Genomic DNA, 72,089 nt, shown 5'->3' with positions numbered 1-72,089 from the left:
AGAATAACCAATGGAGAGAAGGGCTTAAAGGAGATGATGGAGCTGAAAGCCAAGTTTCGAGAACTACGCGAAGAATGCAGAAGCCTCAGTAGCAGATGCGATCAACTGGAAGAAAGGGTATCGCTGATAGAAGATGAAATGAATGAAATGAAGAGAGAAGGGAAGTTTAGAGAAAAAAGAATAAAAAGAAATGAACAAAGCCTCCAAGAAATTTGGGACTATGTGAAAAGACCAAACCTACGTCTGATTGGTGTACCTGAAAATGATGGGGAGAATGGAACCAAGTTGGAAAACACTCTCCAAGATATTATCCAGGAGAACTTCCCCAATCTAGCAAGGCAGGCCAGCATTCAGATTCAGGAAATACAGAGAACGCCACAAAGATACTCCTCGAGAAGGGCAACTCCAAGACACATAATTGTCAGATTCACCAAAGTGGAAATGAAGGAAAAAATGTTAAGGGCAGCCAGAGAGAAAGGTCGGGTTACCCACAAAGGGAAGCCCATCAGACTAACAGCTGATCTCTCAGCAGAAACTCTACAAGCCAGAAGAGAGTGGGGGCCGATATTCAACATTCTTAAAGAAAAGAATTTTCAACCCAGAATTTCCTATCCCGCTAAACTAAGCTTCATAAGTGAAGGAGAAATAAAATACTTTACAGACAAGCAAACGCTGAGTGATTTTGTCACCACCAGGCCTGCCCTAAAAGAGCTCCTGAAGGAAGCACTAAACATGGAAAGGAACAACCGGTACCAGCCCCTGCAAAAACATGCCAAATTGTAAAGACCATCGAGGCTAGGAAGAAACTATAGCAACTAACGAGCAAAATAACCAACTAACATCATAATGACAGGATCAGATTCACACATAACAATATTAACGTTAAATGTAAATGGGCTAAATGCTCCAATCAAAAGACACAGACTGGCAAACTGGATAAGGAGTCAGGACCCATCAGTGTGCTGTATTCAGGAAACCCATCTCACGTGCAGAGACACACATAGACTCAAAATAAAGGGATGGAGGAAGATCTATCAAGCAACTGGAAAACAAAAAAAGGCAGGGGTTGCAATCCTAGTCTCTGATAAAATAGACTTTAAACCAACAAAGATCAAAAGAGACAAAGAAGGCCATTACATAATGGTAAAGGGATCAATTCAACAAGAAGAGCTAACTATCCTAAATATATATGCACCCAACACAGGAGCACCCAGATTCATAAAGCAAGTCCTCAGTGACCTACAAAGGGACTTAAACTCCCACACAATAATAATGGGAGATTTTAACACCCCACTGTCAGCATTAGACAGATCAACGAGACAGAAAGTTAACAAGGATATCCAGGAATTGAACTCAGCTCTACATAAAGTGGACCTAATAGACATCTACAGAACTCTCCACCCCAAATCAACAGAATATACATTTTTTTCAGCACCACACCACACCTATTCCAAAATTGACCACATAGTTGGAAGTAAAGCTCTTCTCAGCAAATGTAAAAGAACAGAGATTATAACAAACTGTCTCTCAGACCACAGTGCAATCAAACTAGAACTCAGGATTAAGAAACTCAGTCAAAACCGCTCAACTACATGGAAACTGAACAACCTGCTCCTGAATGACTATTGGGTACATAATGAAATGAAGGCAGAAATAAAGATGTTCTTTGAAACCAACGAGAACAAAGACACAACATACCAGAATCTCTGGGACACGTTCAAAGCAGTGTGTAGAGGGAAATTTATAGCACTAAATGCCCACAAGAGAAAGCAGGAAAGATCCAAAATTGACACCCTAACATCACAATTAAAAGAACTAGAAAAGCAAGAGCAAACACATTCAAAAGCTAGCAGAAGGCTAGAAATAACTAAAATCAGAGCAGAACTGAAGGAAATAGAGACACAAAAAACCCTTCAAAAAATTAATGAATCTAGGAGCTGGTTTTTTGAAAAGATCAACAAAATTGATGGACCGCTAGCAAGACTAATAAAGAAGAAAAGAGAGAAGAATCAAATAGATGCAATAAAAAACGAAAAAGGGGATATCACCACCGATCCCACAGAAATACAATCTACCATCAGAGAATACTACAAACACCTCTATGCAAATAAACTAGAAAATCTGGAAGAAATGGATAAATTCCTCGACAAATACACCCTCCCAAGACTAAACCAGGAAGAAGTTGAATCTCTGAATAGACCAATAACAGGTTCTGAAATTGTGGCAATAATCAATAGCTTACCAACCAAAAAGAGTCCAGGACCTGATGGATTCACAGCTGAATTCTACCAGAGGTACAAGGAGGAACTGGTACCATTCCTTCTGAAGCTATTCCAATCGATAGAAAAAGAGGGAATCCTCCCTAACACATTTTACGAAGCCAGCATCGTCCTGATACCAAAACCTGGCAGAGACATAACCAAAAAAGAGAATTTCAGACCAATATCCTTGATGAACATTGATGCAAAAATCCTCAATAAAATACTGGCAAACCGAATCCAGCAGCACATCAAAAAGCTTATCCACCATGATCAAGTGGGCTTCATTCCTGGGATGCAAGGCTGGTTCAACATACGCAAATCAATAAATGTAATCCAGCATATAAACAGAACCAAAGACAAAAACCACATGATTATCTCAATAGATGCAGAAAAGGCCTTTGACAAAATTCAACAACCCTTCATGCTAAAAACTCTCAATAAATTAGGTATTGATGGGACGTATCTCAAAATAATAAGAGCTATCTATGACAAACCCACAGCCAATATCATACTGAATGGGCAAAAACTGGAAGCATTCCCTCTGAAAACTGGCACAAGACAGGGATGCCCTCTCTCACCGCTCCTATTCAACATAGTGCTGGAAGTTCTGGCCAGAGCAATCAGGCAGGAGAAGGAAATAAAGGGTATTCAATTAGGAAAAGAGGAAGTCAAATTGTCCCTGTTTGCAGATGACATGATTGTATATCTAGAAAACCCCATTGTCTCAGCCCAAAATCTCCTTAAGCTGATTAGCAACTTCAGCAAAGTCTCAGGATACAAAATTAATGTACAAAAATCACAAGCATTCTTGTACACCAATAACAGACAAACAGAGAGCCAAATCATGAGTGAACTCCCATTCACAATTGCTGCAAAGAGAATAAAATACCTAGGAATCCAACTTACCAGGGATGTGAAGGACCTCTTCAAGGAGAACTACAAACCACTGCTCAATGAAATAAAAGAGGATACAAACAAATGGAAGAACATTCCATGCTCATGGGTTGGAAGAATAAATATCGTGAAAATGGCCATACTGCCCAAGCTAATTTATAGATTCAATGCCATCCCCATCAAGCTACCAATGACTTTCTTCACAGAATTGGAAAAAACTACTTTAAAGTTCATATGGAACCAAAAAAGAGCCCGCATCGCCAAGTCAATCCTAAGCCAAAAGAACAAAGCTGGAGGCATCACGCTACCTGACTTTAAACTATACTACAAGGCTACAGTAACCAAAACAGCATGGTACTGGTACCACAACAGAGACATAGATCAATGGAACAGAACAGAGCCCTCAGAAATGATGCCGCATAGCTACAACTATCTGATCTTTGACAAACCTGACAAAAACAAGAAATGGGGAAAGGATTCCCTATTTAATAAATGGTGCTGGGAAAACTGGCTAGCCATATGTAGAAAGCTGCAACTGGATCCCTTCCTTACACCTTATACAAAAATTAATTCAAGATGGATTAAAGACTTATATGTTAGACCTAAAACCATTAAAATCCTACAAGAAAACCTAGGCAATACCATTCAGGACATAGGCGTGGGCAAGGACTTCATGTCTAAAACACCAAAAGCAATGGCAACAAAAGCCAAAATCGACAAATGGGATCTCATTAAACTAAAGAGCTTCTGCACAGCAAAAGAAACTATCATCAGAGTGAACAGGCAACCTACACAATGGGAGAAAATTTTTGCAACCTACTCATCTGACAAAGGGCTAATATCCAGAATCTACAATGAACTCAAACAAATTTACAAGAAAAAAACAAACAACCCCATCAAAAAGTGGGCAGAGGACATGAACAGACACTTCTCAAAAGAAGACATTTATGCAGCCAAAAAACACATGAAGAAATGCTCATCATCACTGGCCATCAGAGAAATGCAAATCAAAACCACAGTGAGATACCATCTCACACCAGTTAGAATGGCCATCATTAAAAAATCAGGAAACAACAGGTGCTGGAGAGGATGTGGAGAAATAGGAACACTTTTACACTGTTGGTGGGACTGTAAACTAGTTCAACCATTGTGGAAGTCAGTGTGGCGATTCCTCAGGGATCTCGAACTAGAAATACCATTTGACCCAGCCATCCCATTACTGGGTATATACCCAAAGGACTATAAATCATGCTGCTATAAAGACACATGCACACGTATGTTTATTGCGGCACTATTCACAATAGCAAAGAGTTGGAACCAACCCAAATGTCCAACAACGATAGACTGGATTAAGAAAATGTGGCACATATACACCATGGAATACTATGCAGCCATAAAAAATGATGAGTTCGTGTCCTTTGTAGGGACATGGATGAAACTGGAAAACATCATTCTCAGTAAACTATCGCAAGGACAAAAAACCAAACACCGCATGTTCTCACTCATAGGTGGGAATTGAACAATGAGAACTCATGGACACAGGAAGGGGAACATCACGCTCCGGGGACTGTTGTGGGGTGGGGGGAGGGGGGAGGGACAGCATTAGGAGATACACCTAATGCTAAATGACGAATTAATGGGTGCAGGAAATCAACATGGCACATGGATACATATGTAACAAACCTGCACATTGTGCACATGTACCCTAAAACCCTAAAGTATAATAAAAAAAAAAAAAAAAAAAAAAAAAAAAAAAAAAAAAAAAAAAAAAATAAGCTACACCCCATGGGCCAAATCTGCTTGTTTTTGCATAGCTCTCAAGCTAAGAATGGTTTTCACTTTTTTAAATGGTTAAAAAATCAAAAGAAGACTCTTTCATGACATGTAAAAATTATATGAAATTCAAATGTCAATGTCTATTTTAAAAGTTTTATCAGTTGGCCGGGCGCGGTGGCTCACGCTTGTAATCCCAGCACTTTGGGAGGCCGAGGCCGGCGGATCACGAGGTCAGGAGATCGAGACCACGGTGAAACCCCGTCTCTACTAAAAATACAAAAAATTAGCCGGGCGTGGTGGCGGGCGCCTGTAGTCCCAGCTACTCGGAGAGGCTGAGGCAGGAGAATGGCGTGAACACGGGAGGCAGGGCTTGCAGTGAGCCGAGATCGTGCCACTGCATCCAGCCTGGGCGACAGAGCGAGACTCCGTCTCAAAAAAAAAAAAAAAAAAAAAAAAGAGTAAAAGTTTTATCAGAACATAGCCCCACTCCTTTGTTTACATGTTATCTGTGGCTGCTTTTACAGTTAAAATAGGACTGTGACAGAAACCATCTGGCCCAGAAAGCCTGAAGTATTTACTCTTGAGCCGTTTACAGAAAAAGCATGTCCACTCCTGGTCTAGGCCTTCCATTCAACAAACTTTCACTGAAAATAGGCTCATGTCAGGCTCTGGGTCACCCCTGGTGACTGGGCATACTGACGAATAAAGTGTGGCCTTTCTCCTCATCTGGCTCAGGGTCTAGTAAAGGAGCACAGAGGCTGGGTGCAGTGACTCATGCAGGTAATCCTAGAACTTTGGGAGGCCAAGACAGAAGGCTTGCTTCAGTCCAGGAATTCAAGACTGCAGTGAGCTATGATTGCACCACTGCACTCCAACCTGAGCAACAGAGTGAGATCTTATCTCAAACAAAAAGAGAGCACAGAATCCAAACACTTAATCCAGGATGTTCCTAAAGATGCCAGGCCCACTCTTGGATACGCTTCACCAAGTTTATGTAGAGATCCCAGTTTGAGGTAACCTGCAAGGGATCCAAGCCAATCATGATTCCACTGAGGGCGCAATTCAATTCTGTAAAAGAGCAAGCTGGTCCCTTGAAGCATAGCCAGTGGTCCCTGCAGGTGCCCAGAATATAGGGTGGCTCTCATATCCAGGTGACATCCTGTGCCAACCTGTTCTGACTGGTGCTTTGCAAAAAGATGTGGGGAGGCACACTCATGGTAGGCTGAAGTCCGTCAGGCAGCTCTCCAACAGTCCGTGGGTCACCTGTCTGCTGTGTTTGGCCATGTGCCCTGTTCCCTTGGAGGATTGTTTTATTGTTTCACTGTTACCTTTTTATTGCCTGTTCAGCATGCAATCTGGTCTCTCCTGGCCTCACATGGATTTATAATGTCTCCTGCCCTGGGTAGGCTCACCAAGTCTTCTGATGCCTCCTTTGGGGAGACTTCTCACAGGAGTCAAGGCAGAGCCAAAGACGTTCAGCACCAAGCATGAAGCGTTATCAGTAAAGCAGTGAAACGACAAAACACCATTCAACATGCCAACACCTAAGTGTGGACCTGTTTGTTGCAGACCTAGAGGATCCTTCTACCAAGGGTGACTCGACCAGGCTAAACCTGAAGGTTATACAAATCAAAGGGCACCACTTTCCTCAAAGCCCAATGCATACACAATGCTTGCATAATGGAATCTATGAGCTGGTTCAAAGATAATGGATGGGGTTAACTGGGGTTTTGAATGTGAGCCTTAACCATAACTATGGGAATAAGGTGAACTCCTTTTGCTGCTGAATGGGCAGGAACATGAGATGGTCCAGGCAAAGTCTCCAAAAGCACTAATTGGCAAGGAGAGAGGTAGGTCACATGGAGGGACCTGCTGGGGAAACAAACTCTGAGCAGGGCATCTGGGGCCTCAGTATGGAGGGTGAGGGGTGCATCCACACCTGGCTGAGGAGGGAGGATTGCTGCGGCAAAGGTAGCGTTGCCTGCTATGGAAGGGGCATGCGGGCAGAATGAACTTTGTGATCGTAGGGAGAGAGTTGAAAGGGACCGTGAAACTCAGAAAGAAGTAAAAGATGTCAATGAGTAGAGGGGTGGCAGTGCTATCGGTTGTGTAATTTACTCTTTTCATCTGCTTTCAGGTTCTATTTTTGCCCAGATGGCCTGAAGATGGCCCCCAGCATGTTGAGCCAGTGAGTGACACTTGTCTGTGTTTACTACATCAGCGCCTCAGTCTGTGAAGTCCCAGGCTGGGCTGGTGTCCTGTTGGATTAACACAGGACAGGCCACATGGTCCTAGAGAGCCCTAAGCCCTAAGGAAGCTCCACATGCATTATCACCTCCACTACCAAGATACCTCACTTTCTGGAATGTTGCATATAAACGAAATGTGTATAATTTGAATGAAAATGCCAATGCCCTATAGGAAATTACATTTGCAATTTACATTTGTATCATGTTTCATAATGTTATAAGCTATTTTCAAATACATGATTTCCCCCTAGTCTTTGTAACAGTCATGAGAGGTGGCTATTATCACCACTGTTTTACAGCTAAGGATGGTGAGACTGTGTGTGAACACACTACTTTGCATAACTTCCAGAGGCTAGTAAGCTCTGAGTTAGTAAGTCCAGTGGCTCCACAGTGTCCCCAGAGATCCCTGTTCTTTCCGTCTTCCCACTCTACCCTCCTCACTGCTCAGTTCTGTCCTCAGGCTTACTTCCTCGGTGGCCACAGTTCCAGGTACCACATCCTCATACCACAAAACTCAGCAGCAAAAAGGGACCTTGTCTTCTTTGGGTTCATTTTTAAGATTAAAGAAATCCTCACTGGAAGCCCTTGCCTGCAGACTTTTTCTCCTGCCATGTTAGCTAGAATAGGGTCATATGTCCAGTCTTAATCTAATTGCTGGAAGCATGGATGAATGATCAGCATTGGCTTGGATAAAGTATGCTGACTGGTTACACTATAAATTCATGACCACCAACCTCAAGAACTCTCTTAATGCTGCCTTGCAATCATACCATATTTTCCTAGACTAGTGATTCTCAAACTTAAGTGTGCATCAGGGTCACCTGGAGAACTTGTAAAAGCCCAGATTGCTGGACTTGGCCACAGACCTTCTGATTCAGTAGGTCTAGAGTGGGGCCTGAGAATCTGCATTTCTGACAAGTTCTCAGGTGACGCTGATGCTGATGCTGTAGGTTCTGGGATCACACTTTGGGAGCCACTGCTCTAGATCATTGACTCTCCCTACTGTCCAAGACAACAGCCATTTGCATAATCTTTTTCCTCAAACTTCTCACACCTGCCTTCATACATTTCTCAATCTCAACTGATAATTTTGTTGCTGGTTTCATTGAGAACAAAGAAAAACAATCAGAAGAAAACATGCTCCACCATCACATCTGCCAAGTACTTGTACACTGACTTCCTTTCTGCTACTTTTTTTTTAGACAGTCTCACCCTGTCGCCCAAGCTGGAGTGCAGTGGAATGATCACAACTCACTGCAGCCTTGACCCCCCAGGCTCAAGCACTCCTCCCACCTCTACCTCTCGAGTAGCTGGGACTACAGGCTCACCACCATGCCAAGCTAATTTTTTTGTATGTGTGGAGACAAGGTTTCACCATGTTTCCCAGGCTGGTCTTGAGCTCCTGAGCTGAAGTTATCTGCCTGCCTAGGCCTCCCAGAGAGCTGGGATTACAGATGTGAGCCACCACGCTGTCCTTTCTGCTACTATGAATGAATTGCCATGCTCCTATTCAAGGCCAATTCTTCCATCTGTCTTTGGACCTTATCTCCTCTCACCTATCCAAGGACATGACTCCAAAACACTCTTGAGCTCCACAAGCCATTTCCATCAGCAAACATGCTCTGATATTTTCCATCCTGAAACAAAACAAATGAAAACCCCAAAACCTCCCTTGACCCCAAACCCTTGTTAATCCTGACCTCAATTCTGTTTTAGAGCAAAATACTTGAGATCTGTATATACACACTCTCTTCATCTCCTTTCCTTTCATTGTCTCTGGAGTCTAGTCCAGTCACACTTTCATTCCCTTTTCTTTAGTGATAACCTCCTGGTTTCTAAATCCAGTAGTTGAGTCCCAGTTCTCACCTTACTCTACCGTTAGCAGCATCTGACCCAGCTTGTCACTTTTCTTTTGGCCTCTAGGTTCTCCTCCCTCCTCCATGGCTGCTCCATCTCAATCTTCTTCAATGAGTTTTCCTCATGTCATTGACACCTATTTAAATATTCTCTCTTGAGGTAGTTTCATCCAGTGTCAGACTTTAAATGCCACCTCCGTGCTGCGACTCCAAAATTGATATCTCCAGCCTAGACCTCTCCACTGAATTTCAGACATATGTATCCTATAGTACTAACTGCCATCTTCAGGTATATAATGGGCATGCCAGCCTTGACATCTTTGAAACTGATCTCTTGATTCTTTCCTAGCCACACAGCACACACACATGCCAAGTTCCTCTTCCTACTCTCAGCAAATAGAGGCTCCATTCTGGTTCCTCGGGCCAAAAAGCTTAGAGTCATCCTTGACTGTACTCTTCTTTCTCACATATCACACCAAAAACATCAAAACCTGCTGGGTCTACTTTCAAAATGTATCCAGAATCTGACCCCTTCTCACAGCTTCTTCCACCATTGCCTCTGGTCCAAACCAACTTCATTTCCTTACTCCATTATTACAAAAGCATCTTCCCTGGTCTCCCTGCTTCTTCCCTTGACCCCCATTACTGATTTTCAACACAGCCAGCCAGAGCGAGTCCATTAAAATGTAGATCAGGTTATGTCACTCGGCAGCTCAATATCTCACTCAGAGCAAAGCCAGAATCCTTACAAAGGCCTGCAAAGGATTTGCGGGACTACCACTCTTGACTTTATCCCCTCTGCCTCTCTCTCACTTCTCTGTAGCCACACTGACCTCCTTGCAGTTCCCTGAACATACCAAGCAAATACTTCCCTCTGGGAGTATCCCTCCTGCACATATCTTTGCGTCTAGCTCCTTCAGGTTTCTGCTCAGATGTCTCCTTATCAGAAAGATCTTACCTGACATTCCTAGATGAAATAGGAACAACCCCCTACCCTCACTTCCACCTCAACTCTTTATTTTCCCCTTAGTCTACCTTGATTTTCTGGCAGCCCATATTATTATCTGATATATCAAATACTTATTTACTTATCATATCTCTTCCCTTCTAGAATGTATGTAGCATGTACATACAGGGAATGTATGAAGCAGGGAACTTGAGCCCATAGTAGGCATTTAATAAAATTTGCTAAATAATTAATGGAAAGAGAGTTTCCATAGTAAACCAACCAACAGGCAACTAGGTTATTATACCTTGGGCCCTTACAAGTTAGATTAGTGATAGTCAGTCCCCACAGAGCCCCATCAACTCTTTTATTTCCAGACTGAGCTTCTGGATCTACAAAGCCAAGAAACAGACTCTGGACTACGTTATCTCCCTGTAGGTGCTGTTTTTCTGAGACCCCTGGCTAGCAAGCTTCCCTCAAAGCATCTCCATCTCCTCTCAGATCTCTAAGTCCTGGGTCCTCGGTATTTAAAGAAAACTGTGGCAAATTCTTTTTGAAATACACATAATCCCTCCCTGATTAAGTTCCCAACTATTAATTTTTGAACATTGTTTTTCTCAAAGCTGGTCACATATGTATTCACCCACAAAACACACACACACACACACACACACACACAAACCACTTAACTGGCATAGTTCACTCTCTGCTTCCTGCCACAAGATAGCACCCTCAATTAAACAACAACCTAGTCAGCCAGAGTAGGATCATTTTGATGGTTGTTTCTAGTCACAGTATAACCACCTGCACCTTGACAAGAAAATTGATTATTATATCAGGAGACTTCACTCTTATTGGCACTGAGGCAACTTTCTTTTTTCATGTAAGTCAAACCTTTTCCCATCCCCAGACAATGGAGTTCTTTTGTTAAAAATAGAAAAATACAGCATCCTGTGAAAATGGCAAGAATTTCCATGAGGAATTGTCTTGCTTGGAACCTTGCCTGCATGGTAGCTAATATACGCCTGCACTGCTAAGAGAACTGAAGTGACCTCTTCAAGTGACTTTTTTCTCTTCTGTGAAAGATTGCACTTCAGGTTTTGGAACAATCCAATAGATCATGAGATTGGCAAAAGGAGACGGGGGAGCCAACTGGAAATGAGATAGTAGCAGCAGCCTGACCTCTCCTGCACCCCGTCCACCAAAGGGATTAAATTTAACTAATTGACTAAGAAGCTAAGGCAAGGGTCTTGCACGTTGGAAAGGGTTAGAAAGACTTTTATGATCTTACCATGGTGAACCATCAATTATATAACTGATGCAAGGTGTAGCTGGCTTGGAACAAGCCACATGAAAAGCAGGCAAATTCCAAGTCAGTAGGTAAAGCTTAACTGAGTGAGTCATTAATTCTCCATATTGAAAAGAGGAGGAAAATTTCCCTTACTCAAGACACTAAGAACCAATTGGGGGCATTTAGTTTTGAACAGGGCAGTGTGAAGGAGTGTATGTGTTACAGACCTCTCAGTGAGCGCCCTGTCTCAGCTAAATCTTTAGAGCTGCTGCTGTGCCTGGGGACCTCTGCTCATCTGGAGAATGTGGGGATGCTATCAAGACTCAGGATGTGTCCAGAGAGAACCAAACACACTCAAGAGCAGTGCTTCTCAAACTGAACTATGCCCTCAAATTGCCTGGGCAATCTTTTTTAAAAGCAGATGCTCATGAAGTAGGTCTAAGGGGCAGCCTGGGATTCTGTGTGTCTAACAAGTTGATGCCAATGATGCTGGTCCAGGGACCTCACTTTGAGTAGCAGGGGTTAGCACTATACAGTCTGCAACCTCATTTCTCTTTGCAATGATAGAATTGCTAAAGAGGTAGATTTAGATACATAACTGATTAGATCAGTAGTGTGAGCATTGGTTCTCAAAGTGTGGTCCAAGGACTAGCAGCACAGGCATCATCAGAGAACTTGTTGGAAATATGAATTCTTGGGACCTTCCATAGAATTTCTAAACCAGAAACTTTGGGAGTGGGACCCAGTAATCTATATTTTGATAAGCTCTATGAATGATTCTGAGGTGCACTAGAGTTTTGAGACCAACTATTCCATCACATTAAAATCACCTGGAAGTTAGAAACAAACAAAAACAGGACACGGGTCCCACCTCAGAGAATCTAAAGGCATCCATGGAGATTTTTATGTGTCTTCAGCCTCGAGAACAGCTGGGCTAGAGCAGAAAGCCAATCCCACTCATGAAGTTGATTTAACTCTAAAGCATCTCAGTAAATCACCACAGGCTGGTGGTAGAATGTGGACAGGTATCTGAACAATGTGCACCCTGGGGCTCTGGGGCTGCAAGTCTGAGAGGACAAATAATACAGAACAAAGTCCTGGCTCCTCTCCCTGACATTGGGGCCCAGGTTTCTTGCTCTCTGCCACCCTACACATATCCCAGGTTGTCACCACACATTTCCCTGGCTAGCCAGTCACTCTGCCTATCCTCATGATGTGCTGTGGCTGAAATGTCTCCCTGCTAGAGTGTCATCAGTCAAAAGTTTCACCCATCCTTAAAGGCCAATATCAAACTCCATGTCTTCCAGAAATCCCTTGCTAAACTTCCTAGCTATTAAACTTATCTGTCCATAGAATTCCATGGCATGTTATATGCAATTCATTTAGGTTATTTCTTGACTCTTCCCTTCTATTTGATTATAAACTCTTGGACACCAAGAACCACATTATACTCAACTTTGCATTTCTTGTTTTGGTGTAAGTGCTGGGCTGTGAACCTAGTAGGCACTTAGTAAGTAAGTATTTATTGACTCTGGGGTCAGAACACTTGAGTTTGAGATCTGTCTTTGCAATTGGTGGCTTTGTGACCCAGGTTATTAGATCTCTCTAAGCCTCCAATTACCTTCTCTGTAAAATTATAATGTGAACTGGATGATCTTCAAGGCCTCTTCCAGATCTCAGATTCTTCTATTCTCTCCAGTTTATTCGTATCCATGGAAAAATAAGTCTAAACATAAACTTTATTGATACTGGGTACTGTGGATTAGAGATGGTCACAAATTATTTGATCGGTGTCCCCTAGAGATGTGGGGTTTATTTCCCCTCCCCATGATTCTGGGCTACACTGGGACTTGCTTTGACCAATAATAACTGCAGAAGAAATGACAACGTGCCAGCTATGGGCACAGTAAATTGGTGTGTGAGAGACTCCGAGGAGAGGCCTTGAGTCTACATGGAGAGAGGGACCCATGGACTCCAGCCTTGCAGCCATCCCAGCCAATGTGCCAGATGTGTGAGTCAAATAGTTTTGGGCCCTCCAGACCTGCCTCACCACTAGTTGAATACCACCAAGTGACCCCAACCTGTGTCACTCTGGAGCAGGAGAATCACCCAGGCCAGCCCTGCCCTAATTCCTGATCTAGAAAATCATGATACATAAGAAAATGGTTGCTGTTTGGACGGGCGCAGTGGCTCACGCCTGTAATCCCAGCACTTTGGGAGGTCGAGGCGGGCGGATCATAAGGTCAAGAGATCGAGACCATCCTGGCCAACATGGTGAAATCCCATCTCTACTAAGAATACAAAAATTAGCTGGGAATGGTGGCACGTGCCTTTAGTCCCAGCTACTTGGGAGGCTGAGACAGGAGAATTGCTTGAATCCAGGAGACGGAGGTTGCAGTGAGCTGAGATCGTGCCACTGCACTCCAGCCTGACAACAGAGTGAGACTCCGTCTCAAAAAAAAAAAAAAAAAAAAAAAAAAAAGGTTGCTGTTTAAACCGCTAAGTTTAAGGTTGTTTGCTATGTAGCAACAGCTAACTAGCACATGATGTTAATGGCATTGTACTTGTCTGTGAAATTCTATGCAGTTTAGCATGCAAATATTGATAGATGTTGGAGAAAATATACGCAAATACACACATACATAATATGGGCTTGTGGAGGTGCATGCCATTCTGTGCTATTCCCATTAACTTTGATTTCTCAAGTCAAATAAAATGGCCTGTGGATACATTTCCACAGCAAAATGTACAACAACTAAAAACAAGAACCTCCTTGTGAATTGTACTGAGGTCTATGATGCGGCACCAAGTTCTATGTTGGGACTTGTGGAGGAGATGTAGGAGAAGCCGGTGAATTGTGCTGAAGGCTTGAGAAGGTGGGGTCCTTACACAATGAGGGCTTTGTCTGCTCATGAACCGTTTCCTAAGTAGTGGCCATTTCCTAAGGTAGAATTTTTAGTTTGGGAGAGATTTGCATTTTGAAAAAGAGGATTTTATTTCCTTCTCTCTCCAACTAATTTAAACCTCCCTCATCCCAAGGGAGATTTTTAGTGCAGTATAATAAGGACACGTTGAGAATCACAGCCTCTTTTTCTGAATGTGTTTCTTATGTAAATGCTGCATCAGAGAAATTTCCCTCTACTTTACACTTTAATTCTGCTTTTAAAACCTGCAAAATAGAAACACAGAGAAAAAGACACCTTGAAAATACTTTGAGTTTCATCTATTTTCCATTTTTACCTCAGGCTCCCACATTTTATTTTTCATCCTTATTCTTCAAGTCAAGTATATTTTAAAACCATCCTCTGTTGAACTGGAAAAGCAAAGAAAAATTATGATTCCTATATATTAAGCTGCCCAAATATACCAAGAAATGCAAGCACTTTATAATGATCTAATAATCTCCGGATGCCACAGTGAAGCCAGATGACCCACAGGAGGGGAGTCAAGGGACTTCTTAAGAGGTCCCATCTGAAGCCACTGTGGCCCCCTCCCCCACACCACAGTAGTTCTGGAGGGGATGGGACAGGCCTGGTTCCATAGTTCTCTTACCTCCTGCCCTTAGGAAGAACTGTGTATTTAGTGTTTATGGACCACCCACGGTACTCCAAACAACATCTAGCCTACAACACCCCACTATGGTGATTTGTTGACATGTCCATTTGGCCCCTTGGGAACAAAAGCAGTGAGGGAGAGAAGAATTATATCTCATCTCCATGGCTTCAGACAGCCAAATAGTACTTAAGGATTGAAAAATATGCTTGGTCGGGCACGGTGGTTCACACCTGTAATCCCAGCACTTTGGGATGCCGAGGTTGGAGGAGTGCTTGGAGGAGTGCTTGAGACTGGGAGTTCCAGACCAGCCTGGGCAGCATAGCAAGACCCCAATGCTAGAAAAAAAAATTAGATGTGCCTTGTGGCACATGCCTGTAGCCTCAGCTGATCAGGAAGCTGAGGCAGGAGGATCATCTGAGCCCAGGGAGTCAAGGATACCATGAGCTATCGTTGTGCCACTGCATTCCAGCCTGGGAAGCAGAGCAAAAAGCCATCTCTAAAAAAAATTTTGAGAAGAAAAATTAAAAAAATATGCTTACTGAATAACTGATTGAAAGAATGGGTTTGAATATCAATTTAGGCACTTACTAGCAGCATTTCCTTGGGCAAGTTATTGAATCTCTAAGCAGGCCCTGGTTCCCTCCTCTGTGAAATAGGGAAAAGTTGCAACCAGCTCATGGATAGTTCCGGGGAATAAAGGGGGTAACATTTGTGAAGTATGTGGGAGTATGTACCAGGCACACAGTAGGTTCTCAACTAAGGGCCCATCACACCTCCCCTCCAGACTCATCTGCTAACGCTCACAGAAGGAGTGGGCCTTGCTTATGGGGTTGGGGAGCACCTGTAGGGTTTGCTGCACCCACAGTGCTGCTCGACTTTCCTGGCTCTTGCTTGAATCAACTTCTTTAAGAACTTCTTCTAACTGCAGGCTTAGATTCTACTTTAAAGATAACTCTTTGGGGGGTGGGAGGTCCTTTAAGCTCCTATCAGTCACTGAAACCTCGGTGTGAACTAGTTCCAGATCCTCCTCATAGAACATATTACAATGCAGAAGTGGAGCTAGAGAGGGCAGATGGGTGCCTGAGGCTGGGCTAGGGATGAGGTAGGGAAACGAGGGTGAGGAGAAAACTGGGAATGCTGGGTCCCCAAGGGAAGGAATCAAGAGGGGCGGTGTGTAAGGAAGGGCTCCCTGGGAGACAGGAAAACACTGCAAAGTCAGATCCAGGTTCAAATGTGAGCCCTTCTTATTGCTGGCTGTGTGACTGTGAGCAAGTGACTTAACCTCTTGAAATTGTAGTCTTCTGATCTGTAAAACGGGGCTAATACTAGCTAATATACGGGGTGACTCTGGGGATTAAGTGAGGCAACATACACAAAGCGTTTGGTAGAGGGTTGGTGGAGTGGCGGAGGGGGGACGGCGCAGTGCCCCGCTGGCTCCTGTACTCAGCAGTAGGTCAAGCAAGGTTTCATTTACCGTCTGTCTAGGCTATGTTTATTACTTCCTTTCCCTCATCTCAATTTCTGAGTCTGTGCTCCTTTGCCTGGGGCCAACTGTGGCCGCAGTGACAGCCACCTGCATTCATTATGAGAGAATGCATCTTTTCTGAAATCTTCAAATCCCAAACCAGAGACAGAGGCTAGAGTACAACAATAATATTTCATTCTAGCTGGGACAGTCGGCCTCAACCACAGCTCCAGGAAGGAAATAGTGAAACCAATTCCGCCATTCAGTTGAAAGCGAGGAGAAAATACTAGTGCGTGGAAGGCAATTCACCGTGTGGGTAGGGGCCCTCGGGCCTGCGCGGCTGGGATCGGGACTGGCGCGACCGCGGACCCTCCGGGCGGCCGGCAGGAGGCGCTGCCGAGCCTTCTCCGCACGCGCTTGGGGCGCAAGTGGGAGCCCTTCCGCCATCCCGGGCGTTGTTAAAACCCAGCGGGGCGCGGCAGCCGCTCTCTTCTACCCTTCCCGGTCCCCTGGCGGGGTGCTCCCGCCTCTGTCCTACTGCTCTGTGTCTTCATTTCTTCTCTTCCCACCCCATCCCCGCAGAAGGCTCGGTCCGCTGCTCCTGAGCCCCCCTCCAGGTGCCCCAGAGAGGGGCAGTGGGCCCCGACCCACCGCAGCACAGTGGGCGACCGGTAGCGCGGGCTTTGTCGCCCCCTCCCCCTCCTCCCTCCTTAGCTCCTCCTTTCCCTCCTCCTTGCCGCTTCATCTTGCCCCCTTTCTGCCCACCTTCTCTTCCTTCTTCTCTCCCCGCCCACTGCAGCCTCCCTCTTTCTGAACACGTCCCAGGAGAAGGCTGGTGCTGCGCCAGGAGAAGGCTGGTGCTGCGGACAGCGATCCCAGCACCCCTCTGGCCTCTTGCTTCCCGGGGAGAAGGAGCAGGAAAGACATCTTAGCGGCGTGCCCTGGCTGGCCCTGGCTCCCCAGCCTGCCTTCTGTGTCCTGGCTGGGAGACCCCGAGCCTACGCCCTTCGGGGCATTCCACAGCCCTGAGCACCTCCCTGCGCCGCACCGGGCCATCCAGGCTGGCCCCCACCCGCAGATAGACTCGGTGGTCCCCAGACACCACCTCTGAGAGCAGCACGTTGGGGCAAACCCGGACTGCAGACTCCTTTCCTTCTCCTGCTTGGCTCTAGTGCGGACACACTGCAACAGGGCTCAGGCGTTCACCTGGCCCAGTGGGCTGCGGGGGTGGGGTGGGCAGGAGCGCCTGGTGCACCCTGGGGTGAGACCGGGGCTCATACACGAAGGCTGCAAGGCAGGCCAGAGGCAGAGCGAGTCTTATCTGAGTTCACGTCGCACTCTGGCTGCCTTTGACATTTTCAGCCTGGCGGAATGGGCTTCGCTATAGGTCACATTGCTCTAGGAGAGGAAAGGAATCGTGATCTGAATTGTTGTAGAGAAAGTGTTTACTTAAAATCTTATTAAGGTTTATTTTTAGAGCCTAGGTCTTCTGGCCTTATCACAAGAGACCAATTCTGGAGGGGTCTCTCTGCTCTGCTGACCTTTAAGAAAAGACTTCAGAGATATTAAAGCAGAGAGAGGCAGAATGTCCTCACCTGCCTTGACAGGAAGGCAGCTCAGGGCTGCGTCCACCAGGCAGCCTGCATGTACTCTGTAATGCTAGGTCAGTGGGAATCCTTTCCTGGGATAGAAGGGCATTGTCCCTCCCTTCTTCCCCCATCCAGCAGACCCAGGGAAAAGGCTAGCTTGACCAGTGGGATAGTCTAATCGTAGCAAACAATTATTGAGTGCTTACAAGCCAGATATTGTTCCAAGTGCTTTACGCAGAGTAACTCAGTTCTCACCATAACCCTGTGAGGTACATACTGTTACTATTCCCATTTTGCAATTTGAAAAACCGAGGCACAGAAAGCTTAAGTAATTTGTCCAAGGTCATAGAACTTTCTGATCATTTTCCTCATCATAAGAAAGTCCCCACCTGGAGGCACCCTGCCTCAGCCCTACTGGCCAAAGAGCAGCATTGAGGGTCAGTCACACACTGGGGAGACCTGAGCAGGGATTGCTGAGGATGGGGAGCCCGAGGCCTCAGGAGGAGTGCTGCTGCAGAGGGAGTGGCATTGCACCAGGCCTCTTAGAGCTGGTGCCAAGAGCTGCTTCTCCCTGCCAGGCTGCAGAAACATCTCCCAGATCTGCCTCTTTGAATGTGCCATTCCTCTCCTAAGAGCCCACCAGCAGCTTAGAATATTCTCCATTAAACCCCGAACATTCACAAGTTTTAATGGCCACTGTAGTCCCCAGTTCTCCCAGCTTTGCAGGGTAATGTGGAACCTATGAGTGAAATCCCCAGAAACCTAGAGGAGAGGCTCTCAGCATGCCAGAGAGTGATGCTGCTTTCAACTGGGAACAAATCTAAGGCAGAACGACTAGACAGGGAGGGCCCTCAACCACCAGCTGTGCCCACCTAGGCTGGAGGGAGAGGCTTGGGTCGGAAGGAGATGGTGATGTGGGTTGCAGAAACTCATGGATCCAGGCCTGCCATAGCTCCAGGGACTTCTGAGCACTGCCCTTTCGTTGGCTCAAAAACTGCCTCCAAACCGAACAGTTGCTAGCTCCCTACCGATGTCGTCAGGGGGACGTCAGCAAGGCTTGGGGTGGTGCAAGAGAGGTGAACAGAAACCAATGGGAGGCGAGGGAAAGCAGACAGGAGCTGCACCCTGTAGGAACAAAGGCAGGCCAACAGAGCACCAAACTGCTGGTCTCTGCAAGGCAGGGTCCATGTTACATTGGAACATGCCAGGGATCCTGGGGCAGCAAAAGGGGAAAATGCTAAGGCAGCTGTAAGCCACAACTGGGTGGAGAACCACTAGGAGGGTGTATCCATATGCACACACATGGCTACGCAGCTACATACCCCAACTTACCCTCTTTCACATGAGCTTTGTCATGTCGTATGCTCATATTATTATATACCCATATCTAAACATGAGTCCCCTCCCACACACACATGCTAGTGGACAAAAGTGAAGACACAACATGACAACACAGTGAGGTTCGCTGTGGGGAGATGCCCATTTGTCCGTTTACACCCACACACAGGCTCATGCCCAGAGATACACAGTAAGAGACTCCAGCACGTTTGGACTGAGTGTTCCTGGAGAGGTCCCCATGGCCCATTGCTGGCCATGCCCAGAGAGCTGGCCCGGAACCAGGGCTGTTCTGCATCTGGTCACCCATAGCTTAGCTGCTCAAATCAAAGCTGGTTCTGGGAAGCTCTGAGAATCCCAGGAGTCGCTCTGGAAGTGCTGGGCTTCCCATAGGGATTTCAGACACCCGAACCATGGGATTATCCAAGAAGCTCTGGAAACGTCCCAAGGGGAAAGGATTCTTTGTCCCCTTTGCATGGCCTGAAGCTTCCACAAGGGCTCATCTCACACAGCTGGGTGGCTCGGCAGATCCACAGTGCTCCCACAGTGTCCCCAACTCTGGTTGCCAAGTCCCATGGTGCCCACAGTTTGTTCTGTTCCTAGAACCACATAAAAAAAGCACCAGACCTGAAGGCTGAATAGCCAGGATTAGAAACAAAAATTATGGAGCCAGACTGCCTGGGTTTAAATCTGTACCCTGCCACTTACTAGCTGTGTGACCCTGGGCAAATTACTTAACTGGGCCTCAGGTTCCTCAATTGTAAGATGAAAACAATAATATACCTAACTCCTAGGACTAAGTAAAAATTAAATGAGGAAATTGCCCTCGGAGGAAGTGGGTGAAAAAGTGAGGGGCCTGAGGCCCGGGGGCTAGAGGCAGAGTAAGTGGTGATGGCTGGGACGGGGGAAGTGGGGAACAGGAAAATGATCTGGAAATGACCACAGGCCTGTGTCTCTGTGCTATCAACTTTGATATTCTGGAGGGACGACAAATAAGAGCATAATTCCTGTAACCATATTTCCTCACAGAGCACAGTGTACTTGGCCAGAAAGCCACAGCAGGCAGGAACATTTTCTCATTATTATATAATAATATCAAAGATAATGTCCTCCTCCTCAAAGAAGCCCAGAGCATTTAGAGATTGCATATTCAGTGCCCAACTCACAGGGGCCCCAGGCTGGGTGGCTGAGGCTGCCAGCTATCTGCACCAGGCTGCTTTGCAGTGGAGAAGGCAGAACCTGAGCCAAGGGTGTGACGGGAGCTGCCACACTCAGTGAAGTGCTGCATCCTCAGTCCACACAGAGAGGTCGCCCACCCTGGGGGCCACCGCCAACTCAGAAGCCTTGGAGGGGCTTCACAGAAGGAGGGCAGCTGTCTCTGCTCACTGCACGGTCAACAGGAGAAATGGGGAGGGGGTTTCACAGACCTGTCTGTTCCAAACTGCTGCTTACTCTCCTGGCTCTTTTGCAGGCTCTGTCTGTGTCTGAGGCAGTTCCTGGAGCTGAGGCAAAGCAACCAGAGAGAGAAGCCACAGGAAAGAGCAGGAAGTGATTCCTCTTCTATCCTACACAAGCCCTCACTGCATTATGGACTGTTTCCAGGGTGACTTCTGCTCTAGGATTGGACTTCATGTTCAGGGAGAGATATTTTTTCCTTCACGCGAAGAGGCAGAGACCCACTTAAGGACTGCATGGGCCCTAAGACATTTCAGAGAGTTGATGACTTGATAGGGTCATTGAGGAAAAAAAAAAAAATCTGCCCTAGATGAAGTATGAGGCTAGCGCCAAGACAACGTGATACTTTTCTCCACCGTTAAGCCATGTTTGATATTTTCCTTTTAGGAGAAAGAAAGAAGCATGCAGCTCCTGAGTTAAGGAGTCCTTCATGCGCTTATGCTGGAGCTCCTGCCTTCCTGAGCTTTCAGATGCAAATGTCTGCTCTAAGGCTGACTCCTAAGCAGCTTCGGCAGAAGAGCAGATGGACCATTACTACCTCCTGAACACGGTGGCAGCTGGCACCAGGTAACTCCATAGTCAGAACACTTTTTGTCTGTATTCCTGCAAGCTCTAGGTCTGACACAGATGTCATAAGACAAGTAAGACCACCATATTCCTGGTGCCAATGGAGAGACAGGCACATAGTAGGTGCTCACAGCTTTTTAATACCTTCCTGTTGCTTATAGCATAGTAAGAGCACTGACAGCAACAGCCACCAGCATTTGCTGAGGCCAGTTATGGGCTGGCACAGTTCTGTATGCATTGTACATATTATTCATTTAATATTCTTGGCATCTCTGTGAGAAAGACCCCTAGCCACATGTGACAGATAAGGAAATTGAGGCACAGAAAGGTTAAATACTTTGTGTTAGGCCACACAGCTACTAAATGGTGGGGCCAGCATTTGAAAATGGTTGAAGTCCAAGCATCTGGTTGTGAGGTGCAAAGTCTTTTGGCACCAGCCTCTGCTTCCTCCCTGGCTTCCATTCTTGACATGCCCTATTGTGTGCTCCTCCAACAGCTTTGCACCCTCTCCGTCTCCCTCTGCTGTCTTTTTCACCTCCCCATCCTCCTTCAGCTTCACTGCACCCTTCTCCTGCCTAATACCTACTTCTCTTTCCAGATTCATTTGACCTGCCACCTCCTCTTGGAAGACCTCCCTGATCCGCATGCCCTAAGTCCCCAAGGCTGAATTAGGTGCCCCTCTTTTTGCTTCCATGGCAACATTTGTATAACCCAATCATTGCACACATTGCATGTGCTATTACAGGGCATTTATTTTCTCCCACACATGATTGTGGTTTCCTAAGGACCACAATGATGTCCTATCCATCACACTGTCACCAGTATGTGGTAGTTAGTTTGGCACTTGGTCATTGTTTGTTGAGTTGGGAACTTTTTCTATAAGGAACCAGAGAATATTTTAGACTTTGCAGACCATATGCAAACTCTTCTTCTCCTTCTCCTCCTCCTACTCTTCCAACCCTTTAAAAATGTTTTGTTTTTTTTTAGAAAAAAAAAGCAACAACAACAACAACAAAAAAACAGTCTTAGCTTGAGAGTCATATAAAACCAGCTCTGGACCAAATTCTGCTTGCAGTTAGTAGTTTGCTGACTCCACTGTCACTGGGTAAGATGTTTCTAAATAAAACAATTCCTAGTCAAACTAACTCAGTGATTCTCAGACTGAGGGGTATGGAGATGGGTGTATGTTTTTTGTCATCACAATGGATGGGGGTGGAGGCTAGCAATGCTTACTGCCCAGGAACCACGGATGCTGTGCCCCAAGGAAGCACAAGTAGCAGGGTGCAGCAGAGTCCCCCAAAACTGCCACAGGAACTCACTGAGGAGCATGGGCTGGCTGTTTGCTGCCTTTCTTTTGCTACTTGCTGGTAACAATAAACTGCTTTGGGAACTCACTGAAAGAAAAGACATTAGAGAACCAATTCCTTCACTGATCCAATTGTTTAGGCAGCAAAGATAAAAAGAAATGAGAATTTATCCCTGGGCTTTCAAGGCAAGGACACTCTAAGGTTCTTGCCTGAGTCCCTGGCACAGTGCCAAACACACAGAGGCCTCTTTGTCCCTGAATCTTGCCCACCAGTGCTGTTGAGGATTGGCAGAAAAGTGGAGTGCCTCAAGACCTGCTGTAGCTTATTGTGTTTTCTGAGGTCTCAGTAGGGTTGCCTCAGTAGGGTTGCCAGAAGAGGAGGAACTGGAAGATCACCTGAGGGCTTGGAACTGAAATAGAGATCCCTTAAAATGGATCAAAATCAGTCTTGGGTAGGCCAGAGCCATCTGAAAGTCCTGTCCCATGCTGAATGTTGAAAGGCACAAAGCTGCATGTCTGCAGGCTTCATTGAAAATGCAGGACAAAACAGCAGGAATGGTGCAATGGAAAGGCTTGGTTAGCATTGTCTTAGTTCATTTGGCTCACTATAACAAAATAATATTGACTGGGTAGTTTACAAACAATAGAAATTTATTGCTCACAGTTCTGGATGCTGGGAAGTCCAAGATCAAGACACCAGCAGATTCAGTGTGTGGTGAAGGCCCTCATAGATGGTGCCTGGTTACTGTGTCCTCACATGGTGGAAGGGGCACAACAGATTCACTTCTTTTATAAGGAAGTAGTCCCATTTATAAGGGTGGGGGGCCCCATGACATCATCACTTCCCACCTCTGAATACTATTATGTTGGATGTTCAGTCCCAACATATTAATTTGGGGGGAGACACCAATATTCAGATCACAGCAGCATGCTATGCAATAACTCAGAGCAACCCTACAGAATAGACCACTTGACTGTGTTTTTCTCGTTTAGTTCAACCCCATTATACATTGGGAGCTTATTCACACGTGAGTACTTCAAGAACTTTGGTGAAACTTTATATACTCTCATCATAAAAACTAATCAAACATTCATCTAAACCCTTACTCAAGTGCTTGTAGTCACTTTATATGTAGGAAAACAGAAAAATATACCCATAGGTAGAAAAGGGTTCAGTAGTACTTTGGAATAGCTTTAACTATAGTTCCTAAACCAAAGTGACCTAAGTTAGAGCTGGACATAGAAGACTGAGTTTGAGGCTACTTCTAGCCTTTATTAGCCTTGAGGTTAGAGTGCATTAGCATGATCTTAGTTCACTGCAACTTTTACCTCCCAGGCTCAAGCAATCCTGCCACCTCAGCCCCCTGAGGAGTTGGGACTACAGGTGCACACCACCACGCCTGGCTAATTTTTTGTATTTTTAGTAGGGACAGAGTTTCACCATGTTGCCCAGGCTGGTCCCGAACTCCTGAACTCAAGCAACCCGCCCACCTCAGCCTTCTAAAGTGCTGGGATTACAGGTGTAAGCCACCGCACCTGACCTGTGGATGAGTTCTTTACTCTTTTGAAGCCTTTATTTCCTTCCCCATTTGTAAAACCCCTTTCCAGCTTTTTTCTGGGGGTGATTTTGGTCCAAAAGAGATGAGGCAGGTTAAAGTCACTTATGAGCTATAAAGCACCATAAAAATATAAAATCCCTTAGGAAGTCTTGTTTTTGCATGAATCACAATCTGTTTCTTCACAAAACTTCCTTCTGCTTTAGAATTACTCCTCTTTAGAACAGATTAGTTACATGAGAAACAGGTCATATCGACCTTTCATTTTGGGGCCAAACACTAAGGTACCAAGATTAGTTCTGATTTCATAGCATTGTTTGGAAGTTCCATGGTAAGATTTCATAAAGCATTAGGTTAATTTATTCTGTTGTTGATTTATTCATGCAGGCCATATCTATATCAAGGGATCTACATTTGCCTAGTTGCAGCTAACACTCTTAAATTGCTATCTTTCCCATGTCACGGCAACCCCATGAGGTAGGTAATATTATTTCTGTTTTCCAGATTAAAAAAAAAAAAACAAAAAACAAAAAACAACTGAGACTTTGAGAGTTCAAGTAACTTGTCCAAGAAAATTTAATGAGAAAGTAACCATTAAAAAATCTTCTTTTCTATAAAGTTAAATCTAGTTCTAGTGTTCTATAAATTAAATCTTTCCTAGAAGACTTAAAAAGTATTTTTTTCTTGTTAAGTCACCAACATATACACAAATCGTTCTTCAGTAAAAATCAAATTATGCAAGTGCAAAAAAATAACAAAAATTTAAGTTTCAAAAATTTCAGAAGCATTGCTTTTAGTCAGTTCTTCTCAAGTGCTGAAAGCAAATCCTGCAAGTCAATTTTTGAAGAAAAATGGGAAGAAGGTAAAATATGACCAAAATCATCAGGAAGGATGAAAAAGACTTGGTTACAAGGACTTCTGGCTTGTCAATTCTTACTTTCCCCAGAATTCTTTCTTGTTGGTTGATCTGTCATGTGTCTCAAAGGGATGGGAGCTATTTTTACCTCTTATTTCCCACTCTGTTCCCTTGTGCAATGAGCCAGTGCCGTCAGAAATTAAGCAAATACCTCCTCTTCCTCTCCTTGCCACTCCACTCTCCTTTGGCCTCAACAACCCCAATTTTCCTCTTGCTTCTGGAGGCCAGAGAGGCCAATATTCTAAAGCTAATTTTATTTACTTTCACAAAGTGGCAGCATGCTCCAGGTTTTGCCAATGAGCTGCTTTATTATCTTGCATCCTTGATTCTTAGCTCTGCTCCTGACAAGGCAGAAGGACAAACTCTATCTCTGAAATTGCAGGATGTGTGGGAAGTAGAATGCTCTTTCAGTATTAGCTTTATTTTTGTCCCCCTTTCCCAACGTCACCTCTGCTGGTCCAGAAAGCAGTGAAAAATATCTGCTTCTCTAAAGGCTTTTGGGAAAGCTCAGTCTAGTGAGTCTGATTAATTCACTCCAAAGATATGTGTAATTGAGCAAGCCAAGTGTGCCAAGCAGCAGCAGGCTTGCCTGGGCACTGGGAGGGAAAGGTGCCCAAAGGGCAAGAGCTACTGCCACTTTCAGACAAAGCTCTCACTAACTAGAAATGGCCCTCCCCTAAAACCTTCATTATGGAAATACTACCTATTCTAAAGTCCTACCTCACACCCTTGACCTTGAGCACCTCTGCTGGAAGAGACCCCTCTTACACAGCTGCTCTGCACCATGAACCACATAATAGCATGTGTCACCTACCACCACTTGTTTATATGGATATCTTGATTTCCCTCCTGGACTTCCAGCTACTCAAAGACTGGAAATAAAACTCATGCAGCCTTACATCCTAAACAGCACTTAGCCTAGGGGTTTGCACACAGAACGTGCTCAATAAATTATTTAGTTTGTAAAATAATGGCTTCATTAGATTTCTGCAACTTTCCTAGGTTTAACGGTTTTAAAAGCACATGTGGGGAAATCATAAAACACTTAGAGACAAAACACTGTTATTAAATAAGTTTTTGAGCATAGTGAAAGTCTCGAGTGAAAATAGAAAATATTTTAAACTGAATGTAAATTAAAATATAACATTAAAATTTATGGTATGTATCTAAAGCAGTTCTTAGAGGGAAATTTATAGGAATAGATGCTTATATTAGGAAAAAAGAAAGGTGTTTATCAATCATTTTAGCTTCCATCTTACAAGACTAGATCAAATTCAATTCAGAGCAAATTCAAAGTAAACAAAAGGAAAGACATAAAATAAGTATATATATCAATGAAATTAAAAATAGAACAACAATAGAGAAAATTAATACAACCAAAAATGGTTCTTTGAAAAGATTAATAAAATTGGTAAACATCTATTTTAAAAAGAAGATACAAATTACCAGCATCAGAAATGAAAGAAGGAGTATTACTACAGACCCTACAGACACTTAAAACAAATAATAATAGCAGAGTATTACAAAAAATTATACACATACAAATCCTGCAAGTTAGATAAAAATGCACCAAGTTCTTGAAAATTTCAATCTACCAGAATCTAACCATCATGAAATAGATAATATAAATAGTTTTATAATTATTAAAGACATTGAATTCATAGTTGAAAATCCTTTGAAAAAGAAATCTCTAGGTTCAGATGGTCTCACTGATGAATTCTGGCAAATGTTTCAACAAGAAATAACAGCAATCTTCCCAGAAAAAAGAAAGGAATATTTCTCAGCTTATTTTATGAAACCAGCATTACCCTCACACCAGACAAACACAGTACAAGAAAAGAAAACTTTAAAACAATATCCTTCAAGGGAAATAGAAAGTTGCTATTCAAAGAGTATAAAGTTTTAGTTATACAGGGTGAATAAATTCTAGAGCTCTGGTATACAACATTGTGCCTGTAGTTAATAATACTGTATTATATACTTAAAATTTGTTAAGAGGGTAGGTTTCATATTGAATGTTGTTAACACACACACACACACACACACAGCAAATTGAATCCAGCAATATAAAATATATACAACAATAATATATAAAATAATAGTACACCATGAATAAATGTTATTCAATGAATGAATGGGGCAATAAAACTCTTCTCTGTTTTTATTGTGGTGATGGTTATGCAAATCTATACATGTATTACATTTCATAAAACTGTTCACATACAAACCAATCAGTTTTACTATATGTTAATTTTTAATATAAAGTTCAAAAAAATTATGTTTTTTTATGTGTCATTTGCGATGACAGTAACTAGCATTTGTACTATACTTTCAATACAATGTGCGTTCAAATACATTCCACATAGTTCACTGAACCACAACCATATGAAGTGTATTATTGATCCCATTTTTACAGATGGGAAAACTGCCTTAGAGAATTGAGATGGCTTCATATGTACTAATGAACAGAGCCATGCCACAGGACCAGGCCCTCAGTGGAAGGCCTCTGCCAGCCGAAGTTCCCACTGACTCTCCCCTGACTCTGCCCTTAAGCCCCCAGATGGTTACAGAGTGAAATTCTGTGTCCCCCAAATAGAAAGTGAGCCCATGAGCAATTTCACCCAAGGACAGCAGCTCCAGGCCTCACTGGAGAAGGTTTCCAGTGGGAGCAGGAACTCACAGCTCTGCAGCTCCAGCTCCAGTTAACCTTCACAAAATCAAGGGTTCAGTTCACCCACACCAGAGAAGGCTTCGCCACTCCTTCGATACCTGCTATCCAGATGCTTCTTTTCCTTTTGTGATTATCTCTCTTACCACGAGTGTGAGCTATTCTACCATGAATGAAGTAAGTGGTGAAAGGTACGAGTGGAGGGGCAAGGGGACTCTCAGGCAAGAATGAAAGTTGCCAGAGTATTCCATTCTATTCTCTCCAATTCCCCGCAACTTCATTAAAATATTTGTCTGATATCACCACCATAGGAAAGGTTAAAAAAATGTTTATCTCAGAGACCCCCTACTCCTCTCAATCCCACCGATTAAAACAAAAATCATGTGTGTGTTAAGGAAGGAAGAGAAACCAAGAAACTGGGAAACATACCCACTGGGGTTCTAGTTAATTGAGGTGGTCAGGAGGAGTGAGGGGTGAGGGGTGATATTCCAGGAACACTCGAGTAAGGAACATGCTGATGAAAGATTGCTTATATTTGAGTAACTCCCCCTTCTTTAATTCAGTGAACACTCATCAGATATCCGGAGGATTATCTGTCCAAGAAACTGCATATATGCTGTCTTTGTCAGGAAGCAGATTTTGATGGCCAAGAGCCATTTTCAGGGGACTTAATTTTAAAATGGAATAACAGCTCAAGATGCTGCAAGAAACTTTTGCCAAAACTCTGGAGCCCATCCGGACACTTTGGACAAGCCAGGGGCAAATTTATTTCTTAATGGTCACCAGCACAGACCTTATCCTATTGAAAGCACATCATGTTGGAGTGATAATGTGTTTCAAGAGGCTTAATTCTGGATGAAACATCTGGAGGCTAAGTCATTTGCTATCATTCTAACCCCATGGGAATCTGTCTGACATAGGGGGTACAGAGATGAGTGAATTCTAGAAGGCACAGAAGATGTGAAGTTGAGTCTGAGACAGTATCAGAATAGGGCAGTGGGCTAAGGGAGAGCTTTGCAGGGTCTTTGCAATCTGTGTTTGATGAGTAGAAGGTATGGGTAAGCCGCGTTTCACACACTGGCACTAGCAAATCATAGCCAAGGGCAAGAGATGACTTCATCTTATGCCATATTTTCTGGGAGCAGGAGGCAGTAGAGGATGCTATTTAGGGAAGGCAATTGTACGGTTCCTGTGCTTGAAGCAACAAATTCTGATGGTTGGAAGGAGCGCAATTCTAGGAGGACATTTTTTAGGGGAGAGTAAGAAAGGACCCAGTTGCTTCTCAGGCAGCCTGAGGTTATCTTGAGAGCCCAGGATTCTTTCTTCCTTAAGTATCCAGAACAAGAGATTTAAAAATAATATTTTAAAATATTCCTATATCCAAAGATTTCTGCTTTTGGAGGCAGATAGCCTACTTTTGTGTCCTCCAAACAAAGCCAGTAAAAGTACCTAGGATACTCCTGAATTAATTTTATGATTTTGGGGTGCTGAATTTTTCATTTAGTTTTCCAAGTCTGGGAGGCAGGTTTTATGATCCCCAATTTACAGATGAGGACATTAAGGCTAAGAGAGATTCAGGAACTTGTCAAAATCTCTCAACCATTATGTGGCAGGGCAGCGACTAAATCCTAGATCCATGCAGTGCCCTTCCCCTGCCCCATGTTGCCTCTCCTATTTGGAGTGAGGCTCTTACACTGAAAGCCACCTCTAGGCACCTCTAGGAATTGCAAAGTTGACAACCTTTGACAAATGCAAAATGAGAATTTCCTTCGTGTTTTAATTTAGTAAGATATTAATAGGTGCTCCACTGCAGACCTGGAGTATTTATTTAAATGTTTTTCAAATCCTTCTCTTTCTTTCTTTCTTCCCTCCCTCCATTCCTTCCTTCTTTCCTTTCTTCTTCCCTTCCTTCCAAAAATGCACTCTGAGGGGGTATTACACGGATGGGGTGATGTCAGGCACTGTGGAAGTCACAAAGATAAATGGGACTCAGATTCTTCCCTCAGAGGGTGTGCAAGGTAGTATCTAATTGCAAAAAGGCATGCTACAAGTAGACTGTAATAAAGGTCGACCACTCCAAGAGTGCCTACATCGCCCTTACTGGGATCTACCCTTTATTTGTTTGTTTGCGTGTTTTTGTTCTGTCACCTACCAACAGCAAGCTCCCTGTGAGTAGGAATGCATCCTTCCTATTCGCCATTGAATTCTCAGGGCCTGGAACAGAACCTGGCACATAGTTGGTGCTCAATAAATATTTGTTGGCTGAATAAATAAATGAGAAATTGATCCTTAGTGGGATCTCCTGGGAAATTTCAAGGTAGAAGTATCATTTAAACTTGGCCTTAATGAAGAGGTAGAGTTTTTATAGGCAGGTATGGGAGCTGTGCATGTTCCAGAGAGAATGTGGAATATGGAGACAGACGAGAAAAGCTGGCCTGTGTGTGAAGGACATTGAGTTTGGCTGAAGTGCAGGGAGTGGGTGCGGGAGGGAAGTTAGGTTAAGGCTATATCATGGAGGTCCCGAATGGCAATTGTTTGCTCAGCTGGCAAAAGAAAACCATTCAAGTTTCTGTAGCAGGGGAGAGGCTTGCTGGAGCTGTGGGTGAGTGCGATGATCTGGTAGTGACACTTTGTATGTGTCAGAGTGGGGAGAGAAAGGAAAAAGGAGGGGAGGTTGTTGGGCATGCTGGGTGTGGTGGCAAGAGCCCATGTGAGGGGGTCAAGGGCCTGAGCTGGACAGAAGTTGTAGGACTATGAAGAGGAGGGCTCTTTGCAGCCAGATATTCAGGTCTCGGGAACTCACTGAATGTGGAAGCTGTTGGATAGCGAGACATTAAAGATGATATTGATGTTCCCAGCTCAGATGCCTGGAGGAGAGAAAGGGAAGTCAGAGTTAGGCTGAGAGGAGGAAAGGAAAGGAAAGGAGAGGTGATGTGTTTGGTTTGTGCATCTTGAGTTTGAGTGCCCAGTGGGATACCTAGTGAAAATGTCCAGCCAGTTGTCAGAATGTCAGAGGTAAGGGTGTGGCCCAACAAGGCCTTCTAATCACTGAGCCAAAAATAGTTAATGGAACAGAGCTGGGGAGCCTGTTAAGGCAACCTGCAGGATTACAGGCTGCAGAGCATCAGCCTTTGAAGAGGACTTGGAGCTTACTCCCCAGCCTCTGTTCAGAAGGGGAATCTGAGGCCTAAAGAAGTTGGGTGGCTTGTCCAGTTTACATAGCCAATTTGACCTCCCAAATTATTATAGGAGGTCAATTAACTTTTAAGTGATTGAAATATTAAAATAGAAAAGCTCCACACTTGCATCTCTCAAAGGGCAAAGCTGGTTAGAGTACTGTACCAATGCAATTTCCAAATCCATCTCTCAAAGGGCAAAGCTGGTTAGAGTACTGTACCAATGCAATTTCCAAATCCATCTCTCAAAGGGCAAAGCTGGTTAGAGTACTGTACCAATGCAATTTCCAAAGTCCATTTCTCAAAGGGCAAAGCTGGTTACAGTACTGTACCAATGAAATTTCCAGAATCCTCTCTATTGGTAAACTTAGCTGCCACCCAGATGACAGCAGGGGCCTAAGGAATCAGGTGCAAGGTGGGTGATGGCTTGGATTTTATTGGTTTTTTGGTTTTGGTATGTTTTTGTCTCCTGAGGTCTCCTATATATAGCACTCCATGAAGGCCACAGCTTTGGAAGATTAATTTGTTTTCAGTCTTCAATTTATAGCCTCTCACTGAGAAAATGTTTCTAAACTCCTGGGAGATGGAGGGCAAGAAGAAAACCAAGCCTTTTACTGGACCATAAATTATTTTCTTCTTCACCTAAAGGACATGTGTCCAATTACAAACTACAGGACTTTTAAAAAAAGCAAACAAAACCCCAACTACATAGCAAAGGTCATCTGGCCTGCGGAGTGAATGATTAACTTTTGTGAAAGTGATTTTTTAGGATTTTTTAGAGCGTTCAAAGGTACAACTGGAAAATGTTAGCCCAGGGACAATTGTAAGAACACCTTTCTCTACCATCTGTCACACTACGAGCTCCACCCATTCCACCATCAGGGAAGGACCTTGACCCACGTCCATGTTGGGGAATGTCCTCTATGTCAAGGTCAGGGAACAGCATCCACAGAGGGTGCCTCTGGGTCCCTCTCTGCTCAACTCCCTCTCTCTTGGTTCCTGCGAGGCTCGTTGGGTTGCAGGGCCCAGCAGAAGGACTGATTCTTCCTCCTGGACTTCTGGTCCTGGTAGGCTGTGCCTTCATGTCTCTCCTGTCACCTGCACTGTAAGGAACTCATTATGACAAATGCATAAAGAATATGGCTCTGTCCACTCCAGCCCATGACCTTGGGCAAGTTCTTTTTTCTCTGTGAGCCTGCAAGTGTTCATTGGAAAAATGGGTTTATGCTGCCTACCTACTCCAAAGGAATGCAGAGGGGATTAAATAAGATAAAGCACAAAGCCCCTAAAATATGTGCCAAGCACATAGGCAGTATCTGCAAATCTTAGTGTCCTGTCCTTTTCTTTCCTGGAGCATTCTGACCCACCCGCCCTCTTTATGACCTTCCTACCATGACGCCTGGCCTGGGGGTGATGGAGCGCTTAACTTCCCCTTCCCCTTCCCTTCCCTTCCCTTCCTTCCCTTCCCTTCCCTTCTTCCCTTTCCTTTTCCCGTGGGCGTTAGTCTAAGGAAAAGGAGTCCATAAGAGAACAGCATCTTTCTTCTGTCTTCCACAGCCCCTCTAATCTTGCAGGGAAGGAGGCTGAGTGCCCTGCAGCAGCACAGATACGTCCAGATGAGCCAGTATCTATACTGGGGTAACTGCCCACCCCCCGCCCCAATCCCCAGTCCTAGGCAATAAAAGAGGCCCACTGAAAAGTGGACCCAGGGAGCTGGGCGGAGCCTGTGGATCAGAGCCCCCTCTCTGGGCACTGGGTGGGCTGAGGGTTACCCCTAGGCTGCAGAGCGCGTGTGGGGGCCGCCGTCAGCTCGTCTTCCGCCTCCCGAGGGCGGCGTGGGCGGAGGCGGCGGGGCTGCGGCTCTCGGTAACCGCAGTGTCCCAGTCTGCTCTCTGGCGCGGGCTCTGCCTTCAGCGGGAGGAATTTCCCCAGCCCTTCACAGCTTGGGGCGGCGAGGAGCCGCGGGCGCCCCCTGCCGCTTCCGAGCCGCGGCGCGCAAGGCGGCCTCCCCTTAGACCGTAGTCCCTGTGCGTCTTCCCCTCCAGCCTCAGCCCTGCGCGAGTCGGGACGTCCGCTCCCCTCTGTCTTGCTCATCCCTGCTCCTTCAAGAGCCTGCGTCCTGGTCACAGACAGCACAAGTCACATATGGCGGTCCCTGGACAGAGAGAGTCAATGGCAGGGAGCCTTCTTGATGCCCCTCACATCTCACTGTGGGGCAAAGAACATCCTGGAAAGAGGCAGGAGAGAGGAGGAGAGAGGGGCCAGGGCCCCCATGGAGGGGCTGTGACAGCAGGAGAGGACGGGAGCCCAGACTCTGCTTCCTTTGTACCCCCGGCCACCAAAGGACCCAGACTGTGTCTGTCCCTACACTGGTACAGCCTTCCTTGCTCACCCGGTCCCTCAGACCTAAATCACACTTTGGGGTACTCTGTAGTAAGCACCCCAGTGTGTTGAGTGCTCAACCTAATAACCCTCTATCCATCCTATAGAGGGAGGTTACATTTTGCATTAGAAGCAAGAATCCTGCTTAGGTGGTGAAGGTGGTTTTTTTCATTTGCAGTAACATTCTGTCTCACAGAGAGCACTGCTCACTCCGGCTTTTGTATTCTGAGCATTCGTAGGTCGGTCTTCACAGGAGATTCATAGGTTACAAAGTCTGAGAACATAAGATATATGCTCACGAAAGAAAGTTACATCGCCAAAAACAAAGCTGGTTGAATGAAAGGAAATGAATGGTCTAGACTCAGAGACAAAGAGAACCAAGACCAGTACTGTTTGTCTCCATGCTTGGCAGGAAGGGAGGGTGAAAGTCTGAACTCTTTTCTGATGTGCTTTGTTTAAATGCAGTGTGTGTGTGTGTGTGTGTGTGTGTGTGTATGTTGCTCACACAGTCTACATGTTGCACGTTGGAGCCCAGTTAAGCTAGGCATGTCCAGCAAACACCTGCTACAAAGTATGCACCAGTGCCCACAATTGTCAGTGGCTGCTGTGATGAGCTGCCAGGCTGGCCCCTCTGCAGCATGAGTGTGCATTCTCAAGCTCTGCTGCATCAAGCTGTGTTCTGCACAGTGAGGAGAGCCAGGCCCTTCTGGGAAAACGCACTTCTGGAGCCAGAGGCAATTTTTCTTTCTCTAAAACTAAAGATGTGGGATTCTTCACACTCTCAAAATGTTATTTTGTAGAGGAAAGAGCCTGGCCTGAGAATTAGAAGACCTGGGTTCAAATCCAAGCCCTGTCACAAAGCAGATACATGTTATGGAGCAAAATCATGTATTCATCCATTCCTTCATGCAATTATCTATTTAACAACTATTCATTGAGCTCTTACCCACTGAGCATTGTTCCAAGTGCAGGAGATATAATACGACAGTGAACAAGACAAGCTCTCTCCCTGCATAGAGTTTATATTTATTCTAATAGGGGAACCGGCAAACCACTATAGGGAGAGTGAAGTGTGGTGCAGGGCAAGAGTGCTGGGGGCTAGCTGTGTTAGGCTGGTCGGGGAGGGTTGGGAAATGTCAGCATGGGGCATGGGATTTCTGAGCAAAGGGGGAAACAGGTACAGAGGCCCTGGGTGGGACGGAGCTTGGGTGTCTGAAGCAAAGCAAGGAAGCCAGTGTGGTATGGTTGGAATAGGGTGCTGGAGCGTGGTAGTTGGCGAGGAAAGAGAGAATGGCCCAAGTCAGATCACATAGTTCTTGTGGGCCTTGGTGGGGAGTTTCCCATTTTTTTTCTAAGAGATGAGAAGCTATTGGGCGGATGAGAGCAGGGAAAATAAGGATGATTGAGTTTGCAGGTTGCCCACCTTGCTCTTGTGTGGGGAGGACTGCTGTGGGGTGGGGGTGGGGGGCAAGAGTAGGTCTGCAGCAGTCTGGAAGAGAGAGGCATGACCTGGCCTGGGGTGGGCTGACCTGCAGGGTATGAGGAGGCCTACCTAGACTACACCGAGAAAGGAGAGCCAAGGGATGTGCTGGTGGGTTGAACATGGTGGGTGGTGGCCTCAAGGCTAACTCTTGGGCCTCTGGCTGAAGCATGTGGCTGAAGTGACACTGTTTACTGAGGCGATGGGAGCTTTGAGAGGGAAAATCAGGAGTTCAGCCTGGGACATATGCATTTGCTTTGAGCAAATCATTTTCCCTCCTCTCTTTGGACCTTTGCCTTCGCATCTGTAAAAGGAAGGGGTTGGCCTGGTTGATAACCAGCATCTCTTCTGTGGTGATTAGAGCTATTTTGTTTTTTTAACTTTCTGTGTTCTTTCAAATCTACCAATATATTCTGAATTCAGAGACTAGAAATGATGGGACTGTTTTAATTCTCTTTGGGGGTGAGAAGAAGAGACGAAACAAGCCTGTGTGTCCCATGAGGGGTCCCACGGAGGCTGATGTCCTGACAACCATGAGGGGGGAGAGCATGGTAGGAGGGAGAGGCGAGCCAGTCAGGGCAGAGTACACAGGTGGGGAAGAACGACCCAAAATGTGTGACTGGCCACAGTTTGAGTTAAAGTTCATTTCCTACACTTTCTAGGTTTGCATTTTAGAAGATTCAAGGGCTTCTGAAAGGAAAACTATTTTAGACTTTCAATTACAAACTACCTCAGTTTGTGGCTTAGTGGAAAGAGAGCTGGCCTGGCAATCATCACTAACTCTCTAAAGCCCAAGACAGTCATTCAGTCTGTATGGACCTCATCATATCCACTCTACATTTTTTTTTTTAATTTTGAACACTTTTACTGTATCTTTAAGATAGAAAATTCTGTGATCCTATTGCCTTAAAGAACTAATAAATGAAAAGTCCAAGAACTTGGAGATCTAAAATGATAGCTTTGAAGAAGTATTGCAAACATTTTTATTCAACACATATTAATTGTGTACTTACTAATGTGCCAGGCTCTGTCCTCAGCTCTAAAGATACAACCCTGAAAATGCAGATAAAGCCCCTTCTCGTGGAGCCTTCACTGTGGTGGGAGACAGATGGTAGCTGGAGAGCTGGAAGTCCAGGTGGTGCTGAGTGCTATGGAGAAGAATAAAGCAGAGGATGGGTAGAGCTTATCAAGACTGAGGTGGGGTGGGGATGGAGCCAGGGATACTATTTTAAGTGGGAAACTTGGGAAGGTCTCCAGAGGGAGGGAGCAGCAAGCACAAAAGTCTTGAGATAGGGCCGTGTTTGAGATATTCTGAGAAGAGTGAGCAAGCCTGTGTGATTAGGGATGTGTGTTAGAAACAGGGAAAGGAGAAGATGGGTTTGGAGAGATTGGGGCTCCAGGTCATCCAGGGCCTTGGGACTGTAGTATGAGTGAGGCAGGAAGTGACTGGAGGATTGTGAGCAGATGAGTAACATGACCTGAAAAACTGAAGGAAGACCCAAATTCCAAATGATACGTGGGGGCAAAAGAATCCCTGGGATATCAGACGCCATGTCAAGATGCATTAAGCTCTAAAGCAGTTGAGGATATTTGTTTCAGCAAATGCTTAAAAGAAAATTGTTGGCCCTTGGTGTGCAGCTGGCTGGAAGTTTCATCTGCTTATCTACTGAAGGGTTGTTGGTTGTCTGTTGTGTGCTACACACTGGAAATTCAATGAGATAAAAGACATAATCTCTACCTGTTCTATAGACAAGGATGTTGAGGTCTTGCCAAATTTAGTGAGTTATTGGCTAGTAAGTGGCAGAGCTGGAATTCCAATCCTGGGTTGTTTGACTCTAGATGGGGCAGCCAGCATTTGCAATCCTGCAGGATATCCAGATGAGGAAAAGCATTTTGAGAAATGAAGAGACTTTCCCAAGATTGCCACACTCTAAAGGGCAGAGCTGGATTTTAAACGGATGCCTGTAGACTGTCTGTCCACGGTGCCATAAATTGAAATCCCTGGAAGGCAGCTTGGTGATAAAGATGCGTAGCAGAATGTTTAGTAGGGAGCGCCCTCAACAGCAACACCTGTGAAGGCAGGGGAGGGAAGCAGGGTTGAGCTGAGGAAATAGCTGAGCTGTGATGCAAGCCCAACACAGGCCTCAGCCAATCCTGAAGAAGCTCTACAGCTAAGAACAGGCCTTCAGAGTTGTCCTGAGTTGGGGTGAGGGGCCTGGGCCTTTACACACCCACGTTAATCAGTCTTTGTGTCTGGCTGCCCCTAGAAGGGAAGTAATTTTGGCTGAGACAGTTTTCTTTAGTGAGGTCATCCTCCAAGAAGAATGACACTGGGATCACACTGGGAAATAAGCCTTTCATTCCATCCAGAGGGACCTGAGCGGCACATCACAGAGTCTACACATTCTCTCCACCTCCTCACATAGACTCTCAGTGATGTCCCTGGCGTTTTTCAGGTTACCAAAATATCATAGACCCACTTGTTATATTTGACCTTTTAAAAAAATTTCTTTAAGGAGGTCTGCAGTGGGTGAAAAAAATTCTCTTTAGGCTATGTTTACCATCATATTTTATGTTTTATGTAAAAAAGACATTAAGAAATGGTTTTTAGTTTTCCTTTCATCTTATTCCCACTCCACATTTAGCCAGACTATTTCTCTCCTTTCTGTCTTCACTCTTTGGAGGTGGTGGGCAGTGGAGAAGGTTGTACTTAGGTATTCTAATAAAAGAGCTTCCTTTGTACAATTGGGGGAAAAGATAAAAACGTTGTCTTTAAAGCTACTGATAGCCTGTAGAGTATCAGCTTGAGGAATTTTCTTAACTACATGATTCTGTCCGAGCAAAGTGAGGGGTGATCACACTTGGGGGTCAGGTTGACCCTCGTTTTGTTGGAACTGCTTGTGAAGCATCAGGTGGTGGCGTTTCATAGGAACCGCCTGCAGTGCACAGGAAGGCCGGACTGGAGCTCTACATGTGAGCATCCTTGGAGTGTGGATAGTACTGGAAACCACAGGAGTGGCTAAAATTGCTAGGCTGAGTGAGTAGAGTCTGAAAAGAAGAGAGCCCAAGACCAAGCCCTTAAGGGGAGGATGATAAGATTTAGGGGAGGGCAGAGAGGAATCCAAAGAGACTCAGAAGGAGCTGAAGAAGAAGCAGGGAGTGGTGTCACAGGGACCGAGAAAACAGGGATGCAAGGAGGAGGGGTTGACTGCTGAATGCTTCTGAGAAGTTGTATAAAACGAGAAGCAAGAAGTAGCACTTGATTTTGCATATAAGGTGGGAAGAGTTTTTGTCTGAATGAAGTTTCTAGCTGGCTTGAGGTTTTGTTTGAATGAAATTTCCTGTGTACCCAGCAGTATAGCAGATTAGGCACTCTGGATGACCTCCGAACTGAAAGAGCTAAAATGCTGTTAAATATATGGACTCTAAAACCTTTACAAATATGTCTGTGAGGTAGAAGGAAAAATATCAGAAAGAAAGAAATCCACAGACTCCAAAAATGAAATAAAACTAAGAACCCTAGATGAGCAGAGAGCAAAACTAGGTTTTGCCCTGACAGGTTTGCTGATCCTAGAAATCTGGAACTTTTCATGGTCAGCTGTACTAGTCTAGGGAACAGATGAGAAGTCTATGGCTTGCAAAGGGTAGGGAATTGACTAAGATTCCCCTGCCTAAATTTGGCTCAAATGCCCACACTCTCAGAATAAGGGTGAATGAGGAATAAACCTGCTATAAAGAAGGCATCTTGCTTACCTTGACCTTAGCACTGGAAGGAGGGGGAAAAAATCCCCTAAGGATTTTTAACCACAAGACAGCCTCAAATGTTTTCTATCTGGATTCATTTACCTGTTGGCCTGAAAAACCACAAACATCAAGTTTAATTTAAATGGTCTCGAGTTGGTATGCTCTTGGGTAACTGGCAGAATTAAAAACAAATCCTTTTAGATACCTCAACTTTAAATCAAATGACAAACAAATTCCTACTGATAAAGTTTTAAGGAAAATAAACAGAATTTTCAGATATAGAATGTAGAACAATTATATCTATTATGTTTAAACAAAAGAGAAGCTTGCAAACATAAGCAGGAACATGAGACCTTAAAGAACAAATAGGCAGGTTTAAGAAATAACCAAACAGACTTCCTAAAAATGAGAACTGAAACGTTAGAGATTTAACATTCAGTGGACAGATTAAACAATAGATTAGATGCAGCTGAAGAGAAAATTAGTCAGTTGGAAGCTATATTCAAAGAAATTATTGAGAATGTAGGTCTGAGAGATAAAAAAAGATGCCAATTCTAAAAAGAGAAGGTAAAAGAAAGGGTAGAATGATAGAATGTGTTATACATGTAAATTGAGTTTTCTTCTACAATGGAATACTGAGAGAATGGGGAAGAGACAATATTTAAAGTTAAGGGCTGATAATTCCCCAGAATTATTGGAAATAGTTCCCCAGATTCAGGAGGCCTAATAAATCCAAAGAAAAAGAGAAAGAGATACAGAGAGAGAGAGAAAGAGTATTAAAAGAGCCCAGATAGAATAACGCAGGTACTCTACAAAGAAACAACAAATAGTCTAATGACTGACTTGTAAAAAGCAACAAAAGCCAGAAGACAGTGAAAGAATATTTAATATGCTGAAAAAATTGTTTTTCAACATAAAATTGAAATTACCTTTCAAGAATAAAGGTGAATAAGAACAGTTTCAAACAAATAAAAACTGTTTACTCTTGTATACTCTCACTATAGAAAACAGTAGAACCTCTACTCCAGGCAGAAGGAAAATGATCCCTAATAGAAAATCCAAGATGCGAGAAACAGTAGTGAGTAAACCTAGTGGCTAATATGTGCATAAAATAAGAAATATAAAATAATGTAATAAAAAATCTATTTTATTTATATGTGTGGTCTAGAACCAAAATCCAGGATGACAACAGCAGACAATGTGGTAGGCAGAGTGATAGCAGCCAAAGCCTTCGAGTCCTTGTCAGAAAGGAAAATGAAGGTATTGATTAGCTTTAGATTTTAATCTACACGATTTAGTCTGTATGTGTAAATAGTCTTGGTAACCATTAAAAGGACAGAGATAGGGTGTGGACTTTCCAAGCCAATAAGAAGAAAAATAAATTTAAAAAGAAGAAACAAACCTCTTAATTTTAAAAAGATAAAAAGTGGGGGCAGAGGATTTATAAAATAGATCAAATAGAAAGAAAATAATAAGAGAATAGAAATGAATCCATATGTATTTTCAATTAGAATAAATATAAATGGACTAAACATAGAGGCAAAAGACTTCAACTATCAGATGGGATTTTAAAAAAATCAGCCATTTATAAAGAATGCAGTTATCAACAACGTAAATATACAAACAGATAGAAAGTTAAAGGATGGAAAAATATATGCCAGGCAACTACTAGCCAAAATAAAGTGATATTATTGTATTAATAACTGACAAAAATCAATATTTAGGCAAAATGTGTACAAGAGTTTAAAAAGGTCACTTTATAGTGAACAAGCTTCAATTAACTGGGAAGATATAAAAATTCTAAACCATACAGCCCTAAAAATATAATCTCAATGTACATTAAACACAATTTTGACAAAACTATACACAGAAATTGAAAAGTCCATTATTATAATGAGAGATTTTAAAACAACTCTCTCAGTAAATGTTAGGAAATACAGCCCCCCCAAAAAAATCTATAAAATATAGAAAATTTGAGCACTGTATGATCTAACTGACATTTATTAGACATTACATCTAAACTTGTATATCTTCTTTGTATGTACATAGAACAATGAAGAAGTGCTAAGCTAAAAAGCTGGCCTCAACTAATGTCAAGGGATTGGGGTCATTCAGATCACTTTTTGTTATTACAGTGCAATGCAGTGAGAAATCAATAACAAAAATATAATTAGGAAACACAACAGGTTTGGAAACAATTTCTTAAAATTAGTGTAGAAACTAGAAAATAAATAGAACTTAAAGACAATAAAAAATAAATTATAAAAAAACCTGTGGAACTGCACTAAAATGGCATTTAAATTTTTCTATACTTAGAAAAGAAGAAAGGGTAGGAATTTCTTTTTAAATTTTATTTATTTATTTTATTAATATAGAGATGAGGTCACACTATGTTGCCTAGGCTGGTCTCCAACTCCTGAGCTCAAGTGATCTTCCCACCTCAGCCTCCAAAAGTGTTGGGATTACAGGCGTGAGTGGGCAGTTACAGGTGGGTGAATCACAAGGTCAGGAGTTCGAGACCAGCCTGACCAACATGGTGAAACCCCATCTCACTAAAAATACAAAAAATAGCTGGGTGTGGTGGCATGCACCTGTAATCCCAGCTACTCAGGAGGCTGAGGCAGGAGAATTGCTTGAACCCGGGAGGCGGAGATTGCAGTGAGCCAAGATCACACCACTGCACTCCAGCCTGGGCGCCAGAACGAGATTCTGTGCCCCCCACACCACACAAAAAAAGATTAATAGTAAAATATTTCCTGGAAATAAAACTGAAGGTCCAACCAGTTCTTTACATGAGTTATACCAAACTTTCCAGCAAAGAGATTACCCCAATATTATTGGAATAGAATAGGAAAAATAAGGAACAGTTACTTCTCCTAAAAGCCATAGCTATAAAATTCTAGAGAATATAGGAGCACTCCCATGACATGAAAAGAGAGGAGGATTCCTTAAACAAGATGCAAAATGTGCTCCATTATAATGGAGAAAGTTGCTGAAAATCCACCCATATTAAAATGGAGAGTTTACATTGGCGTAATCACTTTGGAAATATTTTGACAATATTTAGTAAATTTAAACATTCATGTATTCTGTGAACCTACATTTCATTCTTATGTGTACACCCTTAAAAGACTTGTGAGCATCTGAAGATGTATAAGAATGAGCATAAAAACATCATTCAAATCACAAAAACTAGAAACAATGCAAATGTCCAATTACAGTAACAAGAATATATAAAGTGTAGCAGCAGATTCCCACCATGGAATATTATTTATCAGTGAAAAAGAATAAACGACTGCTACATGAAGACAAACATGGGAGTCTCAAAAGCATAAAACAATCTCAAAAGATTATTTCTCTGTGGCCATGAGAAACAATCACAGAAGACTTCATACAGTATGATTTCATGTATGTAAAGCCTTTAGATATATGAAACAGTCAAAACTAAAAACACAATTTGGGATGCATGCAGATCATATTTTGTTGATTCTAAGCCATGTCTCTTTTTTTTGACATTTCAAACACTTCAAAATTGAGATTCATTTTGTAACCAAAATTTTGTAACCAAACCATTCATTCTGTGAGTCTCTTTCTTAGAGGTGAAATAATAATACATATTACAATGTTGGGAGCTTAAGTTCAGTGAAATATGGTAGGAAGTAGAACTATAAAGAAAAGCGTGAGAATGGTTAACATAAAATTTGGGATACCTACAATTACCTATGTCTGGGAGGAAGGAGGCTGCGGGAAGGAAGGGGAAGCAAGGAGAATTCTATATACTGACAATGTGCTATTTTTCACCAAGGTACAGTATATTGGTGTTTTATTATTATTATTATTATTATTATTATTATTATTATTATTTTGAGGCAGGGTCTCACTCTGTTGCCCAGGCTGGAGTGCAGTGGTACAATCTTGGCTCACTGCAATCTCCGCCTCCCAGGTTCAAGCTATTCTCCCACCTCAGCCTCCCCAAGTAGCTGGGACTACAGGTGTGCACTACCACGCCCGGATAAGTTTTTGTATTTTTGGTAGAGACGGGGCTTTGCCATGTTGGTCTCACACTCCCTGCCTCACGTGACCCCCCCGCCTCAGCCTCCCAAAGTGCTGAGATTACAAGTGTGAGCCACCACGCCCAGCCTGCTTTATTATTATTCTTTAAATAGGTTAGATTCTCACATGTATAAATATATTTCACAATTTAAAAAAATAAAAGAGTGAATGAGGCAAGTAGGTGGAGACACACTTATAGTAACTCAGGAAGCTGGACCGTAAAGGTGAGAAGAGAGCGAAGCAGCCATTGTGGGAGGATGTGGAGGAAACTACAGGAAATAAATGGAAAGACTGAAGAGCTGGGAAGCATCTGAGCTATCACATGTGGAGAAATTGGCCTTTCAGGGAGATACCTTCTATATTTTAGCAAGAGGGACAAAGGGGAGAATGGGCTTACAGAATTTACAGTGAAATTTTCTTATGTTTCCCCTGTAATGGTTTATATTTTCTTTACAAAGAATTTATCTATGGTCTGGTATAGTTATCAGGAATGATAGAGGTGGGCAAATAGCACAAGGGGTAGGCATCTAAAATGAAAACATTTGTTCAGCAGTTATCCCATGCCAGGCACTCAACTAAGAGCCTTTTACATCCATCATTCCATTCGTTGCTCTCATTAACACTATGAGGAATATTGTCTTTCCTGATGCCTTTAACAATTTCCTAGGGCCATAGGAAAATAACAAAATACCACAGACTAGGCGACTTAAATAACAGAAATGTATTTTCTCCCAGTTCTGGAGGCTGGTGGTCCAAGAGCAGGTGTGGACAGGTTGGTTTCTCCTGAGGCCTTTCTCCTTGGTCTGTGGGTGGCTGCCCTCTGCGTGTGCACATCCCTGGCATCTCTCTGTGTGCTTAATCTCCTCTCCTTTAAGGACGCCCGTCAGACTGAATCAGCTAATCACCTCTTTATTATTAACTTAATCACCTCTTTAAATACAGTCACATTCTGAGGTTCTGGGGGTTGGAGCTTGAACTTATGAATTGAGGTGGACACAATTCTGGCCATCGCAATGCCCATTTTGGAGAGAAGGAACTAGAGACACAGAAAGGTCAAACAGCTTGCCAAGGTCATGCAGCTCCTTGGTATCAGAACTGGGATGCAGACGAAGGCAGGTCAACTGCGGTGGCTGAAAACCAACAATTCCTCTACACACCTAGTCTTGGGCCTGGAAGAGTGAAGAAGGATGGAAAGGTCTTTTGGAGAATTAAACAAAACAAAACAAAACAAAACAAAACAGAATAAAGGAGTAATCTTCTCAGGCTTTTCTGAGCTGTGCAATCTGTCCCAGGAAACAGAATGGAGCTGAATGCCCCGGGAGCCAGGATGGATGGTCCTCTCATAGGCTCCCTTTTAAAATCTGAGTTTTAAGGAGAAAGATGTAAATCTCGGCTAAAATGGCAGGAAAAGTCAACAATTTAGCATGAGCTGGAATCCTCTCATCCTTGCTCTGGAGGGACCAGGTGTAAGTTATGGGCTGAGAAGGGTGACACCTGCTGGGCTCCGAGGACGAGAATGGGTAGGACATGGCACCTTTCATGTGGTCCCTTGCTGCCCTCTGCTGACAAGAATTGGGAATACGTAGGAAGCCGCGAGTATCCCTACTTCCTGCAAAACCTGCAGATCTCCTGGGAAAGACGGAAAGAATCTACCGGAGTCAGACTGTGGCGCACGTCAGTTCATCCCTCTCCGCGCACGTCAGTTCATCCCTCTCCACACACATACACACATATTGAACCAATGTTACAGTCAATTTTCACTTTTTAGCATTCCGTGACTGTGTAGCTGTTTTAAAAGTTGCTTAAGATGGTTTTTGTTTTGTTTTGTTTAGAGACAGAGTCCCGCTCTGTTGCCCAGGCTGGAGAGCAGTGGCAAGATCTCGGCTTACTGCAAGCTCCGCCTCCCGGGTTCAAGCGATTCTCCTGCCTCAGCCTCCCAAGTAGCTAGGATTACAGGTGCCCACCACCATGCCTGGCTAATTTTTGCATTTTTAGTAGAGACGGCATTTCACCATGTTGGCCAGGCTGGTCTGGAACTCCCGGCCTCAAGGGATCCGCCCACCTAGGCCTCCCAAAGTGCTGGGATTACAGGCCTCAGCCACCCTGCCTGGCCGAGATTAAATTTAAAAACTTATTACATTTGCCACCTTTTCAAAGATGATATTTCCTAAGACACAAGAATATGAGAATTAGAATACAAATTTTAGATGATTTAACAAAATGTTAGTTTGTTCATCATTTTATATGCTCTTTTTAAATTTTTTTTTAGAGACAGGGTGTCCCTCCCGGTGACTCCGTCACCCAGGCTAGAGTGCAGTGGTACGATCAAAGCTCACTGCAGCCTCAAACTCCTGGTCTCAAGGAATCCTCTCATCTCAGCCTCCTGAGCACCACATCCGGCTAATGTTTAAATTTTTTTGTAGAGACGGGGTGTCAGTGTCTGGCTATGTTGCCCAGGCTGATCTTGAACTCCTGGTCTCAAGTGACCCTCCTGTCTCAGCCTCCCACAGTGCTGGGATTACAGGCATAAGCCACTGCACCAGGCCTTCATGTTTTCAAAAATTGTAAACTCATTGTTGGTTTGGAAATATTTTTTTCAATATTTTAAAATCATTACTTATTAAACAATAGCCTAGGGACCCCACCATTCGGTTACAGTACTTTTGAAAAGTAATCATTTTCATTTTCAAATGTGAATTTTCACCAAAACAAAATCAGTAGTTCATGCTTTAGAAATTTATCTTTGGTATAGACATTTGGGCAAAAACATTCAAAAGTAACAAAGGAGCCCCTTGAGTTGAGAAGCATTACATAAACGCCAGAAAAAAACCATTGATCTCACCGAGAACTCCTAGAATTCCTGATTGGTTGTGCTACACAGAATATGTTGCCTTGTGGGCCTCTGTGAAATTCCAAATGGGTGGCTCAAGAACGCTCAGTGCCTAGCTCCTGTGTGAGTCCCCAGACCTTCTTCATGCAGTTACCAGAACAATTGTTTAAAATGCAGTCAGATTGTGATACTCCTCTGCTTCTGGAGAGGCCAAATGTCACACCTTTGATCTTAGAATAAAATACTGATTCCTTCCTGGCTTTACAAGGCCAGGTGCTCTGACTCATGCCAGCCCCACCACGCCTGCCTTTGGTCACTTTTCCTTCCCCTTCAGCTATTTGCAGTTCATCCTTCGGGGACCTTTCTGTGGACTCTACTTCAACATTCTGTTTATTTCCTTTGGAGCACTTGCTTCCATCTGTAATAACTGTGCGTGTTTATCTGTCGTTCATTTCTTGTCTCCACCATTAGGTGGAATCCCCAGGGGGAGGTCTTCATCCACTTTGCTCTTTGCTGTGTTCCCAGTGCCTAATGAGCATTATTTGTCAATGAGTGAGTGAGTGAGTGAATGAAGTGAGCAAAGGAACACACTGAGCAGTGACAGACACCTAAGGTCACTCCATGCAGATCATAGTACTAGGTTATTTACATAAATATATAAGGAAGTTCCATCCATGGCCCATGGCATGGAAAGCAAAGAGAGGGCTATGGTTGGGATCAGGCCAAGAGCTGTACTTTCATCTTTGACTTAACACTTGTCATCAAAACCACTTCCCTCCCTGCTTAGAGAATACCAGGGAAGCAGACAGAACATCAGGAGCCACTGACCTACATGCTAAGGGAGCTGGAGGGCAGCAAGGAAGCACAGGCTCACTAACTCATCAGGTGCAATTTTGCGTCAGTGCTGTGAGTACCAATCCAGGATGCAAACACCAGCTGCTCAACCAACCAGGAACACTTTGTGTTGATCCAATGCCTTCCCCTTGAAAAGGCGCCAGCACAGATTCATAGGCACACAGCCCTGCTCAGAGGTAGGCACGTTAACATTCCCATTTTACCAATGGCAGGATAATGTGCCCATGATCAGTGGGCTGGGCACAGTATTGGCCAGCAGGCTCATGTCCAGCCTTCCAGGGGTTCTGTCTCCATCTTCACTGTGAGACGATCAGAGCCTGAACAAGGGAAACTAAGTTCAGAACTGTCACCCATTCCAAATCTGTGCCTGGGGAAGCCTGATGAGAACTGTCTCCAGGAGAGGTAGCTGGGGCGGAAATGCTTGCTGGGCTCCAGGGAGGCTTGGGCCAGACATCCTGGGGCACAGTTTTCCCCCTGCTGAAGTATTACTGGTTTGATGTAATTTGCGCTGCCATTCGTGGCCTTTCTCCTAGGCAGGATCCTGGCACCTGACTGAGGAACCATCCAAAGAACAAGTTTAAGCCAGAATAAAATGTCCAAGAGCCTCCCACGCCGGGGCAGCCATCAGGGCGGGCCGATCTGGGGGTTCTTCAGGAAGGGGGCCACCTTTTGGGCCACAGTGTCCAGTTCAATCGGGTTGGTGCACTGAAAGAGGTTGCTGTTCCGGACGAAATAGTGTTTCAGGAAGTGCTGGCTCACGCACTTGTGCAGTTTCCTCACCAGGCGCAGAAACGCTTTGCTGAAGACCTGCCAGTCTTTAAAGTGGGGATATTTCTCGCAGGTCCAAAAGAGCACGGTCTGTGGAAGGAAGAAGTGCTGTCAGACATTGTTTCGGGCAATTGAGGAGGATAGCTTGGAAACAATTATTGAGCTTATGTGGCCTTGGAAGGAGGGAGAAAAGAGTTGCCTGGGCAGACTGGATCTACCATGAATTCACAATCCCCAACTTCAGGTGGGCCTTCAGTTTACCAGCTGGTCTCCCGCACCTTTTCCCTAATCTATTCCCTCACTCTCCTCCAACATTTCCAATGGTCACCACTCCAGGCACTGTCTTTGCCTCCTACTTTACAGGGAAAATGGAACCCCTCATCCTCCCAAACCAGACAGATCTTGCCTACTGCGGCACCCTCCTCTCTTCCTCCCTGCTTCTGCCTCTTCTGCCTGTGGGGCTGATCCCTCCACAGGGCCCCAGATCCCATCTTCCAGGAACTGTGTATGACTGATTACCCTCTTCCTCAACTGTTTTCACAAGTTGAAAGCTCTCCTGCAACCCCAACCCCACATCTGCCTCCTGCCCTCACTCTTCCCTCTGCAAATCCAGGCTTCTCTGGAGAGTCGGCTCTGTTATTTGCCGTCATTTCCTCTCCTCCCATTTCTTGTCTCAGTCTGCTCAGTATGGATTCTTCGCTCATTAATCCTCAAAGGCTCCTTTCATCAAGGCCCAGTGATCTCCACATTTCTCAATCTAATAGGCCTTTGTCAGCCTGCACCTTACCTGACCTTTCAGCAGACCTGGTTCTCTCGCCCACACCCTCCCTCCTGAGCCATCCTTCACTTGACTTCCAAGCAGTCTACTCTCTGGGTTTTTTCTCCTAGCATTACAGTGCCTCCTTGGCAGGCTTATACTCCTTGGCCTGCCTTTGAGAGGTGGAGTTTCTGGAGGCTCAATTCTAGGCCCTCTTCTCCTCTCACTCTACATTCACTCCTCAGCTCTATGTTGCCTCCACAACAGCAGCTCTAATTCTCACTACATATGAATGACTTGCAAATTTGTGTCTCCAGCCCAGACTTCTCCTCTGACCTGCTTACCATGTATCTCTTGAGTATCTGAAAGTTATCTCAGTCCCAACATGTCCAAACTGAACCCCTGCTCTTCCTGCACAAACCTGATCTGCCTCCAGAGTTGCTTAACTAGCTAGTTGTGCAACACGCAAACCTAGGAGTCGTCCTTCTCCCTTACCACCCCCAGTCAAGTCCTGTAATCCTCTTGTCTAAGTATTTCTCGAGTCTACCCATTTACCTTCACCTCCAGTATTATTCTACCATCCCCCTCCACACTGCCTCCACATCTCACGGGACCTCTGCAGTAGCCATCTCATCAGCCCATCCCTGTTCTTGCCACCATCCAAACTATCACCAACCACACTGCTGCCAATATACATCTACTTCCCTTCTCATCTAAAATACTTCAAGGTCCCATCCTGGCTAACATGGTGAAACCCCATCTCTACTAAAAATACAAAAAGTTAGCCAGGCGTGGTGGCGGGCGCCTGTAGTCCCAGCTACTCAGGAGGCTGAGGCAGGAGAATGGTGCAAACCTGGAAGGCAGAGCTTGCAGTGAGCCGAGATCATGCCGCTGCACTCCAGCCTGGGCGACAAAGCAAGACTCCATCTCAAAAAATAAAAATAAAAAATAAAATAAAATACTTCAAAGTCTTCCCATTGTTTGTTAGCTAAAAACATCATCCTTAACGTGGTGTGGTTTATAAGGTTTGGTCCCTGCCTTCCTTTCCAGACTCATCTTGAGCCGTGTCCTCCCTTGCTCTCTTCATGTAGCCACACCAGCTGTTTCATGCTCCCTTCTACCACAGAGCCTTTGCACATCCTGCTGCGGCTGCATAGGGCACACTTCTTTCCCTTCTTTGTCTATCAGATCAAATTTCCCTAGCACACCCATTGCACACTCTCTTAGCCATGTACTTCTCATAAGAAGCAGCGACAACAGTAGTAGTTTTTATATTTATGGGATTAATTTTATCATTTCCCCTACTGGATTATAAACTTTATGAGAGCAATGAATGATGCCTATTTTTATTCACTATTAAGCTACCTAGTACCCAGCAAAGGCCAGCCCATGAGAGGAAGTTAATAAACATTTATTGAATAAGTGAATTAATGAATTACCCATTAATGTTATGGTTTAGATATTGAGTATTTTTATACAGTCTTTATTTTTTAGAGCAGTTGTAAGTTCATAGCAACTATGTATTTAGATTACATTATTATGAATAAATGAGTTAGAGATAATTTCATGCAAGTGAAGATAACCTAGAAAGCAGAAAAAATGTTAATTCTTCTTGTTAATTAAGCTTTTATCTCCCTAAGCAAACTGGGGCAGTTAAGCTCATTATAAGCAAGCCAATGTACTTTGAGTGGGTTTTAGGAATAAATAAGGCAATAAAAGATAAGCTTTTGCTTCATATGAAATAGTCTTGGGGCAGAGCCTTTTTGGGGAGAAGGTGAGGGCCTTGTAAGAGAGTGTCAGACTTACAGTGAGGCGAGGCTGAGTGCCACAGCTTCCTAATGCTGTTTTGCAACCCAACCTCTTCCACTTTCCCCAAAATGAAGACTTGGCAAGGATCCAGCACACTCAAGTTAGCATCTGGGATGGTGTCTAGCACCACGTTTATCACCAGCCACATTCATTTCAAGGGCGGGGATGCCTAAATGGGAGATAATTCTGTCTGTGGACTAAGGATGGAAGACCAGAGAAAAAGGCAGTTAGCACTCTCTGTTTATCTTACTCCAGAAATAGCCCCCTTAAAAAAAATGCCCATCCTTGAGGATGCCCAATTCTATTGTGCCATGCAGGTGGGTCAGGGAGGATTGAAACAGGGAATCCTTAAGGAGTTGCCTTAAAATCCACTAGGTGACTTAGGAGCCATCAGAATAGAAGTCAGCCCTTGTGGGAAGTACAGATTCGCAAGCAGCAATGGGCTGGGAGATCCATGGTGGCCCCATTCAATCCTGCCTGAAATATTCATGTCACTGAATGGTATTTCCATCTATCTTAATTGAGAGGTAATGAAGTCATTCGTTAAGGTTATGAGGTTTTGATATGAGATAGACTTGAGTTTGTGTCTCAGCTCTGCCTCTTCTAGTGTGGCCTGTATAAAGGAAAGCAAGAGAAGCTAAATCCACAGAAAGAATCAAAGTATCTTCTGCAAGCATATGCCCTCCATCCAGGAGAACAGCCTGTGTGTTTTTAGGGGAGTGTGCTTGGGACACGTTGAGAATGTTGGAACTCCAGAGAGAAGCCCCAGTGCATGTGAATGAGATGTTAACAGATTCTTCTGCAGGTCAAAATGGATAGGTTATTGGAAAGATAAGAAGGTGAAGCAAGGTTAGTGATTTTGTGCAAAAAAAAAAAAAAAGTTGAGTAAGATGTGAAGCCACTCATTCATTTGCTCAACAAATATTTAATGCGCTACTATGTACAAAGCACTGGGAGAGATACTGGGGGTGTTGTTCATCCTTCTCCCAATGAATAAGAGCATCGAGTTAGGTCAGCCTGCCAGCTGGACAAGACCAATGTGGTATCGGTCCTTCAATAAGTTACTTTAGAGCAGACAGAGTAACATGGGGCTGGAAGACAGTTTTGTCCATCGAATGAGAGGAGGAACAGGTATGTGAGGAAGGCACCTCACAGATAGGTGACTGCCCCAGGTGCCTGTGCTTACCTGAGTGGAAAGGCAGTCCATCCTTTCTGGGGCCAGGGAGGAGGGCTGAAGCTCCTAGACCCACACTAGCTAGGCTGGGCTGGGGTGTCCTGCAAGTCTCTTACCTCCCTACCCCAGCAGGCTGCACAGAGGTGCTACATGAGAGTCCACTTCACTCTGTGTGGTTCACAATTTGAGAAAGAGAGAGTCGGGAGGGTGGTCAAAGGCCCCCTCTCCAGGGAGGCCCCCCTGACTGCCCAGTCCAGGTCAGGCTCTCCTGCTCTGAGCCTTCACAGAGCCATACTCCTTCCTTTCCAGTGCTTCCTCACTGTGTGATTGTACATGCACCCACTGGCTTCCCTGACCCATGTCTATCTCCTATGCTAGACCAGAAGTGCCATGAGTGAGGAACCACATCTGTGTCTGTTCACCTTTGTGCCTGCAGAGGTTGAGCCCACAGCAGGTACTGGGGCAGGCCTCTGGCCCAGAGTAATCTCAATAAACACTTGCTGAATGAGTGAGTGAAGGCGTGAATGAATGTGTACTGTTGGGTTTAGGGCAAGGAGAGGCAGGGGCTGGCAGAGCAAGGGAAGATCCTTGCCTGGTGATTTGGACCCTGGAAAGAGGTGTGTGGCACTACGTGTGTGGTCACCTCTGTGTTGCATTTCCTGGTCCCCTCTGTGTTAGTGAGTCTGTGTGCATGAGGAGGTATGCGTAGGCTGCAATGGGTTTGAAGACCGGCGCAAACATAAAGCCATCAAAGTGTGAGGCACAAACCACATTTTGTGATTCATTTCTGAACCTCAGCAGGGTTTCTGGCACCTAGTGGGCACTCAGGTTGGTTTTGTGGGTAAAATAAAAGTGAGAGGGGAGCAAAAGTGGGAGAGAAGAGAATTGGAAGAGGGAAGGGAGGGAGGAAATTTTACCCTGGGCAGGGATGTTGTGCACTCCCATACGGTGCTAGTTTACATATTTCCATAATAAGTAGTAATTTGTTGGATGGCAAATATAGATACTAGAGCCTCATCCTGAATTTTTCACATACGCCACCCCTTCTGACTGGCTCTGGCCAGGCCCTACAGAGGCCACAGGAAGAATGGCCCATCCAAAGCTGCCCCTGGGTCTTCTCCAACCTGCCTCACACTCACCTGCAGATGGTGGGACGTGATGACCGGCCTGTTCCCTGGGCACCAGACGTCCTCCTTCAGCTGCCTCATGACCTGAAAACACTTCCTACGGCAGCCCCCATCTTCATCCAGCTGTTCCAGTAACACCTGCTCAGCACGGAGGAAGCTCAGCTGCCAGTGATAATTTGAACAGGCCAACAAGTTAAACCCAAACGACTGGAAGAAAGAGAAAAATATTGGGAAATAAGAACAATGCTCACTGGTGTAGAAAGCCATTTCTGAAGCAGTCCGCTGGTCTGGGGAACTTGTCACCAGGCAGACAACACATCCTACGTGGGGATGAGAAGGGGGTGTCAGGGAGACCACAAACCACCTTGGATGTGGACAGTTAGAAGGTGGTACCCACTTCCTCTCCTGCAGCAGTTCTCCAACTTGAGCATGCATCAGAATCACATCACCCAGAGGGCTTCTTAAAACACAGATTGCTGGGCCCTGTGCACAGGGTCTCATTCAGCAGGTCCAGAGCGGGGGCCCGGGAAGCTGCATTTCTAACAAGTTCTCAGGTGACACTGCTGCAGGGCCCACACTTTGAGAACTGCTGATCTAGTGACACCTCAACTTTCCTTCGGAAACTCATTGGCAGTCAGTAATGCTGTGACTGGTTAAGCTGTTGGCATCACTGCTCTGGAGAGCTGGGTCCCGCCCACTGATACCTTGATGCACTCCACTCTCTCTTGGGAAGGCCAGCGCTGCAGACATCGAGGCCACCGGGCTTTCCTGGACCAGGTGGTGGGGATCTCCACTGCGGGGACCAGCTCCAGTTCCACCTGATATGCGGATGTTTCCACAGCAACCCAAACTGCAGAGCGGTTTCCTAGCATGCTGAGCTTACCTGATGGGAAATGACCAAATGGATAAGGAGAAGAGAAAGGCTTGCACATTACAAGCGTTCAAACAAGAAATTCGTGAGCAGTTGCTCTGACCAGCACCTTGCAACTGGTGCGGCAACTTTCACAATGTCTGTAGCATGTGAAGGATCACAATGCCTGTAGCACGTCAAGGTTTTGACATCAAAACCAGATGGTTAGTCAGCTAGCCAGCGTCAGAACATTACTAAGAAGTCTCATTGCTGGTGGGTTTTTCTTTCTCCCCCAACCCCAAGGCTTTTGTGGTATCTTTTCTTTTAAATTAATAGATTCTTTTCAGGAGCCATAGAATAAAAAGAAAAAGTGTAGTACAGATGCTCCTTGACTTATGATGAGGTCACATCCTGATGAAGCTGAAAATATTGTAAGTTGAAAATGTATTAATACACCGAACCTACCAACCATCATAGCTTAGCCTACCCTACCTTAAAAGTGCTCAGAACACTTACATTAACTTACAGTTGGGCAAAACCATCTAATACAAAGCCTATTTTATAATAAAGTGTTGAATATCTCATGGAATTCATTGAATGGTTGTATGGGTACTCGAAGTATGGGTTCTACTAAACATATATCACTTTCACACTCTTGTAAAGTAAAAAAATCATGGCTCTTGTTGAGCCGTGGCAAGTTGGGGACCTTCTATATTTGCTACTGTAAAATGAAACCTAACTATTTTTCTAAATCATTCTCCATTCCACCCAAATATCTAAATGTTGGTTTTCAGAGTAATGCAAACATAGGGAAGGCTAATGCCATTTTTTTTCCCTCTTCACCTAGATATTCTGACACTGGTTAGGGACAGCATCAGCCTCCTTATTTATACATATGCCTTTGGTGAAATTTGGCTTCACCTTTCTTTTATCTGAGCCTCAGTCTCTTAGATGGTATTCATTTTTACCATCCACTCAGCCAGCTGAGCCTCAGAGGTATCTATCATCAGAAACCCCTGTAACCACAAAATACATCAAAGCATGTCACAGCCACTGTTTCAGAGGATTGAGTGATTTGAAAGAAGTCTCCATTGCCTTGTTTTCAAACCAGGCAAAGAGAAGAGAAAACTAACGCATCTAGTAGTTTTCCAGCTCACATACTATAATTTCCTCATTTCCAATTCGCTCCTTCTTCTTTCAAAAGGTACAGTTTTTGTTTGTTTGCCTTCATTGCAGATAAAGATAAGCAGTCTTGAATAGATCAGGATCTATTCATCCTTATTTGCTCATCCTAATTCTTGAAATAGATTGGAATCTACTATTTTGCATTTCCTTGCACAGAAAAGAAAATGGAAGCACATTACTTGTGTTAGGCCATTCAAAAGGGAAACATTCCCTGGCCAGGGTGGGATAAAGGGCTTGTCTGCATCTCATCAGAGCTGCCCAGACAGGAACATGACAACTGGCACTTTAGCATTATTTACTAAAAGCGCCTCATCAACCTTGCCCATTCTGAGTCTCTGCTTTGCACTTTCACTATGAATAATGTCGCACAGCATAAGAGGTGAGCTGATGCTGCAGCTGGCCCGCAGGCCCACACCCTGCCCTGCAGCTGGCTCTGCTTACGAGGTGTGTGACCTTCAGAAGTGACTTAATCTCTCTAAGTCTCAGTTTCCTCATCTCTAAAACAGGTAGGAAAAGAACTCTTACTGTATTGTGTGGTTATGAGGATTAAATTAACTAACCCATGAAACTTATTCTACTTAGTAAAAAAATCTATTAAACATAAACTATTACCATTATGGAAATTTTCAGAACTATTCTGTCTAGACAAGCAAATGTATGTACGAATACATCCTTTTATTTTCACACAGATGGAATCTCATACTGTTTAGCAGTTTGGTTTTTCACTTAACTATTTAGCACATGCATTTTTCATAGCTCTGTATGTATGCATGAGCATATGCCTGTTCTTTTTAAAGGCTGCATAGTAGTCCAGTAGGCAGAGATAGCATAATTTAATTTAGCCAATTTTTCTTTGTTAGCCATTTAGATTACTTCTAGCTATTTACTATTATAAAACCTATGGCAGAGAATATCCTGGTGCATATTTCTTTGTGTATTTGTAAAAATATATTTCTAGAACTGGAATTGTTGAATTGTCAAGTAAGCACATTGTAAAAATAAAATATAGACAACTTGCCCTTTAAAAAGGAGACACCAATTTACACTTCTAATAACAATATGAGAATACCCATTTCACCATGCCCTCTCGACACTAAGCATGATCAAACTTTTCTTTTTTTTTTTTTTTTTTTTTTTGAGACGGAGTCTCGTCTGTGGCCAAGGCTGGAGTGCAGTGGTGCAATCTCGGCTCACTGCAAGCTCCACCTCCCGGGTTCATGCCATTCTCCTGCCTCAGCCTCTCCGAGTAGCTGGGACTACAGGCGACCGCCACCACGCCCGGCTAATTTTTTGTATTTTTAGTAGAGATGGGGTTTCACCATGGTCTCGATCTCCTGACCTCGTGATCCGCCCGCCTCGGCCTCCCAAAGTGCTGGGATTACAAGCGTGAGCCACCGCGCCCGGCCGATCAAACTTTTCATTTCTTTTAGCTTGCTTGGTGTTTTAATGCACCCAACATTAGGTATATTCTAATATACGTTGAAATATACATTAGATGGAACGCTTTTTCTTATTTTTGCAAGCCATTTATATTCTTTTTCTGTGATTCCTTTTTTTTTGGTAATTATTTCTATTGGTCAGCTCATCTTTTTTCTTATTGATTTATAAATTAAGAAAATTAGCCATTTCTTTCCAGTTTGAAATTCACCTTTTCACTTTGCATGAACAAAAAGGGAGTGTGTGTGTGTGTGTGTGTGTGTGTGTGTATGCACATGCTGTACAGTAGCTTAAGACTTTGGAGTTGTCAAACTTAGTCAGTTCTTTATGGCTCCTGGATTTTGTGCTTTGGTATAAGTTAGTGGTTCCCAAATGTGGAATCTAAGCACATTGTGGTACTGCAGTCAGATGGAGGTGCTGCAGTCAGATGGAGGTGCTGCAGTCAGATGGAGGTGCTGCAGTAGAAATGGGCTAATAAAGAAGACCTGGGGTTTGTGAATAATTTGCTTTAAAAAAAAAATACGCTTAAGTTTTTAAGCCTGGTTAAGGTGCATAATCCACAGGATTTTATATCTATACCAGCACAGTAACTTTCTTAAAGCCACAAGACTATTTTGTTAGTATGAATTCCAATCTTCTGTGCATCAACAGCAGGAAAAAAAAAGCTGATTCATATTATGAAGATTAAATAAATGTGAAGAGCACATGATTATTTTCTCAAATGTAGGCTGTGAGCTGCAGGTAACACCCAAACAGAGGTTTTATAGAGCGAAAGGGGAATGCCAGCAATAACCCTTGCACTTGTTCCTGATCAGCTCACCTGAGAGGTGACAGGTTCTAACTGCATTTTCCACCAGCTTCCGGAACACTAGGAGGACCTTGGCGGGCACAATGTCGCCGTCGATGTTCACATCTGTCTCATGCCACTGCCACAGGCTCTTCATAAACTGTTCCACCTCCAGCCACTGCTGCAGACCCTCAGGGTCCCGCAACGGGCAGGGCAGCCTGGTGCCCTGCAGGGTGTAGTACCGCCAGCGCTGCTCCCTGGCCTCCCTGTACCCAGCCAGGCCTTTTATTGGGACTGTGACGAGGAACTGACTGGGGGCCAAAACCTAGGGTCAGGAAAGGATTGAAAACAAGCATGAATTCACAGATTCGGGAGGTAACGGAAGTCCTGGGAGCAGACCTGTCTCGCCAGGCAGCTCTGTTAAGCACTCCACCCTCAGCAGTGTGACCAGATACACAGAGACCTCGACCTGGGTGTTACAAGTGGATTACCTCTTTGTTCTGCTACTGAATCATTGTAAATACTTCAGGCAAGTAAATTAACTTGCTGAGTTTATTATCTCATGAATATACAAGTAAAGACAGTGAACTAAACCAGGAACTCCAGAGGAGGCCTAAGGTTTGAGAAAGAAGAATGAGTATGCATTGAGTTCCATGCAGACGCAACACTGTAATTCTAACGCATTTGAACATTTCAACTTCACAATCACACAGTAAGGTGAGCTTTGTTGCCATTTTCCAGATAAGGAATCCAAGATGCAGAGGGGCTTGGAGATCTCCTCAGGGACACACAACCAGTAAGTAGAAAAGTCAGAATTTGAGTTTAGGTCTTTGGACAGCTTGTTCAGTTATTATTTCTCTACCCTGGGCTGGCACTCAGCCAACAATGAATGACATGGAATGGTGAATGTTTTGACACAAATAAAAGGTGGGAAGTAACAGGAGGGGAGGTAAAAGATTTTGTAAAATATCTCCTTTTTTTTTGGCCTGTACTGATGACCCATGGTCAATGTTCATGACTAACCCTTCCAAAATAAAGGCAAAATGAAAGCTTATTTGTTGAGACAATGTGAGCTGTTGAGACGATTCTAAGTTTAAAGAAAAAAAGCAAACAATCAGAATCTACCTAACTCCTTTCTCCAGGAACCAGTGAAGCAACGACTGGGGGAAAGCCGGCAGACCGGCAGCCAAGAGATAGAACAAGTGGGTAAACAGAGCAGCCAAAGGAGCTTGAACTCTGACCATGTCCCACTGCACTCACACCTTTGGCTGTGAGTCAGCTGCCTCCTCCTCCTGGAAAGCTCTGACCATGGAATTTGGTTAACTCTTGCCCAGGGCTAGTCATTGACCCATTGAGGGGGGAAAGCCCTAATCAGCTCCAGCTGGTTCTGTCTAACTCTAAGAAAACAATAGTTTGATGTTTTAGATGATGTATCCACATGACTTCTGGTACCCATAGAAAGGCAGCTGGATTTAAAAAGAGGAAAAACATCTAAAGTCCCTGGAATTTCAGATCTGTACATTATTTCAATTCACTTTCATGTGAATTCAAAAGCACAACTATCATGTTGTTAGTCATGTAAGTGGTGCTTAGTAAATATTTGTTGAGCAGCTTGGGCAATATGATGAATTCCATCTCTACAAAAAATGAAAATAAAAAAATTAGCCAGGCCTGGTGGCATTTGCACCTGTAGTCCCAGCTGCTCAGGTGGCTGAGGTGGGAAAATCACTTAAGCCTGGGAGGTTGAGGCTGCAGTGAGCCATGATCGCAGCACTGCACTCCAGCCTGGGTGACAGAAGGAGATCCTATCTTTAAAAAACAAGCAAAAAAGCAAAACAAACAAAAACTTGTTGATTCTGATCTGAGTTAAAAGCAATTTTATATGCTGTGCTGTAGCTATTTTCAAAACTTAATATGTAAGACATGACATATGTAAATGCAAGATATATTTTAAGCTATGAATTCTAAGTGGGATCACTGAAGGAAATTTCCTTGGGTATAGTGCTAAGAAAAGTAATGTAATATCTCTATTTCTAGTCACTGGTCTATGTGTGTCCAAGTTAGATTGGTCTGGGTGATAGAGTTGGGCAAGTGATATTCTAGCATTCCAGGATTCAGTCTAGTTTTATAATTTTCACCCTGGGATTAATTTCCTACAATCTGACTCTGTTTCAGAATCCACAAATCCCAGAATCTCTTGGGTGGTTCTTGCATCCACCAACCTTAAGATGTAATGGGCCAGCAATGGTCTTTGGCTGAGGTACTAATTCTTTTACTCATTCATTTATTCATTCATTCCACATACATTAAGTGTCTACCATGTGCCACACACCATGCTGGGTGCTAGGAACAAAACGAACAGTAAACATGGTCCTTACAATCAAGGGATGTGCAGTCTGTTGTGAGAAATGGGCCATGAATACATACAAATTTAATACAAAGTGAAAGAGGTATGTGGCATAATAAAAATCGAGATAAAGAATGATGGAGATTCAGAATGATTCAGAATCTCACTTCTCTCACCTCTAAAATGGAAATAACCAGACTGTCTTTTCCACAAGGTGGTTTACCGGTTTAAGTAAGGTCGTTTCTGTCTGTACAGCTCTGCCCTCACTACTGTGTTGCCTGAATGCTGGCGTTACCCATTGGCTTACACTGGGTGGGATTCTTTAGCAGGGAGAGGGGCTGCCAGTCTGCTTCTGCAGCTTCTCAGTGGCACCTCTTCTACTTTCTTCCTTCCCCATCTGCAACCCACAGACTATGACTTTCAACTGTCTTATGGATGCCCTCAGTTCCCTCCACCCCACCCCCAATCTATTAAGTAGGTGCTTAATAAATGAATGTGTATTTAACTGAGCTTTGATTGTGACGGCAGAATGTGCTTTGGAATCAAAAGCTTCTGTGTGAGTTCTGGCTTTAGTGCCTTATATGACTTGATCAAGTCATTTGACTTCTCTAAGCCTAGTTTTTCTCATCTAGGAATGTGGGGGCTCAAAGGAAATAACATCTATATTTTTTTCTTTTTCTATAGAGACGGAGTCTCACTACATTGCCCAGGCTGGTCTCAAACTCTTGGCCTCAAGCCATCCTCCCACTTCGGCCTCCAGTGCTGGGATTATAGGCATAAGGCACGCTGCTGGCTGAAATGACATGTATAAAATGAGACTGTAAATAGTAAAAACTAAGAGTACCTATGAAAACAAGAATTGTTATGAGTATTCTGAGTGAGGCAATCATCTGTCACACACTGAGATTCACCTGCCCAAGTGTCCTGGCTCTGTTGGTGGCACTTAGAGACAATGAGACTTGCTTACCTTAATATTTTCATTGTACGTGTCAGAGTAAGGCACAGCTTGAAATCTAATGTCTTGGTTGCTGATGTTTGTGGTCAAATGATGAACGACTTTCTGCACCTCCTCCATAGCCTGGGAAATCTGCTGACGCCTCAAGTCCACCTGGGTGTTAGAGGGACCAGCAAAGGTGGTTATTTCCTCTGTGGGCCCCAAGGTACCGGCATAAGAGAGTGAGGAGACAAGGGTACAGCGAGGGGTGACTGATGGAGTTCAGCTCAAAAATCCTGCCTTCCCAAGGTGCCGGGGAGATGGATTTAGGTCTGACTCCACTGAGAAGACACTTGGTGGTGCCTCAATGTTCTTTTCTGTAACAGGTGCATTCATTTGATATTTATCTAGGACCTACTATGTAGCAGGTGCCAGGCCAGGTGCTGGGGACACAACAGTGATTAAGACAACAGTGAACAATGTAGATACTTGCCCTCTAGCTGAAAATATAGGAATACATGTAGACATAATACATAATATATTATATATAATTATAATATATAATATCAATATTATAATATATAGCGTCATATCTGATATTATACACACAGACACACATATAAATGTGCATATATATATGTATTCCTGTATATATATATATGTGTGTGTGTGTGTTTGTGTGTCTGTGTGTGTGTGTGTATAACGTAATATCAAGTATGATAAGTCCCATGAAGGAGAATAAAATATGACAAGGGACTAGAGAATAAAGGGGCAGCTATTTTAGTCAGGGCGGGCAATGGACAAAGAAGACTTCTCTAAAGAGGTGACATTTGAGTGAGGCTGAAGACAGCTTAGGAGAGCAGATTCCACGTTCCTCCTCTGACGTAGGCAATGCTCTAAGGCTAGCAGCGAGGCCACTGTGGTTGGATCCGGCAAAAGGAAAGTGATAGGAGGTGAGTTTGGAGAGGAAAGCAGGGGCCAGATCATCACACAGGGTTTTGTGAACCATGGTGAGATTCTACCATGGTATTGTCATGCCTGCTGCCCATGGTGTGAATATTAAACTGCTTAACATGTATCAGCACCCAGCAGCCTGCTTGCCACTGATGTCATCAGTAAATGATGATTCTCTTTGCCTCTGTACTCACCCCTGCCTTTTGCTTCTAGACCCTTAAGAAAAGGCATGTTTCTGCTGACAGAAAGTTACCACAGTGAGTTATGAAGAATTGGGAAATTCTCATAGAAAACTCAACACTAATCAGATACTTACACTTTAGGGAAATAGACGTTTGTGGGAAACACAAAGGAACTTTTAGTAAACTCCAGGAGAGACACAGAAAAATCCAAATAAGATACGGAAGGGTCTGCAAGTTTTTTCTGAAATGGAGGGGGCGCTTTGTTATCTTGCTCAGGAGGCACCTACTAGCTGCTGTCATGACAGCAAGACTCTCCTTCAGAGGCTCCTTCAGCCAGGGGCCAATTTCAAGCAATATCTGATACATCTCAATCTAATGCCCATCCATGAATCTTTATATTCTCTCTGAATTTGGTATAACGGCTGTTTCTACATATTCTAGAGTCATTTTGAGACACCCATAAACTGATCACGACAGTCAGAAAAAAAAGCCCAAGTCAAAGAGATTCCTGTTTTCCTAAACTAAGTCATCAACTAGGCCAGTCACCTGAGACCTCACTCATAATTCTCATTAACCAGCAAGCCAACTTCATATGTTCATAGAATAAGAATGTGACCGTGCACCTATTGGTAGACACGTTGTATAGCACATATAGGGTCAGTTCATTAATAAGTATTTGTTTAGCACGTCCTCTGTGGTGTACACCATTACATGCTGGAACACAGCAATGCACAAGATAGACGTGGCCATGCATTCACAGTAGTGAGGAAGACAAATGTTAAGTACAGAATACAAGTGTGGGATGCTATTATGGGAAAAATAACAAATGACAAAAATAAAGGTTTCAGAAGCCAAAACTTAAGTGTCCTCTCCAGCACAGGACTTCTCGTCTGTGTTGTGATTCAATTCCATTTGAGTAATTTGAGTGGAACATCCATTTTATGCTGTGCTCTGTGCATACATGTTGCCACGAGGTTTACGGATAACTTGACAAAGCAAGATAAATGACCTGGAAATTAAAATCACTGCAATCTAGTGCAAGGTAGAGGTTTGCACAGATGCTATGGATACATAGAAAAAGGATACTTCATCCAGTTTGGAGGTTGGGAGGCCTTCTTGGAGGCACAGTGTGTTGGAGTGGTATCTTGAAAGCTTACTAGGAGTTAGCTAGGAAAAAGGGGGCATGAAAGTTGTTCTAGAACGAGAAAATAGCAGGTATTGAGCCAGGCCTGAGGCGCACAAAGAGAGAATTTGTGCTCCTCATGCCTGTGCAATTGTTCCTGTGATATTTTTAGAACACAATTGCCTTAGAGGAGGTGGTGAAGTGGGAAAATAAACCATGAGAGGTCCTGAAAGTAAAGGAAGAATTTCAAGAACAAAGTCAACAGTAAGTGCTTGAGTGAGTTAAGGCCCCCAAATGTACATGGAGTCTGACAGCTAGAATAGGATTGCTGCGTTGGGGGAACACTGGGCACTAGCATTAATGGTGGGGAAGAGGTGGACATTAAATGCGGATTAAGGGTGAATGGAAGACAACCAAGTGAAGACAGAGGTAAGCAACTCTTCCAAGAAATTTTTTTTTTTTTTTAGGTGGAGTCTCGCTCTGTCGCCAAGCTGGAGTGCAGTGGCATGACCTTGGCTCACTGCAAACTCTGCCTCCTTGGTTCAAGTGATTGTCCTGCCTCAGCCTCCCAAGTAGCTGGGACTACAGGCACATGCCACCACACCTGGCTAATTTTTGTATTTTTAGTAGAGACGGGGTTTCACCATGTTAGCTAGGATGGTCTCAATCTCCTGATCTCGTGATCCATCCACCTTGGCCTCCCAAAGTGCTGGGATTACAAGTGTGAGCCACCGCACCCGGCCCCAAGAACTTTTACAATGGGGAAAACCAAAACAACAGGGATGCGAAGAGTTTTTTTTTTTCTTGCAAAATGACACACAGGTGTAAACATGTTTAAATGCTGAGAGCAAAGAGTCAGTGGTGAAAGAAGAGGTAGCAGAGAGCAAAACCATTTTGTAAGGATTTCCCACCCGAAAGGAGTCATGCACATCCAGAGGCCTGAGTGAGGAATTCATCTTGGTGTGGCAGAAAGAAAGAAGGGAAAAAGGGTGCATGCAGATACAGATAAAAGGGTAGGGGCAGTGAAAATCAGAGAGATTTCCAGTCTGATGTCTATGTTCTTTATAGAGTGGGAGATGTTAATGAGCTAAGAGTGAAGTGGAAGGCAAGAGATTTCAGGCGATAGACTGCTGAGATAGCTGCTATAAGGAATGAGAGACTGTTTAGGTACACGTGTAAACATAACCAGACAGTATCAAGACTTGGCTGAGGCTGGGTCCCTGAGGCTGTGGGTTATCAGTAAGTTCAGTTGTGAGAACTTCTCCACCACCTCTTAGCCCTCCAAAGGTAAGAGTTGAGGTGCTAAGATTGGCGTTTGCTGGGCAAGAGCTGGAGAAAGATAAAAAAGCAACAGAGGGTTTCGGCAGTGGGCTTTATTTTCCAGCTGGAATAAAGAACGGATAAAGCTAGTGGTAGAATAGGGAACATTAGGCAACTTCAGGGACCTGAAGTCTGAGCAGATACAGTGGGGAAAAGTAATACAAGGGTTAACTAGATAGAACATTGCAGGCAGAGTGGTTGAGAAATAGCATTCTCTAACAGTTAAGTTCTCAGAATGTGTTGAAGGCCAAGACTAGCCTCCTGAATCTGCCAGCCCTGCAGATGTAATTCCACAGAACTTGAATGTTACTAACATAGCAGTGACTATATATTTATATATATATTTATATATATTTTGTTTCCTGAGTTAATAAATTAATGAAAAATTCATCACCATCAAATCATTTTTAAATAGAAGCTTGAGTGTGTGTGCATGTGTGTATGTATGTACATGTATGCACATATATGCACACACATGCACATATACACACATGTATGCACACACATACATGTATATATGTACACATACACACGTGTACATACATGTATGCACATAACACATGTGAAGAGTAGCCTATTGGAAAAAGTACTTCACTGTAAATCTATTCTACAAATTGTGTCCTCATTTGATGGTGAAATTCTTATCGAGCAGGATAAGATCACACACTCCTGGAAAACAACTGTAATCTCTCACTTGTTACACAGGTTATTAGTTCACCCTTATGACCTGTTTTGATTGCCAAGGTGAAAGTCAGAATAAGATAATGCTTTATGAGACCTAGAACCACAAATTCCAGTTTTAATTTTCTTCCTCCATCACTTCTGCTGCAACTTAGACTCAGGATCTTAGAAATGGAAGAGACCTCAGAAATTGCCTTGTCTGGTGTGACTTTATGGAGGACCGGAGTGACAAGGCGGCTTTCCTAACATCACACCTGCAGTTAGATGTAGAACTAGACAGGCTCTCCAACACTTCTTTCCATCACACTTTGCCACACCCTTAAGTACTGATGTACCAGAAGTACTGCCTACCCTTTATCCGCTTCCTGAACCTAAAAATGCCTTCAATTTAAAGTCAAGACTCATGAAATAAGGAGTCCTAGGTCTCCATGTATTTGGGCATCAGAAACTGTTCTGGCATTTAACAAGCACAAAGGGTCATGCAGCAAGGGCCAGACAGTGATGCTCCTGCTGTGGGACCTGAGCGGAAGCCTCTTTCTCTAGGTGGTGGGCAGCCCCGTCCCTCCCCACATCTCTGGCTACACTTCCTGCAATAAGTTCTTACTCACACAGCATCACCGTGCTATTTGGTAGCCCCAGAAGTGATTTGTGCTGGGGGTTTCCAGGCTTAGTCCCAAACACCTCTTGTCACCCTCATGATGTGACAACACAGAACCCCCAGACTGTTTCTCTCCACTTATTCTGGCCACACCCTAGACAGATACAGCAAAAAGTTCATTTCAGGGTGTGGAAAAGCAAGCAGTGGGATTGGGGCAGCTGTACAGTGATCTAAAGAAGGAGGCTCTAACACAAGTAGACACCTGCTGCAAGCCCAACCCTGGAATTCCTTTACTCCTCTCAAACTTTAGGAAGCCAGCAAGATACCAGTTGCAGCCTCAAGGCAGCCTTGAGGCAACCTTGTCACCAAACTTAATTCATGGCAAAACATGAAAACAAATGTTGTTTGGGCCTTGCTCTTCCCAGGCATATCTCCATGCTGTCGCAGGTCCATGTCCCACCCTGGGCTGCTTTCCCCTCCTCCTCCTTAACCACAGCATCAGGCTCATTGTTGCCCCACAAGTCATTTGCTGCTATTAATAGCTCAAGTTCACAAATAATTTACTGTTTCAAATATAAATTATGAGTATTCAAGGTTATCCCCTATAATAATATCACTCTGACTCACTTGCATTCCGATACGCTTCCTTGAGACAGAGACAGAGTGGTGGTGCTAAGTAGCATGCCAGGAATGTCACACAGGCCTGGTCACACCCATGACCATGCAGCCTATGTGTATGTCATTCCCAATGAGTGTTACTGAGAAGAAAAGGCTGAGGACTTCCTTCCAGAAAATAAGAAGTCAGACCTTTAATTCCGGAATTGCATGAAATCCAATCATCAGTTGGAAAAATTTCAACAAAACAAAAACTGGCATCATCTCTGTCTTTCAGGGGCTAAAAATATAAGGAAATGGAAAGTTAAATCCAGTGATAGATACACACAAGACCATAGGCTTTCCACCTTCATATCCCTTCCTTTGTAGACTAATTCTTCCATAAATCAAATGCTTGGGTCACACAGAATATTTGCAGCCCCCAAATGTAGCAGAAGCTGTAGCAGCAGCATCACTGTGAAACTAAGATTATTGAGTCCTTCCTGTGTGCAAGGCATTTTATAAGAGTAGGCTCATTCATGTCTACCTATCATTCTTTAAGGTGGATGCTATGATTATCCCCATTTTATAGATGAGGAAACCAAAGTTCAGAACATTTAAGTAATTTGCCCAGGTTCCCAAAGTTAGTAAGTTACAGAATACAGGTAGCAGCCTTCCAAAGCCCATATTTGTAACCACTGCCCTGTTCTGCCTCCCCAAAAGAAAAAGGTGACTGGGAATGAAATACACCTTGAATGTTTGAACGGGGTTCCCTTAGCCTGGAAGACCTTTCCTGTACTTCTCCACTTATCAAAACCCTACACTTCCTCCAAGGCTTTGTCTCTACTTTTCTTTCTGTAAGACACCTTTCCCATCAGAGCTAATGCACCGTGCTGCTCCAGCAATCTGTTGAAATCTCTACTGCATCCCTTACGGTCTACCATGCATTCTATTAAGCACTTGCCTGACTGCATGTGAAATTCCCTCCTTCTTCCTTTGGGGTTATGTACAAAATCTGCAGATGGGACAGAGCTATCCCAGAGACCAAAACCAAAATTTCTCTTTCATTTAGCAGGCCACATCTCAGGCCTTGGTCTACCCTCAAACAATAGCACAGTATTTTGCACAAAGCAGGTGCTTAGTATGTGTTTGCAGAGATATAGAGGAGTTTGGCAGAGGACATTCAGCCTTTGGAGTAAAAAAGACGAGGCTGAGACTTCAGTACCCTCTAATTTAGCTGTGCAACTTTGGACAAGTTATTTAATCTCCACAAGCCTCTGTTTCCTCCTCTGTAAAAACGGAGGCAATATGTACATCACATAGTCGTTGATTAGATTAAATGAGATCCTGTATGCAGCTTGACCTGTCGCCTTCCACACCACTCTTGCCTTTAACAAACTCTAAAGATATTTCTGATCATATATGGGCAAGATACTCTGAATGTCAAAGGAAAGAAAGGTATGCAAGACACTGTTCTTCCCTCCAGAAACTTATAAAGAATGAAATGATATGGCATGCAAGTTGCCAACCAAGATGATACTAGAAAAGTGTCAGGAGTTGATATACAAACTCATGATCAAATAAATGGTGCCAGTAATACTAATTATAATGGGAGTGAATATGTGGGCAAAATCATTTTGTGCTGGGGTGTCAGGGACTCTTTCTTGAGAAAGTGGACTCTGAGTTTGAAGGATGAATATGAGCCAGAAAAGTGGTGAGGAGGAGCTGGGGCCCTTGGCCTGCTCAGGGCCCAGTTCTTGTTGGGCAGAAATGGGAGATTCAACCACCTACAGGAATGGAGTAGGGGACACACATGAGAGAGGCAGTGGGGACCAGGAGCAAGTGTCAGACACAGGAGTGATCAGCCTCCTGAGAATTGGCCAGCACATGCTCTGGCTAACAAACACTCAGCCCTAGCACACGGTTTCCAGGCAAGAAACTGGGACCTGTAGTTGCCAAATATTCTGATTTTTTTCCCCTGGAAAGACAGAAATCTGGATTTCTATGCAAAATCTATTTTGAAATGTTTGTGAAAAACATTAGAAATAATCTACAGGCCAAACAAAACAGGAGCACACACTGGACTCAACATGTCAAACACTGTTTAGGATTTCTGCTATTGGAAATGCAGGGGAAGCAGAGGGTAGAAAGATAGAGCAGTTGAAGTTACTTGAACACCACGCTAAAAATTTTGGAGTTTTTTCTTACGAAAAATACAGGACCCGTGAAAAAATGCCAGCCAATATCTCTTCCACTTAGAGCTCTCAAAGGGAGGAATAATGGGAAATCACTTTGTTTACTCTAGTTTTTATCATCCCAGGTTTTCCTTATTTATCTCTCTTAATGGTTTTGCCTAGGAAGTACATTTTACTTATCACTATGATAATGATCTTCACTTTTGTACTTGTAAAGGCATGAAAACTGCAGACCAGTGCCTACTTCTTAGTCAATTTAAATATTTTGGTTTTAACATTAACATCATGCCTTAGTAGCTTTATCTGTAAATGAAAAGGCTTAAACTAGATAATATTTAAGTTTCCTTCAAGTTCTAACATTTGACATGACCATCTAGACCATCTAGAAGAAATTAAGTTCTTAACTGATATGTACTAAAAATATAATAATATTTAAAAACCTAGTACTTTCACAGTTTTTAAAAGCTTTGTTTTAATTTCATTAGCTCTTTTTCCATTACCCCATGAAGCTCCTATTATTATTCCCATTTTACAGAGAAGAAGGCCAAGGCTCAGGCAGGTTAAGTAACTCACAACCACATGAGCGTCAGTGGCAGAGCTGGAGTTCCCCCTCATTCCCCAGATTCCAACTCTCCATTCTATATTCTATACCCAGCATGTCTCTGGGTACCGGACCCTCAAAGAGAAGTAAGGCTGAGATATGTTAAGCTCCCAAACATTGTTATGGGTGACAGTCTGTTTTCTGAGGAGCATTTTATGTGTCTTTAGAAACAGCCTGAGATCCTTTCTGGATGAAGGTTTTTTTGGAAGTAGTGTGAATGGGGAGGGGGTACATGGGAGAGACCGGGTCTGTCCTTACCTTATTCAGTAGGCAATCTTCTAAGTCTCCCACAGTAAGGGATTTCATGGCTCCTTGGTCAGTCCTGAGGAGAACAGCAACTTCCTGGTTGTTTTTTTCTCAATGGAGTGCAACACTTGTGAGTAGATAGCACTCCCAGTAATGTGAGTCTCTGGGTACTAAGTTTTTCTGGAAGTGTGTAATGGACCAGAGACTTGCCTTCTGAACCCTTCACTCATGTTTTTATTTTCAAATTGTGAAAATCCATCTGTCATCTTTTGAGAAATTAAAAAAAAAAGAATTTAAAAAGAAGAGTTGATAAAATTGAATTTGAGTCCAACCTAATCATACCTTAATTAGCTACATTGACTGGTTCTTTGACCAGAGAGCAATTTTCCAAACTGTATTTCCCACCCAAGTACTTAAAAGTTCCATCCAAGTCAGAAATACCCTGTAGTTGGCTTCTGCCCACCTTTTATGCTCCTGTCCCGACACTAGATGCACCGTGGAACTCAGTATCTTATATCTCCTTGTCCTTATCCTGTTGACAGTAAACACCCCTTGCTCTCCAATCCAGAAAATCCCACAGATTGATTTACCTTCTTTACAATAAACAAATAGGAAACTGCCCAACAACCAGCCTGACACCCATCATTATGCCCACAAACAAGTGATCAGGTCTTGTCAGCCAGCGCAGAGCACAGCGATTGGCATTTAGAAGAGCATGCACACACGTACACACAGGCACACACGTACACACAGGCACACACATATACACAGGCACACACACGTACAGAGTGCACACAGGCACACACCCACAGGAATGGCTGGTCAGGAATCCTTCTGCTCACCTGCTGACCTTTAAACGTAATTTCCCTCTTCCAACTTGAAAGCTGGCAGTAAAAATAAAGTCAGTGTAAACAGGTCCCTTGAGAGTCGAGGGAACACTCACATCTGGTTTTGCCAGCAAAACTTATGTTGGAAAACAGCTCAGGCAGTAAATTCCCAGTTGGGCTGGCCGGGGCTAGTTTTACTACAGAAAAAAAAAAAAAAAAATTTCACAATGGTCTGATCTCCTTGAAGCTGGTAAACATCACGGAGTCTGCTATCAGATAATCTAAAGAAATTACAGCCCTTCTGGGGGCACTGCTTACTTTTGAGCAATGTTCCAAAGGCAAGTGTTTCCAAGCCCACCTGTAAGTGCTGCCCACAAAGGCCACTCCACTATCTGGGGCCTCAGCGTTTGCATATTTTCCCATACTCTGCCCCAAGCAAAAGTCGCATCAGAGCTCCCTAGCTGCTCTGTGCCCCACCCACGTCATTAGCTCCAGCTTTCAGTCCAGTTTCTACAGAACTCCTGCCAATGCACAGCCTGATATAAATATTGTAAAGCTACATCCTCTCCAATGACCCTCTGATAGCACCCCTCAAAATAGCCTTGATTTTCCATTTGCTTCTATATGTAATTCTAAATCTCCTTCTTTTGATATCAAGTCCTCCCAAATTCTTCAGAATCTTATTCCCTGGGCTTTTCTTATCATAGTAGTGCCAAACTATTTGTTTTTCACAGAGAGCAAGAGCCTCTTTCTCTGAACTTACAATTTAGAATTCGCTCTCCACCTCATTTTCAACATTACCAAAGTCCCACTGTTTCTCTCATGTGCTCATTTTTGTTGTTACTTCTGCTTTCACTGTAATCATTAACTTGTGAGTCCCTTTCCTCCGGTGGGGTCTTTCCTAATGTTCAAGGGTTACCCCAGACACCTGTCATCAGATGCACAAAGTTTCATCACTTTTGTACCTGTGGCTGCCCTGTCTTGATTGCTCAGTACTGCAGTTGATCAAAATGTTATAACTGGAATATTCTGTTGCCCTAAGATCCAGCGACAATTGCCGGCTGTGAGCAGGGAAAGCAACCAACAGGGCCAACTGAGCAATTGGGAAACGAAGAAATAATCATGTGCTCAGGGAAGCTATACAGTCCGATTTTACCAGGATGTCATATCCAGGGAATACGTGTGTTGTGGGAGCACAACCCAGTTCCCTACTCCATGATTTAGCTCCTTATGGGCAAATGCTCTGAAATACAGGGCAGTCCCACAAATACAGACTCTCTGACAGCTCCTGTCTGACAGTTTGATGAAGACAAGCTTTTTTTAGATGTAGATATCTGGGTAATCGGATATAGGATCCGCAAAAAGGATTGAATTACAGTAAGCCTAAGGCACTTGTATGCTAGGCCACTGAGGAAATTCAAAGTTAGCTCAAGTTCTCTTCCTTCCTCGGAAGATAAATATTCTCCTTTCTCATGACTCACACCAAATGCAAGTATGGAAATGTAAACCTGCTTTGGCTCAGTTTCCATTGTGAAGACTAAGAACTTATTACAAGTCAGGTTAACAAGGTATTCAAAACCCTACGCTGTCAAACTGAGAAGTCCCAGGGAGATAATGCTAGCCCTGGTTTACCAGCAGAAGTGTTACTGATTTACTCACTATCTGAGATTTTAATTCCAAGAAGGAGGAAGATTAGCTTGATCAAAATCAACCTTAAATATGCAAATTTGTTAAAGTTAGCCAGGATAACAAACTCTTTTTTTTTTTTTGAGACGGAGTCTTGCTCTGTCGCCCAGGCTGGAGGGCAGTGGCGCAATCTCGGCTCACTGCAAGCTCCGCCCCCCAGGTTCACGCCATTGTCCTGCCTCAGCCTCGTGAGAAGCTAGGACTACAGGCTCCCGCCACCACGCCCCGCCAATTTTTTTTTGGATTTTTAGTAGAGACGGGATTTCACCATATTAGCCAGGAACAAACTCTGACTTTTTAAAAGATTTCCTGTAATCCCAGGATGACTCAGATTAAATCTGACAATGCGGAATACCAGACAGAGATAATCGTCTGTGATGTGAAGAAGTCCACAGTAGTGAACAACCCGAGGCAGGGGCCAGTCTATTCTGTATCTCCAGAGAAGCCTCAGTACCTAACACACAACTGGCCCTCAATAAGCACTACTGAATGCTTATTTGTTTGCATTAAACATTATGCAAAATGACATTATTTATTAGAATGTCACATTATAAAGTGACATTCTAGTAAATAAAATATATTTTAATATGTGTAAAATCACCTTACAAATTATAAATTTAATTATATACATGCATCTGTGACTGCTTAAATTGCTATCTTCTTTTATAGAAAGGCCTGTTATAAAAAAAATTTATCATAGTACTTAGCACATGATAAGACCTCAATAAATATTTGTGTTTATACTCCATTTCACTCCCTACGGAAAAAGATCTTTTTTTAAAGGGTTGTTTGGTTTTTCGTTTGTTTTTAAATTTTTATTTCAATAGCTTTTCACGTACAAGTGGTTTCTGGTTACGTGGATGAATTGTATAGTACTGAAGTCTGAGATTTTGGTGCATTCGTCACCCACATCGTGTACATTGTACCCAATATGTAGTTTTTTATTCCTTAGTCCCCTCCCACGTCCCCCTTCTGAGTCTCCAAAGTCCATTATACCACTTTGTATGCCGTTGCATACCCATAGCTTAGCTCCCAGCTATAAGTGAGAAGATAAGGTATTTGATTTTTCCATTCCTGAGTAACTTCACTTAAAATAGTGGCCTCCAGCTCCATCCAGATTGCTGCAAAAGACATAATTTTATTATTTTTATGGCTGAGCAGTATTCCATGGTGTATGTGTACCACATTTTCTTCATCCATTCATTGGTCGATGGACAATTAGGTTGGTTCCATATGAAAGATCCTTCTTTTAATTTATGTGAGTAATTCTCCTGGTCTTACCTGGTGGGTAGGATTGTTCACTGGGTTGGTCTTCACAGTTCCATCAAAAAGCTGGTCTTCTTTCCTTTCACACCTGACATGGTAACTGAGATAATTTGAATTTCATCTTTGGTCTGGGTTCAGAGGTAGGGAATCTCAAACACAAATGCCTACATAGGCCAGGTGGTTAATAAAATAAATCAGGATAGAGTAGAACAATGGAAAGCGATGGGGGTCTGTGGTGGATGCAAGAGTATATATCCTGTCTGGGATATTCTAACTTGTTTGGGTTATTTGTTTGTTTAATTTGTTTGTCTTTTTTAAGCAACACTGTACTATACACAAGATTCACCCCTACACTTTGCACTCCTGCAATACTAAAATAGTTACAGTTCCCTGAAAGACCCCCTCCCTCACCATCTTCTCTGGACCCTTGCACTGA

General features: G+C 43.7%; 1 protein-coding gene across 1 annotated transcript; it reads right to left on the bottom strand.

Moving 5' to 3' along the window:
• Positions 1–45,114: 45,114 nt before the first annotated feature.
• Positions 45,115–68,975, bottom strand: MAB21L3 (mab-21 like 3). Its single transcript, XM_063628039.1, has 7 exons — positions 68,717–68,975; positions 67,887–68,140; positions 59,414–59,554; positions 56,133–56,424; positions 52,545–52,723; positions 51,853–52,047; positions 45,115–47,063 (listed from the first exon to the last, which is right to left on the bottom strand). Exons 2-7 carry the CDS (start codon positions 67,932–67,934, stop codon positions 46,830–46,832), a joined length of 1,089 nt encoding a protein of 362 aa, XP_063484109.1. The 5' UTR covers positions 67,935–68,140; positions 68,717–68,975; the 3' UTR covers positions 45,115–46,829.
• Positions 68,976–72,089: the final 3,114 nt, after the last annotated feature.

This window comes from Symphalangus syndactylus, chromosome 12 (assembly GCF_028878055.3).
Source record: "Symphalangus syndactylus isolate Jambi chromosome 12, NHGRI_mSymSyn1-v2.1_pri, whole genome shotgun sequence".
Taxonomy (NCBI): domain Eukaryota; kingdom Metazoa; phylum Chordata; class Mammalia; order Primates; family Hylobatidae; genus Symphalangus; species Symphalangus syndactylus.
Note: the sequence above shows the minus strand (reverse complement) of the source record. Positions and strands in the feature narration are given on the sequence as shown.

What these genes read in the sequence shown, in the direction of transcription:
- MAB21L3 (XM_063628039.1), bottom strand. Translation starts at nt 67,934, where the DNA reads ATGAAATCCCTTACTGTGGGAGACTTAGAAGATTGCCTACTGAATAAG. An exon ending in TAGAACCTGTCACCTCTCAG is followed by an intron (nt 52,724 to 56,132) that starts GTGAGCTGATCA and finishes ATTTCCCATCAG; the next exon opens with GTAAGCTCAGCATGCTAGGA. An exon ending in TCACGTCCCACCATCTGCAG is followed by an intron (nt 47,064 to 51,852) that starts GTGAGTGTGAGG and finishes TTCCTTCCACAG; the next exon opens with ACCGTGCTCTTTTGGACCTG.